General features: G+C 51.6%; 3 protein-coding genes across 10 annotated transcripts; 1 reads left to right on the plus strand and 2 right to left on the minus strand.

Moving 5' to 3' along the window:
- Nucleotides 1-7,616: 7,616 nt before the first annotated feature.
- Nucleotides 7,617-19,955, minus strand: Icoslg (inducible T cell costimulator ligand). Its single transcript, XM_006989444.4, has 7 exons — nt 19,480-19,955; nt 17,866-17,993; nt 17,043-17,399; nt 15,264-15,557; nt 12,323-12,481; nt 10,435-10,464; nt 7,617-9,454 (listed from the first exon to the last, which is right to left on the minus strand). Exons 1-7 carry the CDS (start codon nt 19,488-19,490, stop codon nt 9,444-9,446), a joined length of 990 nt encoding a protein of 329 aa, XP_006989506.4. The 5' UTR covers nt 19,491-19,955; the 3' UTR covers nt 7,617-9,443.
- Nucleotides 19,956-23,979: 4,024 nt separating this feature from the next.
- On the minus strand, nt 23,980-37,203 carry Dnmt3l (DNA methyltransferase 3 like). The gene is made up of 12 exons (XM_006989443.4): nt 36,874-37,203; nt 36,336-36,425; nt 36,068-36,112; nt 34,873-34,952; nt 34,687-34,799; nt 33,972-34,143; nt 32,689-32,776; nt 31,547-31,641; nt 29,669-29,744; nt 29,183-29,322; nt 26,816-26,901; nt 23,980-24,489 (listed from the first exon to the last, which is right to left on the minus strand). Exons 1-12 carry the CDS (start codon nt 36,989-36,991, stop codon nt 24,321-24,323), a joined length of 1,272 nt encoding a protein of 423 aa, XP_006989505.1. The 5' UTR covers nt 36,992-37,203; the 3' UTR covers nt 23,980-24,320.
- Nucleotides 37,204-43,706: 6,503 nt separating this feature from the next.
- On the plus strand, nt 43,707-55,999 carry Aire (autoimmune regulator). 8 transcript variants are annotated; one of them, XM_006989435.3, is made up of 14 exons: nt 43,707-43,841; nt 44,195-44,369; nt 44,592-44,747; nt 45,131-45,205; nt 45,676-45,789; nt 47,049-47,197; nt 47,381-47,461; nt 48,575-48,690; nt 49,638-49,737; nt 50,410-50,592; nt 51,602-51,723; nt 51,817-51,913; nt 54,171-54,239; nt 55,531-55,999. In XM_006989435.3, exons 1-14 carry the CDS (start codon nt 43,707-43,709, stop codon nt 55,609-55,611), a joined length of 1,653 nt encoding a protein of 550 aa, XP_006989497.1. In that variant the 3' UTR covers nt 55,612-55,999. The 8 variants fall into 8 exon arrangements, with proteins under 8 accessions (XP_006989497.1, XP_006989498.1, XP_076414127.1 ...); XM_006989436.3 differs by having other exon boundaries at nt 48,578-48,690; XM_076558012.1 differs by having other exon boundaries at nt 47,049-47,185.
- The last annotated feature ends 13,060 nt before the right edge of the window (nt 56,000-69,059 follow it).

Here is a 69,059-nt window from a genome sequence, read left to right on the forward strand (position 1 = left end):
TAATCCTGTTACTCAGGAGGCAGAGATCTGTCTGGATATCTGTGTGTTCAAGGCCCCCCCCTGGGCTACATGAGATTGAGCCAGTATAGGAGAGAAACAGGGCCAGATGGTGGCGGCCCACACCTTTAATCCCAGCACTTGAGATCTCTTGCCTTTGCTTTGGAAGCACACAGGCCTTTAATCCCAGGAAGTAATGTGGCAGGGCAGAGAAAGGTATATAAGGCGTGAGGAAACAGGAACTCTCTCTTTAGGCTGAGGATTTCGTAGAGGTGAGAACTAGTGGCTGGCTGTTCTGCTTCTCTGATCTTTCAGCTTTCAACCTGATATCTGGCTCTGGGTTTTTTATTAAAAGACCATCTAAGATTCGAACAACACATAGGTAGTTACCAGGAAGTCACAGCTGTTTTTTTTTTTTTTTTTTTTTTTTTTTTTTATGGTTTGACTGGGAGTAGGGTGAGTTGTTTTTGATACCGGCATATTGTTTTTGAGCTGAATGATCAAGCCAGGGTTAAGCAATTCTTCATGGCTTGGGTCAATCACTCAATATAGCCTGACTCAATTTCTCATGACCTGCAACTATTACCCAACATTCCTCCTAATTAGATATCCTTCCTCATTAGGGATGGCTGTAGACCGCTTTGTTAAGGATGAGCCTTCTCTGTGACTGCTTTCTACCTTAAACCTTGACCTCGTGGTTGCGTGATGAGATGGAATAGGAAAGAGCGGCAGTGCATTGGTGAAAATATCTCAGATTCTGTCTGTCTGTCTGTCTGTCTGTTTGGAGATAGATAGGGCTTTACCGCTGCCGTGAGGAGCAGCCTTCAGCAGCTCGGGGCTGAGGGGGATCCATGGAGTCAGTGAACTGACCACTTGACTTGACTTTTCTATCTGAGGGAGTAAAACTTAACTCTCTGGGGCTGTCAAAAAAGGGAAAACACACACACACACACACACACACACACACACACACACACCTTTAGGGTCTTACCATCATCATTTTTCTCTGTTCTTTCTTTTCTCACCTCTATCCAAGTGTATCTCCTCTGTCTCTCTTGACGTCTTCCTTCTAACTAACTTTATTTTTTTCCCCTTACAGCTTATACACCCCAGCAACATCTTTCAAACAGTATAAAAATTACAGTGTGGTTATGTGAGTGATTACAATGAATACAAGTAAAAAAACATGTTTTCCATATCTGTTACATGATTAAACATTTTATATATTACGGGTGAAAAACAAATTCTCCCTGGAACTCACATACATTCATATCCAAGCAGCTTGTTATAGATGATCAGAGTACAAGCAAGCACAGCATTTTTCTCAGCCAGTTCCTTTATTGGCAGGCCACATTTTGCAGTTACAGAGAAAGGACCAACCACTTTATTACTTATCTTTTTTTTTTTTTTTTTTTGGTTTTTCGAGACAGGGTTTCTCTGTGTAGCTTTGCACCTTTCCTGGAACTCACTTGGTAGCCCAGGCTGGCCTCGAACTCAAAGAGATCCGTCTAGCTGTGCCTCCCGAGTGCTGGGATTAAAGGCGTGCGCTACCACCGCCCGGCCTATTACTTATCTTAAAAGGTAATCTTATAAGAAATCTTAGAAGAAGCACAAATCTGAACTTTTATATATGAAAAACAATCAGTCATCTCTATTTTAAAGCCTCAGGGTGCATACCCACTCATCAACAGTTCTTTTATATCAGGAAGTTAAAGTTAGAAATGGGTGCAAGGAATTAATTATCACCCTTGATCACCAACACATCCTAAGGAATTAATAATCACCCTTGATCACCAACACATCCTAGCAAAAAAGCCACATCAGCCAGCAGTAGCCAGGCTGTCATTGTTCTTGTTCCCTGACCTCAACAAGTCCCTTGCTCAGCTACTAAAAGTGTGCCTTTAAATTGTGCCCCAAGATTTTTTTTTTACCTCCAAGTCATTCACAAAAACATCTTCACCTAACCTAAAGTCACTATTTAGAGCTTTGTTTTAGCTATGATGTACACCAAAACCCATGAACACATCTCTCGACATTAAGATTAAAAAAGAACTTGAGCTAACTTAACTTCCGGAACACAATTGTTTTTCTTAATCATTAACCTAAGCCACAGTCTCTTCAGCTCCTCAAGAGAAACTAGCTGTGTGACATTTCCTCATTCTCATTTTCTATCCTCTGCAGCATCTGAGTTATCAGAGGTGGGGGCAACACCAAAGCTTGCTTTTACCTATATTAGTTTTCCCACTAAACTGGCCTCTATCATAATCCCTTGCTATATTTATTAAAGACCCTCAACCACCAAAATCCTATTTAAACTAACACAATTATTGTATCATTGCTTCAGTTAAACAGTACATCGTGGGAGGAAGTCCTCTTCATAATAATCCACAGGTAAAAATGCCCAGTGGAATGGGGTGTTCTCACGAGGTAATCACACTACATTACAGGCAGTGGGGATCTCCCACGCCCATTCACACCATGCCAGATTCCAGAGAAAAAACGGCAGCGGCAAACATGCACAGACACAGCAGTCGCAAGAGACATTCTGAGGCTGAGGCTCTTGGGGAGATTCCTTCACTCACCATAGCTTTGCTTCCTGGGGGGCCAACTTCCTGAACCTCAGCTGCCACCTGCTGCTCCTCTGACATGGCCCCTGGCAGAGTTTCTCTGTGTAGCCCAGCTGTCCTGGAACTTGCTCTGTAGATCAGGCTGGCCCCAAACTCGGAAATCAATCTGTATCTGCCTCCTGAGTGCTGGCATTATAGGTGTGCTCCACCACCGCCCAGCTGATATCTCATATTCTAAGAGCCTGGACTTTTTGCTGGACTTTACAGCCAGAGTTAATAGTATACCCTGAGGTCACCTAAGATGGTTCTCCTACTGTGTGCTCAGTCTGAGGTTTAACTTTTAAGAGAACAATGTAACAACCAACCTTCCTTGCCTAGGGTTTCCCACGTAATCTACCTTTACAACCTAAACTAATGCATACCTGTAATCTTGTATTATGTTCCCCCTCAATGCCCCTGACCCAGAGAGCAATGCATGTGAATCATTTGTTGAAAGCATCAAAAACAGAGGTTGAAAACAATTTTATAGAATCAACATCCACCATAGACGTTGCCTACAACATTTGGATATTTGTTCACAAAAAGAATGATGTTTGTAGTACTGTTTGTTGTCTGAGTCATTCAGGGTCAGTTAGAGCCAGTGACTTCCCTTGTAAAGTTCTGTTAAAGATGTCTGTAAAGTGTCCCTCACTCCTTCCCCATGTGATATTTTCTGTGCTGTTTAATAAATACAGAGCAAGGGGCTGGAGAGATGGCTCAGCAGTTAAGAGCACTGGCTGCTCTTCCAGAGGACCTGGATTCAATTTCCAGCACCCACATGGCAGCTCACCACTGTCTATAACTCCAGTTACAAACTGGACATACATGCAGGCCAAAACATCAATGCACATAAAACAAATAAATCTCTAAAAGATACAGAACAAATAAATAATAAAGTTCTTGGGGAGAGACGGCCATGGCTACAGATTCAAGCTCATACACCAGACGGAGGATGTAAGACACGGGGAGAATGGAGTCGAGAACTCAAATCTGGACCCGCTCTTGGTTAAATGACGCCATGGGGAAGTGCTTTGATGCAACACTGATACATTGCTGGTGACTCAGAGGTTAGCATTGATGTTGCAAAACTGACCACAAGGCAGGTGGATATGAAGAGCCAGTTCCTATTGAAAACTGGGCAGAGTGGTGAGCAAATGGCGGTGGCCTGAATGTTAGACCAGGGCTAACGTGTTAGCTCTGGAACCTGGCTGGCCAGTATGAAAGGCAGCTAGCTGGGTCTCAGCCATCCCAGCGCAGACTCCACTCGATGACCCCAGATGGACCAGGGAATGTGGGTAGAGAAACCGTAACCCTGACCAGAGACTCTCTCTCTCTTTCCTCCTCCTCCATTTCATTGTAGATGGAACAAACTGGTTCCAAGATTCCTCCAAAGTGACCACTTAGCTGTTTTCTTAAACACTAGGCAGAATTAGACTTTTAGACATTTAAATAAAAACAAACAAACAAACTGATTTTCTTTTGTCAGGAAGCATGGCTCTAGTATCTGCTGGGATGTTTTCCTTGGAGGGGATGGTGGGAGAATTCTGATCCACCTACATTCACAGAGCCTTCTTGTTAAAGCAGCCTAAATAAACACAGAGAGTGTTGGTTTTTCAGGCTGTCTGCCTCCATTTGCAGGCATCCACTAACTGGATTGTGGCTACAGGCTTCCAAGCAGTTGATCACCCCAAGTCTAGCTAGGGAGGGTCTCAGGTGAGCCCCTTTCCTGAGTTCGCCTGGCCCCCGATGCTGCAACAGCAAGGAGAAGAATGAGGAAGTGGCCAAAGAGTAAAGGCATTGTGGCTGTTACTTATCTCATGATATAAAGAAAAGCAGGTGTGTGTGGTGGGGGAATCCCAGCACCAGAGTTTTCTACATCCATTCAAAACCCAAAGCACGGTTATGGCAGCTTACTCTATGGTCTGTGTTTTCTATACGGTTTATCCAGGAACTTATGGAGCCCCATCACTGAATAGTATGTACACAAGCAGTGTTAATTTACTATGTGTATAGTTTGGATTCAACATTCTTTTATTAAGATAACATCACACAGCACTGTCTTCCAGGCAAACAACTGCCAGGACATCTGCTATGCCCACGTGCAAAAGATCGTCAGAGCTAGGCCTGTTGATGGCTGATGTCTCCCACGGTGTCTGGGTGTTTTTCAAGAATGAAAAAAGACAGAAAACTTCATCAAGTTACAAGAAGTTATCTGGGAGGGAACCTCACAGTGTGATCTAGCCACTCCATGCCAATCTTGAGTCACATACTTTGGGATGAGGCACAGCCTAAACTCCGAACGGACCCAGTGGGGGACCTTAGGATGCCCTTCAGGATCTAGGACTGCGGACCCCTGGACTGGCCCCAGGAGCTTACCTCATAAGAGCCCCCTCTCTCTTGGACAGACATGCCCTAGACTCTGCCCCCTCTCAGCATGAAGCAGCGGTCATTCCCCATTCCCCCAAAGTCTTTGGTGTCTATCTCTTGGGGCGGGGGAGGGGCGGGGCTGAAGGCAAGTTAGGGGGACATAGATAGACAGGGAGAGCAAAAGCAGGCTGCCTGAGGTGGTGGCTTCTTTTTCCCAGAAGACATTAGGAGAAACAGCGGGAAGGCACGGGGTAGGTATCCAAACAGAACCACCAGGGGAAAGAGGAGGACCTAGGGGCGGGATAAAATACCCAAGCCCCAGAAAGAGTCCTTTTGCTCACTCCCAGCCTTAGGGCTCCTCCCATCCCAAAGGGAGAAAGCTGTTACTTTGTTACTTGATATTCATCCACTGTCTTTCGCAGATGTTTAGTTTAGGCCTTTGTTGCTAGCAACCCTCAGGCTCAGCAGCATGGTTACAAAGTGACCTTTTTAAACCAACTTTCCTCCTCTCAATTATAAGTGGTGTGGTGGATTGTCTTGGTGTCTGTGTTGAGGGAGGCCAGCTCCCACCTTTTACACGGTTCCTATGAGGAGGAGAGAAGAATAAGGAATTTGTAGATAGAAAAATAGTGGAAATAAGACAGACAGAAACAGATAGCTTCAGGAGGACCTGGGTCCAATACCCAATGGCCCCTTCTGTTTCTTCAAAAGGGCTTTTTATAACGATGCCAAGGGGCTGGGCAGAAGCATACTGCATAGCCAAGTGCAGATCCTTCCAAACACCGAGCAACCATGCATGTGGTCCAGCCATCCCCTTATGCAACCCTGCTGGGTAAAGCAAGCTCAGATCTCACTAGGAAACTTCTGTGGGCTCCCCACACTGTGTCTAAAGTCTTAGCTGGCAAATTTTCCCTCTGGGCCCTGGGAAATCATGACAACATGTCCCTCCTCCCATGCCACATGCATCTTCTGTGTCACACCGTGGTGTCGCAAACAGCTCCCACAGTCTGCCCGCTCTATCAAGGCTTGTCTTTCTCCCTATGGCTTCCCCCAGAACCTCCCTGAGGACGGATGCCACGCCTTTATGGGGGCCGTGGGGACCTGACCATGTCTGTGGTGCCCGTCTATAGATGGGGCTGCTGAATACGCCTTGAAGGAGTCTGACCCTGTGTGTGTTCCTCAAGACCATATTTCCCTCCTAGTGTTAGGGACTGGCTAAGGGGGCATCACAGGGCAGATGAAGCCCGGGGACTGAGTACAGGGCAGCTGGATAACGAAGCTCCCGGGCTTTTGCTGTGCACAGCACTGAGAGAGGCTGGGAGTGATGCTGAGTGTAGAGCCCTGGGGTCTGTATGTATGAGTGACTATCCAGCCCCATTGCTAAAAGTGAAGTTATGTCCTTATCCCAGCCTGCAGCTTCCCAACTCAATGGCTGCCTCAGAGCACTGGGGGAGGGAAGGGGGGGTCCCTAGTTCTTTGGGAAACCAGTTCCCATAGCCTGCTTCCTACCCACAACAGCTTACTTTGGAACAGGCCCTCCGACTACACAGCATGCTGGAATCACACCCTCAGAGGATGGGAGGAGCCCTTGGGAAGAGCTCCAAGGTCAGGGGCCTGGAAAGGGAAAGCAGGGGAGCGGGTGTTTGTCAAGGGGAGGTGGGGACAACCAGTGTGTGGTGACCACATGTGACTAAAGGCCTATTGGAAAGGGGGGGCTGGTGGTGAAGTCAGGAGCCTGCTCTGTTCTGGGCTTGGGCTGTGCTGATTAAAGCCAAGAATCCACCAGTCCCCAGGAGGACTTCGTGGGAATGCCTGAAGGGACTGTCAGGGATCTTGGGGAGGGGACTGTCTAGCAAGGGGGTCAGCATGAAGGCCTCTTCTCTACTTTCTGGGGCAAGAGGGACTTCCTACCAATGATCAGCCATAGGGTGGGGACTTTGGGGATTTCTAACTTTGGGAGCCTCAGGGTGGGTAAAGAGGCTTTAGTCAGAGCCTTCACAAGTCTATACCTCCTTGGGCTCCTGGCTCCCCCCGAGCTGTGGATGGGACAAAGGGCTGCATTGGATGAAATCACCCCACATTGCCACAGCAGCTGCCTCCTCCTTGGCTGCACAGGCTTGGCCTCTGTTTAAAAGATTGCCTGGGAGGGAGATCCATCAGTCAAGCTGGTGCTGACCCAGGATGTGTACTCCGTAAGACCGCAAGCTGAAGCATCCTCAGACCCACCTCGGAGCAGACCAGGCAGTAACAGAGAGGAGCCAACTTCTCTTGAGGCTGGACATTCCAGAACCACATCTGTCATTCCAGGCTGGTCTCTATCAGCAATGTCTGAACTGGACAGACCAGTAGACGGACGCCATCTCCACAGAACACAATGAAGAGATGAGGAGCTCAAGGGGCCACCTGCCCTGTCCACTTATCGGAAGGTGACCACTGAGGTCAGGCCTTTCCCCCTGGGGACCTTTCTGGGCTCTATGGGATGCTGAGAGGTACCTCTGGCTTCTGCACCAGGGTTGAAACAAGCCCCAAGGGTGACTGCCCATGTCCCCTGAGGAATAGAGAATGTAGTGGTAGCTCTGCAAGAGCGACAGCTAGGCTGATGGAGCCGGACTCACCACCCTGACACAATCCACCGGACACGAGGCAGAAAGCACATCTTGTATTTATTCCCTTTGTCAGAGTTCTGGGAATCGCGATGAGAACATTGAAATCCAGCCCAGTCGACAACCCAGATAGAGTGACAGCAAGATTCTGGGCTGAAGGAGGGGCAGAGGTTACAGGGCAGGTCTCCAAAATGCTGATGTGCAGGGGTGGGGGTGGGGGGGAGGACTCCCAGGGGTCCATGGGAAGGTGGGGGCCTGCTGGGATCAGCAGGCGATAATATGACTGTAGAACAAGCAGCCCAGGGTCTAGGCAGAGCCCACCGGGGCCCAGTGGATGAGGGTTCCACTGCCTACATAAGCAGTGGAAACAGTGGTTTTGGTGCCCCAAGGGAGCTGGGCTGCAGGGCTGACCTCTTTCTGACCCCAAACTCCCTCCTGAAGTAGACTGGATCTCCCTGCTGGGCTACCACAGACCCACCTGAGACCCCTGGGACATAGCTGCGTCCTGGAACTTGGGGAGGCACTAATTCCTAAACCCCTCTCCTGGGGCACTGCGCCCCAGCTTCTTGCACCCCAGTGGCTCCTTGGGCTTCCTTGCTGTAGCTGCCACCTCAATGAAACGAATGAAATGAAATGAATGAAAATTGCTGTTTTACAGATACGTAATGCTTTGCAGGAAGAAGTGCGTCTTTACACTCATTAAATAAATACGTCCGTGTGAAGAGTCAGAGCAGAAAAGTAGACAGGTCCTCACAATGCTGATCCCCTTGAGCCTGACCAGGGTCCTCACTCCTCAGTCCTGCTCCATCTGGGCCTGGCAGCTCCCACATCTGTCAGCACCGAGCAGTGGCCATATAGCAAGCAGGCCCTTACTGTCCAGGACTTTCAGGCCTCTGGGTAGGAAGCAGGGAAGGTGCTTGCCCACAAGTAGGGTCAGAGGCTGCGTCTCACTGGGGAGTCCCGCGCCCCTGCTCCATCTCCCTGGATGGAGTTACCAAGCGGCCAACTTTGCAGAACCATCTAGAAGCCAAATGGCTAGCTCTAGTCTGGCCAACAACAGAGAGACCCTGGAGGCTGTGGCCACCTAGCGGGTCTGGTGCCTCCAAGAATGGCAGGGTCTTCCTAGGTCCTCATAGGCTGCTGAGGCCGGGTAAGTGCAACTGTTCTTTGTGTTCAGTCTGAAAGACCTAGAGGTTTGCAGGAAGGCTTCCATAGCCACAGGATGATCAGACCCTCCAAAGATGAGCGAGAAGCGCCCATGGGTGGCACATGGGCCGTATTTTGCCTTAAGGCATGTCCCTTTGATGTTGCAAAGCCAAGGACCGCAAACCTCTGAGTCCAGCCATTACTGCCAACAGCAGGTTTTCTGTAGACAAAACTCCACATATCCCTCTAGCAGGCCCCAGTAGGTTGAGACCAGAATAAATAAGGTCAGGCTTTCTCCCCTTCTGAAAGTCCTGTAGGGAAACAGTCTCCAGTGGATTTTGTAGGTGCTTTCAAAGTGGCTCAAATGCCCTTTTTCAAAGAACCTGGGACTGAGTCACTTGCGGGCCCTGCGGGCCCCTGCTGGGGAAGGACCTCCCCACAAGCTCCTCCTCTCTGTGCCGATGGCTGGGCAGGGGCTATTCACTGGAGGCTCCGTATTCTGATGTTGCTGCGACCCACTGGAAAGGTCTCCCTCGAGGTTTCCGGTGTTAACCCTCTGCGCCTCTCAAGGCTGGGGACTCCTGTCTTCCACCACAGCACATAAGCAGACAGCTCATTGTCCCGCTCTGCCACCAGGCCTGTGGAAGTCGGTTGTGAAGCTGTATCCAACATGCACCGGGTGGCATCTCACAGAAGCCCAGTCTACATCCTGGGCAGAGTCCTGTCAGGCATGGTCTGAAGGAAGAAGAGACAGGAAAGTAAAGGCAGGTCCTGCCTACTCATGCCTGCCAGGCAAGCACTTACCACTGAGCCATCCTTCATGTTTTCATTTTGGAGACAATGAAATGATTCTTCCCAGGACGCAGACTGGTGAAGGGAAAGGGACTAAAAACTAGAAGCAGCTGGCTAGAGGAGCCACATGATTGGGTTAGGACCAAGAGGCCCAGAGCTCTTCAAGTTTGTCCCAAAGTGGCCTGACACTAGCTTGTCGAGCCTGGAGTGGGAGGTGTCGGCCATCGAAGCCTGCTCACCTAGGTAAGCAAACAGGCCCTCCCTGCCACACCCCACACCCCCACACTGAGGGGACCACACACCCTGTCACCTCTAAGAGGGAAAAGCCAAGTTCAGGGAGGTACAATCACTTTGAGGTGGCAAAAGTCCTTAAAGTCAGGGATATCGCCAGGCTGTGGTGGCAAACGCCTTTGACCCCAGCACTCAGGAGGCAGAGGCAGGCGGATCTCTGTGAGTTTGAGGCCAGCCTGGTCTACAGAGCAAGATCCAGGACAGGCTCCAAAACTACACAGAGAAACCCTGTCTCGAGAAAAAACAAATAAACAAAACAAAAACAAAAACAAACAAACAAAAAAGCCAGGGATATCTTGTGGTGGTCAACCAACAGCTCGTGTGGATGTCTTTCCAATACTGGGCTATGAATCCACACCTCTGGAGACTATGGAAGGTCCATCTGCCCTGTTCTCAAGACTATAGAGCACACTTCCACCAAGCGAGACAGAGCTGCCAGAGTCACAGAGTCGATGGGTCCCACAGAGCAGAGGCAGGGGGGCCCTGGGGACCCTACTGTGCAGGGTCCAGAAGTTTCCACCACAGGGCAGGGTTTCTACATCTATGGAATCATCAGCTATTTAAAACTACCAACTGAAGGTGTGAAGGGCCATGACACCTCAGCCAAGCTGCTGCCCCCAAGGCACACTCACCTGTGAGTTCCTGCTCTACAGTCCGGGGACCTGCAGGTCAAAGCAGATAGGTTCAGGCTTTGTTGGAGGGTAAGCTCACAGTGGTGTCACCCCTACTGTCCACCATCTCCCCAAAGCTTCTGCTCTGGGCAGAAGAGGCTTCCCACAGGGGCTTTCCAGACAACCTTGCTTTTAAGGGAAGATGAATTTTAAGGAACAAGTGTACAGGGAGCAGTTATAGTTTTCTTTAGTTATAATAAAAGATAAATTAGATACAAAACTTTAGACTTACCAAGATAGATATTTTCTCCAATTTTTCCAGATGCAAATGGATTAGATAGTGTTGTCGTAATTCTTACTTAATAACTGTTTTGTTGTATATAATCTTACTATGTTAAGGTTAAAACCCTCCTTTTTAATTAGACAAAAAGGGGGAAATGCTGTGGAATGATTCTCTTGTACACTGTAAAGATGCATCACTTGAATTGGTTTAATAAAACGCTGACTGGCCAGGAGCCAGGCAGGAAGTGTAGGTGGGGCAACCAAACTAAGAATGCTGGGAAGAGGAAGGGTGGAATCAGGAGTCACCAGCCAGATGCAGAGGAAGCAAGATGAGAATGCCACACTGAGAAAAGGTACCAAGCCATGTAGCTAAACATAAATAAGAATTATGAGTTAATTTAAGTGTAAGAGCTAGTTAGTAATAAGCCTGAGCTACTGGCCTAGTATTTATAATAAATATTAAGCCTCTGAGTCAATTATTTGGGAAGTGGCTGTTGGGTATTTGAGAGTGGCTGTGGGACACAGAAAAACTTCCACCTACAGTTACTTTATGTCAGGGCTGGAGAGGTGGCTCAGTGGTTAAGAGCACTTGCTGTGTGTGGGGGGGGCAAGTGGGAGGAGGGAAGAGAGGGATCTGGGGTTGATATGTAAAATGAATAAAAAATTTCTTAATTAAAAAAAAGCATATGCTGCTCTTGCAGAGGACCTGGGTTCAGCTCCCAACACCCACATGGTGGCTCACAACCACCTATAACTTTAGTTCTAGGGGATCCATGCTCTTTTCTGACCTCTTTGGGCTTCTGCACACAGGTAGTACACATATATACTCAGGCGCACACACATACAAGTAAAATTATATATATATATATGTGTGTGTGTGTGTGTGTGTGTGTGTGTGTATTTTTTTCTATAGTGGTGCATTGTGTCCCCAGCTCAGGGACCCTGGCACAGTCTGGCCAGATCAGTGGGGCCATGGGCCAGGGGGAGCAGTTCAGACATCGCTGGTATTGGCCACAAACTGGGAACATAAGGGCGGCTTGTAGGGAAGGAAAGAAGGTTTTTGTCAGGGGCTGAGCCAGGCTGTGAGCTGGCACAGGCTCCACTTAGCTTCATCCACTTCCTGAGTCCTTCCAACATTTCTAAACTTCCTGGCCATAGACTCTGCACTGTGGCCCATGTGCAAGATGTGGTGACTTCACTACTTTCTGGGCCTGTCCTTGGAGTGCACAAAACTCCAGGCACATGGTCTTGCCCGTGACTTAGAGCAGCATCAGTTGGCTTCCACAGAAATGAAGTATATCCCTTCTCTGGGAACTGAACTTGTATCCTTTAGAACATAAGTGTGAGTATGAGCCTTCAAAGGCTGAGTACTCTCCAGCCCATCCATGCCACCTCTGAATCTAGACTCCAGCATGCCCTAGAGCCTGGGAAATGAGCTTCTTGTCACTAGAGTGGCTCTATTGAAAACAGAGGGTCTAAGCCTCTTCTGGGAGGCTTCAGGCTCTTGCTGAGCATGCTTATGCTTTTAAAAGCGGCCCTTAAATGAAATCTCAAAGAGTGTAGGAAGCTGTAAGAACCAAAGCATTTACAGCAACAGAGTAGACGTGTCAATGAGTCTCATGCGAACCTTCATAGCGTCTGTGGAGACACCTGCTTCTGTAACCCCAGGCGAAAGCCAGTACCACCAGTACTACAGCGAGGATGCTGAAAACGACCGCGTAGCTCCTCTGGTTGTCGCTTTTTGGTGGGTTCTCTGTGCTCCTGTCATTGTTTCCAGTGGAATTTTCTGCAGGAAAGGGGAAATGGGCTGGGGATGTGGCTCAGTGGGTACAGGGCTCGCTGAGCTTACATTAAGCTCTGGGTTCAATCCCAGCACCACGTAAACTGGGTGTGGCGAAACACACCTATAATCCCAGCACTCCAGAGGTGAAGGCAGAGGATCAGTTCAGGGTCACCTTGGTTACACTGTGAGTTTGAGGCCAGCCTAGGCTACAGGAGACCCTGTCTAAGGAAAGGAAAGGTGGCCATGCGGTGGTGGCTCACACCTTTAATCCCAGCACTGGGAGGCACAGGCCAGCCTGGCCTAAAGAGCGAGTTCCAAGACAGGGCTACAAAGAGAAACCCTGTTTCAAATCCCCCTTCCTCCACCCCAAAAAGAAAAAGGAAATGGGAACATGCCCAAGACTTAAAGACCTTGATGGGAAGTCTTTTCCATGGAAAGAAGTGGGCAGCAGATTTTTTTAAAAACTTCCTTCTCATCACTGTGTGAGTTTTAAAATCTCAGGCTGGTATAGGGGTGCTCTTTCAGGCAAGGGTCCCCGTCCTACTATGAAACTTGGAGCCTCGGTCAGTCCCTGGGCTTGCAAGGGAAGGGTATGAAAGAAATATACTCTTCTGGGGGTGACACTCTTTGACGTTTGTACAATACACGGGTACCCACTGTGTGGCAATTCTGTAGCACTGAGTATGCCAATACAGTGGCATCACTGACCCCAAAGAAGGCAGCCCCTCCTTATACCACTGCACCCCAGTTCCTGGCCTCTTCTCACCTGCCTTCTCCTTCTGTAGACCACTTCCTATTCACAGAATCACCCTTCTGATTTCTGGGGCCTGGCTTGGTTCCTCACCTAGACTGGGAGAGCTATGACCTCTGGGGAGGGTCTTGTCTTTGTCGTCCATAGAGGACCTAGCCAGCAGCCACACCCAGCTGAATGCCCTGAGGTGGGCACATGTTCAAAGGCAGAAAATGTGGGGGAGTGCCCTGGTATGGCCCTCTATCCTTTCTGGAGGACATGGGAGAATACAGCAGATGGCAATTAATAATTTAGGTGTTGGCCCACCAGATGAATAATTCTCTGATGGAGGAACCCCATTCAAGCAAAGCTTATGGGGCCATTGACTCTGAACACTGTTGTTTCTGTGTCTAATTTTTCTCATGTGCCATTACATTTCTTCCCTAAAAACAGCTATGGTAGTTTCCCCATTGATTGTGTGCCTATCTCATGAATATATTCCATCTTTTTGGGCACGCATATAGCTGTGGATGGTCAGGAAAATGATGTCTGCTTAAGCTGTATAATTTTGATGAATAGAAGTAATAATAGGATTTTTTTTTATTATTCAGACTGACATAGGAAAGTAACAGTATTCTCAGTCACAGAAACAGCTAATTTTAGACTTTAAAGCAAATCCAAAATAGACTAATTGCCCGTGGAGATGAGCTGTACAAGGTGTCTGTTTGTTAAACCAAAGCCAGGCTGATAACATAAAGACATAAGCCCCTGCAGCAATTGACTTTCTGCACATACTCCTAACCTCAAGGTTCAGCCAACCGTTTATTGTTTCAGTGCTGAATTTCAATGTCACTCTCCATGATGACTCCCAGGCTATGTGCATGGCCAAGCGTTACTCACTGGCCAGTCAATGTGACATCCCTAGCCTGAGAGAAACTAGGTGGTCAGAATGGCTTTGTTTCTTATTGTTTACTCAAGAAATGTTGTGTGACCCTGAAAATAGGATTCATATTTGTCCAGAGTTTTCTGCTGTAGTGGGACATGTGGCTGAATGCATAGAGAAAGAAGTGTGTGGGAGAGAGAAAAGAGATGTGTGTCTATAGGATAGAGATGCATATGTGTAGGAGAGAGGTATGGGAAAAGAGAGAGATGTGGAAAGAAGCCGAGTAGCTATGTAGGAGAAAGAGCTGTGTAGAGAGATGGAGTAATAGCTATGTTAAGATATATGTGAGAGAGAGACGTGTGTAGAAGAGAGACATAGCTCCGTGAAAAGAGATTTGACTGTGTAGAGATGTATGGCTATGCAGGAGAGAGATGTATGTATGTAAAGAGAGATATGCAGATGTATAAGATGTATATAAAGAATGTAGCTATAAGCCGGGAGGTGGTGGTGCACACCTTTAATCCCAGCACTCAGGAAGCAGAGGCAGGTGGATCTCTGTGAGTTTGAGGCCAGCCTGGGCTACAGAGCGAGTTCCAGGACAACTAGGGCTGTTACACAGAGAAACCTTGTCTTGAAAAATAAAAAATAATAAAAAAAGAATAAGAATGTAGTTATATAGAGACGGAGAGATTTTCAGAAAGAGGATTTTTCAAGATGAAGTAAAAGAGAAAGTTGCCATCAGAAAGTGTGTGTTTCCTTATTTTCTCCTCAGACAGGAAAGTCTAACCCTTGCCACATTCATGGATTTTTTTTTTTTTTTTACATACCCTGGTGCTGACCAGAGGCTGCTCCCCGCTCCCCCCGCATGGAGTGTTAAGTTCTGTGGCTCCTGAGGTATACCAGGCCCTGCAGGGCCTCAGTCATCACTGGTTCAAGAGCCCAAGAAACAGCTGCTGTGGATGACAGCCACGCTAACCATTTGTCTGGACAGTGAGTACAGGTTACTGTGACAGGCCTGAGCAGGAATCTCTATCCCTGCCTTCAGAAACCAAGAGCGCTCCTTGCTACTTTATGATTACTGATCTTCTGAAAGGAGTCTATTCATGACTGGGCCTCTCCTATCCCACAACCTGGATGCTCCCTGAATCCCTGTACCCCGGCCTAGGCCTCACCTGCCTGGCTGATGCTGGTGAGGTTCTGGTGGAGAACCACATTCTCTACACAGCAGCTAACATTCACATGGGTCAGCCATGGGATCCTCAAGGTGCTGACCACATCATATAGGCCCCGCTCATTCAAGTAGACAGTGTTATTCTGCAGGGCCTCGTCTATCAGGCTGTTGTCCGTCCTGTTGATCCAGTACAGGTTGGGCTTTGGGTAGCCATTGGTGGACATGCAGGTGAAGGTGAGTCCCTGGCCTTCGGTGGGGTTGCCGGAGGTGCTGATGACGGGTGTGCTGAAGTTCGCTGCAGGGAAAAGGAGGCAGTGGTGAGGGAGGCTCAGACCAGTGGGGAAGCATCACCAAAGCAAAGCCAAGGAAGCTCACGCTGCCTGCGGGGCCGGATGCCCCACAGATACGGACGGCTAAATCTTCGCTGCCAATTTGACTGGACGAAATCCACCTGCTCTTAGACAAACCTCTAGGTATGTCTATGAGGGGGTCCAGAGGATTGACTGAATTAACTCCCATGATGCACTGGGAGAACGGATAAGAAGAGAACAGGGGGTGCTAGAAGGGATGGTCCAGAGCACCAGCTACTCTTCCAGAGGACTTGGGTTGGATTCCTAGCACCTGCACAGACGCTCACAACCACCCATCTGTAACTCCAGCCCCACATGATCCGATCCCCTCTGTGGCCACCGGGCATGCACATAGTACACAGACACGCATGCAGACAAAACACCCATTCACATAAACATTTGAAAAGAAGGGGAAAAGAGCTGATAGCCAGCCTGCCCTTCTCTTTGCATCCTGGTCTGCCGTGTGCTGAAGAGCCAGCCGCCGCCACACGCTCCTGACGTCCCCTGTGCTGCCCTGCCTCCATGCCTCTCCCTCCAGGATGGATGGCCTGAAATCTGAAACTATGGGATGTCTCTGTTCCTTTGTTGTCTGTATCAGGCGTTTTGGTCACATTGCTGCAAGACTTAATGTCATTAATGCAGCTAGTCATGGTGTGGGGGGAGGAGGGGTGTGAAGAATAACACTGAGCGTGGCGGGCTGTGACGGCTCCCATGCCAAACCTCTGATCCCTCAGGTGGGCCTAGTTTTCCTCACTGGGGACATACTGCCGCCCCACCAAATCCTTGGTGGAGTTAGGCTTTCCCTTAAAGCCGACCTTATTTAGATGTCCAGCACTCTTTACTTCTTGTGTATGTACACATTTGAGAACATGCTGGGGGCGTGAGGGGGCTGCATGTGCACGTGTGTAGGGGTGCACACGTGTAGGAGCGCACGTAGAAGCCGGAGGACAGCCTCTACTGTTCCACAGCAGCTGTCGACTTTGTTTTTTTTTAGGGGGCAAAGGTGCTCACTGGCCCAAAGCTCAGTGGGCTAGGCTGGCTAGCCAGTGAGCCAAGGATCCACCTATCTCTGCCTCCCTGGTGCTAGGACCCAATGAATGCCACTGTGCCTGACTTTAGATGGGTGCTGGGACTGAACTCAGGGCCTCGTGTTAGTATGATAAGCACGCTACTGAATGAGCCATCGCCCCACTCCCCATTAACTCAGTTTTTAGTATCTACTTTGAGCTGAGTTGGGCCGTTGAAGACAGAGCTGGCTAGATAGGCAGTTCTCTGAAATCAGGGGGTCTTTGAGTTTTGGACTCTGCTCAGATCAGAGCTGTGCAGGTAAACAGAAGCCCACCACAGAGACAGGCTGGCCTGGGGTTTCCTCAGGAATGTTCAAGAGCATCAGGCTGAGTAAAGCCCATTCTCTGCTTGGAGGGTCTTACCTGCCACATGCAGCCTGACCATCTTTGTTAAGATCTTTCCTAACTCTGTAGACTCCCTAAACACTTGGCACGTGAACTCCTGGGTGTCCTGGGGGGTGACGTTCTGCAGGTTCAGAGAGAAGTTACCCTTCTCCATGTGTTTCAGTGACAGATGGGCCCGGTTCTTGTAGTGGTTGTCTGCATACATCCCTGTAGACCCATTAGGCAGGTAGTAAGTCACCACAGTTTTGGGGTGGTGATTCTCGATTTGCCAATAGACATACAGATCACTCAAATTGAAATGGCTTCCGTGGGGATAAACACAGCTGAGCTCCACATCGCTGCCCACCATCGCGTGGATTTCCTCGACTTCACTCTCTGCAGAGATTACAAAATAGCACAATTTATTACTCACTCACAATCCCAACACTAATCCTATCCCAACCCAACAAGGCAAGAAAGGAATTTATGACTCAGCTTCATTAGGAGGGTGGGTGAGGGTCTTGTATCAACCTCAGGTGTAAGGTACAAGCTTCCACCTAGTGCCAACGCTGGTCCCTCCCAGGCTTTGCAAGAAGCCCCCAGCTCTTCTCAAAGGTGGCTTTTATGGTTCACCGTGCAAAGAGACCAAAAGGGACATTCTATTGACCCCAAGCAAGGAATGCAATGGGAAGTATAGAGTTTGGAAAAGCACTTCCCTTTATGATCTCCAACCCTGTATATCAACCTAGGTGTGGTCCCCGCTCTCTCCAATGGGCCTCTGGAGAGGCCAGAGGGCCTGTGACGAGGGCTTCCCTAATGCCCTGCATCTATGCCTTGCACAGCATGAAGCGTCCCAACTTACCAGCCCGCAGGCTGCTGAGGAGCAGCAAGAGCAGACCAGGACTGGAAAAGAACCCTCCTGAGAGACAAATGAGACGCTGCTTCTTCCAAACCGGCCGGCTGGTTCCCAAGGGCAGGAAACGGGGACACCTGTCAGAGATGTGAACTCCCTGTAGAAGGACCCTTGGCTGGTATTCCACAGAGACCTCAGAGAATCCAACCAGGACCATACACCTCCCTTCCCCCCACCCACAGCAAGTCCCCAGAGCCTGACAGCCCCCACACACTGAAAGATAGTTGATTTGTGTGATGAAAAAGGACACTGAGAACCACTGCTGAGCCCTGTGTCTCCTCCCCGTGACCTAACTTTCCTGAAGAGGAGGAACACAAGACTGTAGGAAGCTGCATCTGAGGTGATGATGACATGGAGACACCTGATGGCCCCAAGGGAGGCATCCTCCAGGTGAGGAGCAGAACTGTCTAAAACCAAACTGGGTGAGATTCCATGTTTCAGACCCTTGGAGGCTGGGATGCTTCTCCCAGACTCTCGAGAGACTTTTGTGTCCTGGGAGACTCAGCCTTGTCCTCTCCTCTTACAAGCCACACAGAAAGCCTTGCCAGTGTGTGTGTGTGTGGGGGGACGGACATGAGGGGGTGGGGGAGTGAGTAGGGGGTGGGGAAGGGGAGGTCCCTCACCCTACTCTAAAGCAACCTTGAATACTTCACCCAGCACTTGCCCAGTCTTGCAAGACTGTCTGTTCTATGCAGGCGCTGCTTGGGGTGAAGACCTTACATAGACGCTTTTCGGGTGTCCATGCACCTTCGACATCTGAAACGTCACCCTCCCTCAACCGCAGTCCTGAAACTGCTCCGGAGATTGTCGCAAGAGAAACCCTTCTTCGTCAGTGGCGGGCAAGCCACTGTGCCTCCGTCCTAGGGATCCCCCACACACACACAACTCAAGCCAGTCACTGCCCATCAGGGACTCCACAGCCTGCACGTGCTTCCCTTTTCTCTCCCTGGAGACTCTGTAGGTAGGACACCTGTGGACAGAGGGTCTCACCAAGTAGCCAAGAGAAACGGGGTATCCACTTGCACAAGTGCCGAGGAGATATTGTAGCAAAAAGCCGGAGTGCAAAAACTACCACGCACACACCCTTCCCACTTCCCCCTGCCCAGCTGGATCTGTGAAGTATGCCAAGTGTAGCGAGGAGGCGCCCTGTCCCCAAGTGGTGGGTATCAGCCAGTCTTTGAGGTAGCACACATCCTTCCTTCTGGGAAGTCAGCAGGGAGAAGGGCGGCGGCGAGTAAGCCTGTGCCGGAGACTGGTGTGAGTCTTCACCTTCAGCCTCGGATTTTGCTCTCCAGCCTCCTCCCACGAGCGAGCGGCCCGCCCACGCGCCCCGGCTGGTCGGCGGTACAAGCCGGTTGGCCCCGAGCCGCCCCCTGCCGTTCATGCAGGCAGGTCCAGGTGAGACGGTGGGGAACAGGGGACATCCGCGCCTCGATTGGGCCGCTGCGCTACCGTCGGGCGCTCTGAGCCCCGACTACGGGTGGGTCCCCGGCTCCAGCCCACGGCTCCCCCATCCACCACCACCCCACTCCACTCACGGGACACGATCGCGAAAGGACTCACTTCGGCAACATGGTGCGCGCGCAGACTCCGGGCTGCTGGACCCTCGGGGCGCGTAGAGCTGCAGCTGCCGGAGTCCCGGAGTCCTCGGGGGCCACGGAGAGCTGGGGCTGCCAAGACTCGGGGCGCGGAGATCTGGGGCTGCCGAGACTTGGGGCGCAGGAACCGCTGTAACTGCGCTCGCTAGCGCTACGCGTCTGGCCCGGTTGGGTACAGCCCCAGATCCCCGCCCTCGGCCCGTCCCTCCCGCCACAGCCTAGAGGGGGCGGGAGGAGGCGGGAGCGGAAGGTCTCACTCGTTCAGGCTCCCTGAGAGCCTCTGACTGGGCAGGGACAGAGCCCGCTTGTCGGCGGGGAGGAGACAAGGGCCTGAGTTACAGGTGCGAGGGCATAGGATGGTTTGCAAATCCCGTCCAGCGCCAAAGGACGGGCGGCACCGAGGGTACGTGTGGGAAGACACAGCACTCAGCTGCTGGCCCCCCGACATTGCCCAGAACATACCGGGTCAGGCCGCTGCATCCTTCCTCTAGAGCTCCGTGTCTTGCACAGGATGAACCTGGGTTCAGAGTCCCAGATCCCCGACTAAGCACCGGAGATAAGTGGAGAACCTAAAGACTAGGAATTAATGAGTGGAAGGCAGGCAGGTGGCAGAGGAGTGGGGGCCAGCGGGAGGGAGGAAGGGGGGGGAAGCAGGGGCTCCTCTCTAGTCCAGCCCTCCTGTCACCCAACTATTTCCCAGTCTTCGAAGGTTTGGTGAAGCCGAACGTTTGCCCAGGAAGACATTGAAGAGCCTGGGTTGGTGTTTCGTTTTTTAACCTCAAAAGCCAGGCAGACCTGGCAATCCTGTTCCCAGCCTTATGTTGCCTGGCACTCAATCCGGGAGCGGCCTAAGGGTTCACAGGTGCCGACCCCTAGGCCTGAGTCTAAGGACTCCCACATCACTCCATTCCACGCTTTCTCCCCTGCTCCAGCTGCCAGTGAGTTGAGAATGTGGAGGCCAGGAGGGGGACAGGTTCCCGCCCACCCCCACCCACAACACACACACACACACACACACACACACACACACACACACACACACACACACACTGCTTACCACTTGAGGTCTGCTGATGTGTTCCTCACCAGGCAGGAGGGATGTGCACTGTCACCGTTTTATCTCGCCAGCTACTGATCAGGAAGGAGCAACAAGCCATCTGACCCAAGCCCTAAGGTACAGGAGGCATACTCCCTTGACTCCATGCCTCTTGGAAGGATGTCGTAAGGTCAGCAGAGCTTTAGTGAACACGGTTAAAGTCCTAGGTGAGCACCACAGATCTCGGCTGGTTGGTGGCGGCGGCGAGGGCACACACCTTTAATCCCAGTACACGGGAGGCAGAGGCAGGCAGGTATCTCTTGAGTTTGAGTCCACCGTGGTCTACAGAGTGAGTCCCAGGACAACCTGGGCTACACAGAGAAACCCAGTCTCAAAAAACCAGAGAGAAGGAAAAGAGACCGAAATCCTTGGCTCTTGGCAGTCACCACCAGGGAGCAAGCAGGCAGGCTGAGGCAAGCTCCAGGGAACAGAAGAGGCGAAAGGGAGGTGGCAACCAGAGCTGCTGAGGGAAGCATCCTGGGAGGGAGGTTTGGAGGCCCTCCTGAAGGGAGGGGCTGCCTTCTTTTTGTGCTAGGAGAAACAGAAGTATCGGAACTTGACCCCTGGGCTCTGAGAGAGATAATCCAGGAGTCTTGCTGGGTACCGCCTTGGGTTGGTGGCCTGAGTTGTGTCCCTATCTCCCCACACTAGGTTGGCAGCAGCTGAGGGAGGCTTCATCAGAAGACGGTGTTGAGTTGCCCTGGCATCACTGGGCAGATGAAGAGGATGGGTGCTGCTGAGGGGTAGCACCATGCCCTCCCTATGTTCCAACTCCCCTGGCCAGAGGCTCCCCAGTTCCACTCCAGAAGTACAGCCCTGTCGCTAATCTCAAGACTCTCTGATTGGATAGGCCTGACTTGACGTCAACCTCTGGGCCCATCACTGATGCCCAGGGACCCGAACAGCACCCCCACTGGCTGACACTTAGGCCACTCTTTGTCTTGTGTCCACCTGGGTGACCAACCCTCAACCCCATACCCAGCAGTTCTTCCTGGCAGACAGTGGGAAGCTATGGTTGGAGGGGCTTTCGTGGCAAAGTTGGACCATGCGATGGCTAGCAAAGTGGCAGGGACTGGAGGTCTTCAGAAATGGGTGCCCCGCCCCCCTCCACATCTGGGATCTCAGAAAGCCAAATGCCGTTCTCTAGGCAGAGGGATCTTAGCAGAGCAAGGAAGTGAACTGAACCTCAGAAGTGGACACTAGGCAGAGCTGGGCAGAGGAGGAGCCCCCGGGAGAAGGGGACGCCAAGGCAGGAGACAGTGGCAAGTATGTGGCTGGGCTCAAATCCCACCTTTGCTTCCTGGGCATTGTGCACCATCAAGTAAATTACTTAGTGCTGGCAACACAGGGACACTGTGAGCCTGTAAGACAGAGGTCCTCAAGCTGTGGGTCACGACCAACTTGAGGGTCAAATGATCCTTTCACAGGGATCACCTAAGACCATCAGAAAACACAGATATTTACACTATGATCCATAGTAGTAGCGAAGTTACAGTTATGAAGTAGCAACACATAAAATTCACCACACCATGAGGAACTGTATTAAAGGGTCACAGCATTAGCAAGGGTGGGAACCACTGCTGTAAGACACTGAGTAGTCAATCCTGAGTTAGTGCACACCCTGACACTACATGGGTCTCGTGCAGATAGACTTCTGCTTTGATTTGGTTTTGAGAAAGGATCACTCTAGGCTGGCCCCCAGTTCTCAGTCCTCCTGCTTCTGCCTCCCCGGTGCTGGGATTATAGGCATACACCACCATACCCTGCTCACACACAGTATTTTAAGGCAAACGGAGCTGGGAGACTGTGGCTGGGGCATAGTTTTGGCTTTGCCTTTAAAGGTGTCTGTTCCTGGCAAGCAGATGTGGGAAGGCTGGCAGTCGGATGTGAGATCCAGTAGACATCATATATTCATGCAGACTTGGGGCTCTTTTTTTTTTTATTTTTTTTTATTTCAGGGCTGAGGACCAAACCCTGGGCCTTGCGCTTGCTAGGCAAGCACTCTACCACTGAGCTAAATCCCCAACCCCTTTAGACTTGGGGCTCTCAAGGTTTCCAAATATGATGGAACAAAATGTGGAAAGTGTGTAGCCTCAAGTGTCTGCTGGGTACTCAGAGACCAGTGAACCTTCTAGCAGGGCAGCTTGGCCTTGCCACATCCCTGGAGACCACAACAACGACTGCCTTTAACATCACAGACATTTGTGGATACTGAGAGTGATTCCTGGCTGGAGGAAGTCACTTTTTTCTCTTAGGGTCTGTCCACTTCCTAGGGGCAGCTACAGCTAATCATCTCTGTGTCTCTCTCACTCACACACACACAACAGCTCTGGGAGCTAGAGAGATGGTTCACCACTGCCCGGCCGCCTCACTTTTTAAAAAAGAAACGCCTTTAATCCCAGCACTTGGGAGTCAGAGCCAGACAGATCTCTGTGAGTTTGAGGACAGCCTGATCTACAGAGTGAGTTCCAGGATAGCTAGGACTGTTACACAGAGAAACCCTGCCTCGAAAAATCAACCAATCAATCCAATAATAAGTAAATTTTAAAAAAGCATGAATTTGTGGAGATCCATGGTACTGTAAGCTTGAGTAGGAGTGGCTGCCACTCTCTCCAGAGCCCTTGCCACATTTATCTGGTTGTTGGTGGTCATGGGTTTATGCTTTCTGCTTCTACTGCTTGATCGGGTGACCTGGGTGGGTAGACCCCTGGCCTAAGCAGGAATTCCTGTAACCTGTGCTCACATACACACAGGCCACAGAAGATGACTTACAGGAGTGGGGTCTTGAGACTCGAACTCATGTAGGCTTGGGAGCAAGCATCTGTAACCCATGAACCGAACCACCTTACTGGCCCCAGAATTGCCCGAGACATGGAGAAGTCCTATCTACTGACCCAAGACAGCTCCTCTCCTACTTCAGAATCCAACACCGGTCCAGTCTCCTTTCACAGAGCACTGCCCAGAGCAAGGTCAGTGCCAGTACGGACCCGGTGGGTCCTGAGCCCAGCTGCAGTGCTCAGGCAGTTTGAGTCTCTTCGGCGTCTGAAGTCTACATCCGGGGTATGTGGGGGAATGGTTCCGGCCAACCAGGATTCACCACACAGTTCACAAACTGGCCAGTCCACATTTCCCAGCGGATTCAGCCTCATCGGAACACCAACAGCCGAGAGCTGTTGGGAACCCACTTCTGCAAGGTCCCACTGTGTTAGGAGGACCCAGAAATTGAATGGTCGGCTCACTAGGTGTGAGCTTTAAGCGATGGTTTGGGTCACTTCGGGTAACAACAGGAGGGTGAGTGATTTCAGCCGTCAAAGCAAATGGCAGGTGATGAAGGTGCTATATGACCACAGCAGGACATCAGGCGTGCAGTGTCTTACCACTGTGACATTTATTCTGTGACAGAATAAAGGCCTCACTCTCACACACCACACCAAAACTCCACCGGTAACAAGCCTATATTTGAAAAAAACTTCACAACAGGTACACACACACACACTTTTTTGGAGATACATGGCGGGCTATCCCACCAGGATCTTGTCCACAGAAGTGGGCGCCTCCCATCCCCACAGTGGGCTGCGTGGGAGGCATCGTGGGAACCGAACAGGAGAAACAGGCAAGCAAGCAGAAAAAAACAACCTGCCAAGAGAAAAGGCCATAGGAGGAAGGCTGCTGTGGTTCTAGGAAAACCTCTTCTTTCATTGTATCATGATTCATTTGTAAAGAGGAAGTGGGTTCTGAGAAAAATACTTGAAATACTCTCTCAGGGGGAGAAGGCAGTTCTTCACCAGGGGGTCGTCTTTCTGGGAGGCCATCTTGGCTCTGGTTCTGACTTGGCCTTCCAAGGACTGTTGCTCCTTTGGTGTCAGGGCCAAGTGTTTGCTAGCAAGGAAAGAGTCACCTGTTAGAAATGCAGCCTGGGCTGGGGATGGGGTGGGGTGGGGTGGGGTGGGGAGACAAGATCCCCACAAGGTGAAGGTTGCCTGTGGCCTCTAGGGTGAGTGCCCTCAGGAGGACCTACCAGTGTCTCCACATCTTAAAGCAGAGGAGGAAATGAATGGATGGAGTGGGAACAGGCAGGATTCCCAAAGACCAAACCTCTAATATCTCCCTTTCAAGACAGTATCTCACTATGTGGCTCTGGATGTCTGGGAACTTACTATGTAGACCAGTGAAATCCACCTGCTTTTGCTGGGATTAAAAGCAAAGGCATGAGCTGGGCGGTAGTGGTGCACGCCTTTGATCCCAGCACTTGGGAGGCCAAGGCCGGTGGATTTCTGTGAGTTCAAAGCCAGCCTGGTCTACAGAGTGAGTTCCAGGACAGCCAGGGCTGTTACATAGAGAAATCCTGTCTTGAAAAACCAAAAAAAAAAAAAAAAAAAAAGCAAGCATGTGTCCTACTTCCCACTACACCCCAGCTGAGACCTTTGACCTTTGATTCAGCCCTGCATATCCCCTTTTTGGTGTGAAGTGGGAGCCTAGAAGCTGCCAGGAGTGGATGTGAGCCATCCCAGGCAGTGACGCACACAGAGCAAGGGTAAAGATCAATGAGACGCTTCAAGGATGCACAGGCACTGTTCCCAGGAGGCCTGACAAGACAAACCCAGCTTGCACAAGTGGGAAGCCCATGCCCCAGGGGCTCCTAGAGCATGTGAGCTTCGTCCCGGAGTCCCCCTAGTATATGACACCTAGCACCCCCTTTCTGTGTGCCCAGCCCCCCGTACAGTTAAGGACCATCTCCATCTTTCTGGGGCAGACAGAAGCAATGAAGAGCATGGCAGTAAACATGTCCTCTTCTTTCCCTCCATTCTACCCTGTCTTTATGTGGACAGTGGTCATGTGGAGGCAGCCAATACACAAGCTGTCTGTGAACTTAGCAAGATAATTCCTACTCAGTGGGCTCGAGTCTTGCACCCCACTGGGAAGCCACCCTGTTCCCTCCAGGAGCCAAGTGACCCTAGGTATTAGGTGCAGGTGCACCCAGCCTTCAACTTCCTTTGGGAGCCCTAAATCAGAAAGGAGGTACCTCAATCAGAAAAGAGGTGGGACGGGGGCCCAGGAAGAAAGACGCTGTCCCTCCATGCTCCAAACCTGGCAGGACCCCATAGGGGGCCAGGTGCCTCTCTTGCAAGTCACATGTACTAGGATTGGCTGGACTATTTGTGATTACTTTTTTTTTTTCTCTTTTGGTTTTTTTGAGACAGGATTTCTCTGCGTAGCTTTGCGCCTTTCCTGTATCTCGCTCTGTAGCCCAGGCTGGCCTCAAATCACAGAGATCCACCTGCCTCTGCCTCCCGAGTGCTGGGATTAGAGGCGTGCACCACCACTGCCTGGCCAGGGATTACTTCTAAAGCATGTTTGTTGTTTGGGAATAGAAGGCCTGTGTGTGATATACCTGATGTGTGACATGCCTGTGTCATACCTTCTCATAGCTAGCAGTAGAGCCTGGCTCCTTTTGCCCATTGTCTAGCTCATTCACTGTCCCTCTCCTGGCCTATCCCACAATATCTATTGGGAAGGGACAGCAGGCAGGAGACCGTACCTTACTTAGAAGCATCCAAAAAGAATGTTTGGGAGCGTTATGTCTCCTCAGTTCTACCTCAACCCAAGTCCTGAAAGCATCCAGGTGAGGGAACCCGGTGATACCTGACTGGCATAGTGACTAGGAGCCAGGAGAATGCTGGGATGCAGGGGTGGGTGGGAAGTTTCCAGAAACTCACTATAGGGCAGGAAAGGACACGATTTAGCAGTCTCGGAAGACACAAACTGGCTCAATCTACACACAGGTCTGTGAGCAAGTGGGTGTCTGTGTGTGGGTGTCTGAATGCGTTAGGGAGTTGCGTCAGTATATATGAATGACTGTGTGGGTGTGAGCATGAGTGTGTGCAGGACAGGAGCTTCAGAAAGCTGGGTGGGGGTAACTGGCCTGCACAGTTTGAGAATGTGTCCTGAGGCCCATGGTTAGGAGTCTGGACTTCCCCCTGAGGGTGAGGGAACTCTTGTTCAGTCCTGAAGCAAGATCAGGAGAAAGGGAGAGTCCCTCAGTGCATGGGGACATGCTGAGCCCCATTGTGTCCAGGGCTGTGGTGGACAAGAGGTTGCTCAGATACTTCCGGTTGGAGCATGGAACTGCGTAGGCCTGGTTCTACCAGAGCGCACGGTTTCCTCTGCCTCTGAGTCTTTACCATCCCCCTGCCCCGAGAGGTACCTCTTCAACCCTGGGATGTTGCTCCACACCCGCACAGCATTCTGGAGGACTCTGCCGCGAATATTCTGGAGGGTCACAGGCTCCATCTGTGGGAGAAGAGGGGGCTGTGGGTCAGCGTGACACAAATGCAGTCTCCTCCCCGTGGGACACACATAGTCAGAAGACCATCTAGGCTGGCCATGCCTCCTCTGTGGCACTGCTCACAGGGCACTCAATTTTCCTTACAAGACTACGGAGAACTAAAACCGGGAGACCTCCTTGAGCAACTCTATAAAAACACTTTCTATTGCTCCACTGAAATGGGTAACTTTCCAAAACACTGACCTCTGAAAAGACAGAAAATCTCTGGGCAGTGGTGGCACATGCCTTTAATCTCAACTCTTGGGAGGCAGAGGCAGATGGATCTCTGAGTTCAAGGCCAGCCTGGTCTACAGAGTGAGTTCCAGGACAGCCAGCACTACACAGAGAAACTCTGTCTCAAAAAAAAAAAAAAAAGCCAGGCGGTGGTGGCGCACGCCTTTGATCCCAGCACTCGGGAGGCAGCGCCAGGCGAATCTCTGTGAGTTTGAGTCCAGCCTGATCTACAAAGCGAGATCTAGGACAGGCTCCAAAGCTACACAGAGAAACCCGGTCTCAAAACAACAACAAAAATTAAAAAAATGAAAAAAATTTTTTTAAGCCGGGCGGTGGTGGCGCACGCCTTTAATCCCAGTACTCGGGAGGCAGAGGCAGGAGGATCTCTGTGAGTTCAAGGCCAGCCTGGACTACCAAGTGAGTTCCAGGAAAGGCGCAAAGCTACACAAGAGAAACCCTGTCTCGAAAAACCAAAAAAAAAAAAAAAAAAAAAAAAAAAAAAAGAAAAATTTTTTTTTAAATCTTCATAGATCTTCTTCTTCTTCTCCTCCTCCTCCTCCTTTTTTTTTTTTCTTTTTTCTTTTCAGGGAGGCAGGAGTAAAGACAGAGTCTCACTTACCATATAGCCCTGGCTGGCCTGGCACTTACTATATAGACCAGACAGGCCTCGGATTCAGAGATCCTCCTCTTCTGATAGGATTAAAAGCAAAATCATGTGCCGTTGCGTCCAGCTCACAATTTTTTTTGTTTTGTTTTTTAAAGCTGTACCGAGCAATACAATTTCATAGAATCCTTTCACCACGTAAAATATTTCTATGAACCAGATTCAACACAGAAACAAAAACCTGACAAGGATCCCACAAAAGAGAAAACCACAGACCAACCTCCTCTCGCACTTGCCGACTCAAAAAGTCCTACCTATAAAACACTTTCCCGCAGGCTTCAGCCACGGGCTAAAATAACGTACCATGGTCAAGTGGATTTTCCTAGGAATGCAAGGATAGTTCATTCCCAGCAGCTCTAACCATATGCTGGAGCCCATTAATGGATGCGGGGAGGTGGGGGTGGGGAGAGGTGATCTGGCCATCTCAAGAGTTAAAAAGAGGGGGCTGGAGAGATGGCTCAGAGGTTAAGAGCACCCACTGCTCTTCCAGAGGTCCTGAGTTCAATTCCCAGCACCCACATGGTAGCTCACAACCATCTGTAATGAGATCTGGTGCCCTCTTCTGTATACATAATAAATAAATAATTCTTAAAAAAAAAAAAAAAAAAAAAACATTAAAAAAAAAAGAGTTAAAAAGAACATAGGATGCTGCACCTTTAATCCCAGCACTTGACAAGCACAGCTTCTCATTCCTGATTGATTTTTCTGTCTGAGTACCCAGGGAAATTGTCTGGTGCCTATGGATCCCCACCCTCTCTACTCCCGCAATAGGCCAAGCTCCCCAACCTGCCGTTGTATCTCCTCCTGGGAGGTGAGGACACAACAAGCTTCTTCCTTCCTCACTGTCTCTCATCTCCTATATTCAAGACTGTCAGTCATTCCTCCTCACCCTCCACAGCTATCCCTGTCACACTGGCCCAAGTCAGCTCTGAAGGGAACTGAGCCCTGGGCCCCAGGGGGTGGCCACACTGATTGGTGAGAGTTCAGGCAAAAAGGGGCGCACAGGCTGTCCAGAATGAGTGCACACAAACTCACGGGAGTGCATGCAGTGGACATGCATGTCATGCGGAATGTGTGGTGGGTGGAAGTGGATGTGTTCATGTGTGCGGGCTGAGAGTGCAGGGGAGGAGGGGACACGGATCTGGGTGGCTGTGACTTGCATGCACAGGAGTAGTGTAGGAGGAGGGGGCTGCACTGCAAGGCTGTCCCAGTGTCCTGAAAATCTGCAGTCTAGTGTCTTGGGTGCCCAATGTCCTTGTGGCCCCGCACACACGAGGGCAGCAGAGGCCTCAGGAGGGAGAGTCCCAGAGCTGGATACAGGCTAAGCTCCCACCCCCAGGCACACTCACCTGGAGGAAGCGGGTTGTGGTGACTTGGTCATCCTCAGTCAGCAGCAGACTGTCCACAAACAGCCAGAAGAAAGGCCGCTGACTCCCTGGGTGTGGGCGAGCATACTGCAGGATCCGGTGGAACTGGAACATGTACCAGCCTGTCATGAACCAGGGGGAGGGCCAGTTCAGATGGCGAGGGCCAGGACTACACACCTTTGCAGACGCTGGGCACCTCTGCTCTCGCATTGTGGAGATGGGAACACGAGTGTCCGTTTAGTCTAGAACTCACCCATCAGCACACTGAGCATGTGCAAGTTCACCTGTCAGTTATAGCCCAGGGAAGCTAGTTCTAAAATGCAGGGTGTGAGATTTCTGCCCTGTCTGCAGGCTGAGGGGGCATGAGGTGATGCGGAGACAGAAGAGAGGACAGGGTAGAGGCGACAGGGTTGAAGACAAGATTCTCAGGTGATTGGAGCTGAAAACAGGCCATTTCTTGAAACTTACCAGGGCAGCGGTCACAAGAGCGACCTAGAGGCTGTGTTGAGCCATATACAAGGTCAAAGGGGCCCCATCTCTCCACCTAAGAAACACACATGGTTATTTATGGGATAAGGATGGCTCAAAGCTAAGTGCTCTCCCACCGGTGGCCAGTATTAGGGCCTCTGCACCCCACACATCTCCCCAGTGATGTACCTTGTGGGTGACCCAAACAGACCTCCTAACTAAGCCTTGGGGCCCACTTAGGCAGAGATACCCAGACACCAATGGCTCTCAGGAGAAGCCCAAACAGTGGTAGCCTGAGAACATTCCATATCTGAGATTCTTCCTCAGATAACTGTTGCCTTTAAAAGGGGGGGCCAGTCCTGGAGGGAGAACACATGCTATTTCAGCCTGCGGGATTCCATATCCTGGGAAACTGGATTGTGCTGGGGTCAGTAACTGGGAGCAGCAGGCAGCAGGGGGGACATTATCTGATGACCATAAACAGTTCCCACTTAATAAGCAGATGGGGTCACTAGCTGGTCAGTTAGGAAGAAAATGAAACAGTTAGCCCCAACTCTGCCCCAAGTGCAGACCAATAAGGATTCTTCCGTTTACCCAAGTGGCCCAAGGTCCCTCTCCAGAGCCCAGAGAACTCCTGCTTCATCAACTGCCTATCTAGCCCTGGGTATTCTTTTAAGAAAAAGTTCTGCCTGGCAGGGGTGCACCCCTTTAATCCCAGCCCTCAGGAGGGAGAGGCAGGTGGGTCTCTCTAAGTTTAAGGCCAGCCTGGTGTGCAGAGCAAGTTCCTGGACAGCCAGGGCTACAGAGAAATCCTGTCTTGAAAAACCAAAAAAAAAGAAGAATTATTTAGGGACTAGAGAGATGGCTCAGAGGTTAGGAGCACTGGCTGCTCCTCCAGAAGTCCTGAGTTCAATTCCCAGCAACCACACGGTGGTTCACAACCATCTGTAATGAGACCTGATGCCCTCTTCTGGAGTGCAGGCACACATGCAGACAGAACACTGTAAACATAATAAATCTTTAAAAAGAAAAGAAGGAAGAAAGAAAAAAAAAAAAAAAGAGTCCCTAAGATATCCAAGCATGATTTCCCCAATCTAGAATAGGCCCCCAGTTTCTTGGAATTTCTCTCAGCAGTGGCCTGACTTCTAAATTAGGCCCCAGCTTCTTGGCTCTTGTGTTCTCTATGTCCCCAACTTCTCTACCTGGGTTCCTCCAGGGGCAATGACTGGTTGGGATCTGGCCAGAGGGTTCTGGTCAGGGTTCTGGGTTAAAGACCAGCACCCCAGCTGTCTACAGTAAGGAGATCCAAATGCAACCTGGCCCCTCCCCCCTCCAGTGCCCCCAGGAGGAGCGGAAGAGGGTCCCACACAGGGACAAGACAACACCAGATTTGCATTTGGAAGGTGTTTTCAGACAGTTGTGGTCTGCAGCTCAGCTCCAGACTTGTAACAATGGGAGGGTGGGGTGGGGTTGAACCTCTCCACCCATGCATATCCCCCATCATAGGCAGCAGAGACTAGCCATGTGGCTTTCCAGACGGCTGGCTGCTGGCCCTGATCAGGGACCAGGGCCAAGCAGAGGTCAGAAAAGCATTCCACTCCCACCTCCCTCTGTGAGGCATAACAGTGGTGACCTTCCTGGGGCTGGCCCCACCAGAACCCCACACCAGAACCCCATGCTGGTCCAAGCAGGACGTCGCACCCTGCATGCTCCTTCCTGTCCCTCCAAAGCTCCCTTCCTCCCACCCTCCCCCCTCATCGCCCTCTCTCCCTCCCTTCCATTACCCCTCTCTCCTCCTTCTTGCTCCTCCCCCCCCCAGGCCCCATAAGGCCACTTGCACACCTGGCCTTGGCAGCCCCACCCCACCCCCCAACTTACATCTCTCCTCACAACATTCGTGACATCTTCCAAGTACTTCAGCCTTCCTCCTTCAGAACCAGAACCTCTTTCCAGAAAGCCCAAACTCTCTAGCTCTGGAGGGAGGACAGACAAAGATGGATAGAGAGCAGACATGGGCTCTGTCCCCGCAGAGTGGGGGATGGATCCATGACAGTGCAACTTTCCTGTCATGGAGCAGCAGCTTGATCTTCTCCAGTTATCAAGAGCCTAGGGCAAACGTCCTGCGTGTTGGTTTATGAAAGTCAAGAAATGTATTGCAAAACTCTGCATTTCTGAACCATGCTCTCACTTGCTGGCTCAGACAACCAGTGGGCTGTGACATTTATGTCCTCTTTGAATCAAAGTGGTGACATACAGAGCAGGTGCATTTCCTTCAGACCCCAAGAATTAGAGCTTGGGCAAGTTGAGCCCTTGCTGGGCGTCCTTAAGGTATAGTGATACAATTATACCCTTGTATACCACACGGGGCCCTTGTGACACACTGTGGGGTCACTTGGACACTCTCCTGGTATCCTGAGTGGGATATGATTTAGCCAGAGAACAGAGTACCTTTCGGGCTCTGAGCTTGCTAGGCACATGGAGGTCAGAGCAGTCTAAGAGACAGGACTCCAGGAGAAGAATAGCCAGGTTGGGAGGGAGATTCAGGTACAGAAAGAGGAGACAGGAAGGTGTGGAGACTGGGGAGCCAGTGCATTATTGGGACAGGGCTGCCAGAACCCAGCCTCAGCATCAACAGTAGTTCCCATCCACCCTGGCAGGCTTGCCCCTTCCCCTTCAATGCTGCCTCCTCCTGTTGGGGAATTGGGTTCTTGTCTGGGTTCCAGCTCTCTGGCCCTTTTCACCTTCCCTCCTGGTTGGGCACACAGTTGGGGCATTTTTTGGATATCATACCCTTTCTGAGATACTCAGTTCTCTCAGCTCAAGGAGTCTGAGGAAGAAGGTCGATGGGCATTCTATTCTCAATCCCTGCTCCACATCTCGGATGCCCAGGGGTAGCCTAACAGCCAGGCAGAGGACCCCAGAACACTCTGAGCTCCTCCTGCCCACCCCCACCCCCCCCCCCCGACCCTCCTGCATGACAGGCTTCTTGAGAGTCATTTGACTGACGAGAGGACACTCACCTTTCTCAATATTCCCAAAGAGGCTCAGTACCTGTACTGGCTGTCTCTTCCAAGCAGACACTGGCTTATACATCTCCAGAGGGCTTGCCTGGAAAGGAAATTGAAAAAAACAGAGAGAAAAAGGTGAGAGGATGATGCTGGTTGCTCAGTGAGAGCTGGTGAGTTATAAAGTGGCTCCTACAGTAGTCTTTCCCCGGATGGACAGACAGGACTCAACTGAGAGCTACCTGGGACTCACTTGCCAAGGCCTGGGTGACCCTGGAGGGACCAGCGCTGTCCATCCCTCCCTGGAGGCCAACTCCACCCACTCCCCAAGTCTAGGTCTCTTGCCTGGACCCCCACATTTTGGGAAGCAGGGTATGGTTTCTCTGAAGTCAGAGGGTAATAGATACTAGCAGAGGAGAGCTCTGTCTGTAGGTCTCAGGCTCCGAGACTCGAGGACAGCAAAACCATTCTCATAGCCCAGCAGCCTGAAACCCAGGTGCCACCAGCGCTGGTGGCCTGAGGCTTCAGGGAACCATCCCAGGCCTCTCCCAGCAGCTGGGCTCAGCACACTGTGGCTCTGACTGGCTGTGTGCTGCCTCTGCCTTCCTCACTAGATTTTTCCTGCATGTCTCAAGGTTCTACAACTCCCTTCTTTTACAAGCATGGCACCGCTACATACATGCAGAGACCACCTCCTTCCAAACTGCTCTTATCTCAAGCTCAGCCGAGCGACACCACCAAGACCCCACTTCCAAATCAAGTTGTGTTTTCAGGTCCCTGGTTTATGACCTTGACAGATGTTTCAGGGAGAGAAGACACACAGTCCAGTCTTCTGCACCTTTGACTGTTTTGACCCCTCTGGGCTTCACCCTTGAGACGGCAGCCATGGCTGCCCACGGGATGCCCTGTAGGCTAAGCATTCAAGCCAATGTGATGGACTTATTGTATGTCTGTGGAGGGGGCTCCTGTCCTACTTGTGACCGGTAATCATCCCTAGGCTTGTAAGAAACAAAATGACGACCAAGGATGAAACTCAGTTGGTAAAGAGCTTGTGGTGCCTATGGCCCTGGGTTCAGTCTTTGTAAATGTGGTGCCTGTAATCCCAGGACTCAGGAGCAGAGGATCGTTGAGTTCAAGGTCATCCTCAGCTACAAAGTGAGTTGGAGGCCAGCCTGGGCTACCTGAGACCCTCACAACAAAATAGCAGTGATACCCTGCTCTCCAACCGAGAAGGGGCCTTATGGCAAAAGCCTCATCCGGTGATGGAGTATGTGTATCCAGCACTGGGTGGTCCTTACCCCCTCTAGATCATGGAAGGCCTTCAGCTGGTGACGCCACCTCTTTCGCCTCTGCAGCAGCCCGCTCCGAGTGAAAGGCAGGCACAGAAAGCAAACCCAGCACGCCATGGCGTTGATTCGCTCTGAAGTCCCGGGGCCCACCAGGATATCCACACACTCAAAACAGTAACATCTAGAGTCAAACCGAGAACCACGGTGACCTGAGTCATACTGCCATGGGGACCGCAAGGCAGGCCGGCACCTCGTCCGGGAGGGAACCGTATGTTTCTCTCTGGGCTCATCAGAGGAGGAGCTAATGTTGCTCTCAGTGCTGGGTGGGCGAGGCTGGATGCAGGCTGGGAAGGGGAACTCAACAGAAGATGTGAGGTAGCTGTCCCCAAAACAGTGGACCTCACTACCTTAAGCCTTCCCACAACTCTGAAGCCTGTACACATGTTTTTTTTTTTTTTTTTATGAGGAAAACCTTATACTGGAGCAGCTGGCTGGGAAGGGGACACTTGAAGTCAGGGCTATAAAGAGGGAGATGTCCAGGACAGGGCAGGGACCATCATGGATGGAGCTCAGGATGGTGTTTCAACACCAGAAGGTGAATGTGCCACCCGTGTCCTGAACAGTCCCCGTCATGGCACATGAGATAGATCTTCAGCACCTGCTTCTCATATTGGGGGTGGTTCTTTTGGGAGGAGCAATGGGGGGTCGTGCCCCCCCCCCTCACCTGGTACAGTCGGGGCTCTCACAGATGAACAAGGTGTGCCCTGAGCAGCAGATGGAGCAGTAGCTCTGATGCCCATCCTCATCATAAAGGAAGATGGTCTCCAGGAACGTGTCCTGAGCAGGGAGCAGAGGCTGTCTGTGATCTCCCCCTCCAGTGCCAAGTAAGTCCCACTGCCTCCCTGCTTACCTTACACGAGGCACATATGCCCCCCTCAAATAAGGGGTGCTGCGTATGCACCTGGAGACTTCCACAACAGAGGCAGATGTCTAGAGAGAATGCAGAGGGAAAATCAGGGGAAAGACTCAACCAAAGTGGCCCAAGGACCCTGAGAGAGATCAGGGAAGACCCTAGAAGTGTGTGTGTCAGGGTTATACATCTGAAGACTTGATGGGAAAACAAAACACCCCAAATGAAGGGCAGACATCTCCAAACCGCAGAGGGCTTTTTGCAGACCTGACATGTTGGTCCTAAAATGCCTGTGAAGACCCAAGGGCTCCCATATCGGCCAATCCAGAGAAATAGATCACTGACTGAGGAACTTGGAGTCCCTTTGAATGGATACACATTTAAAAAAAAATTATTTATTTTATGTATACGAGTACTCTTCCTGCATGTATGCCTTTATGCCAGGAGAGGGCATCAGAGTCCACTATAGATGGTCGTGAGCTACCACGTGGGTGCTGGGAATTGAACCCAGGTCCTCTAGAAGAGCAGCCAGTCCTCTTAACCACTAAGCCATTTCTCCAGCCCCCAGACACACACACATTTTTATTTTCCTTTTTTCCCCTTTCTCTTTCTGACAGGGTCACATATATCTCAAGCTGGCTTCAACTTCACTAAAGGTGACCTTGAGTTTCTGGTTCTCCCATCTTTATCTCCTGAATGTTGGGTTACAGGGTGTGCCGCCACACCCATCTCACAGGGTGCTGATGGAACTTAGGGCTTCCTGCAAGATGAGTAGACACTCTACTGAAAACTCAGCATAGTCTCAAATTGGACTGTAGTCGTGGATGATGTAAAGACACAATTTTTTGTGAGGGTGGAGTAGGATTCAAGACAGGGTTTCTCTGTGTGGCCCTGGCTGTCCTGGAACTCGCTCCACAGACCAGGCTGGCCTCAGACTCAGAGATCCTTTTGCTTCTGCCTCCTGAGTGCTGGGATTAATGGTGTGCACCACCATGCCCGGACCAGATACACAAAAAATTTCAACCACATGCTTGAAACAAATCTGAGGCTGCGGTAAGGGGGATGGGGAGAGAACACCCCATGGGCACCAGGATTGTTCTCCACCTTCTGGGATGGCTAAGTAAGGCTGAAGCAAGCCTTTCTAGTGCAGCTGACACCCAGTTTTGTCGGGTCACAAGCAAGTATGCAAACTTACCTTCGATGTTCCGTCGGTTCACAGTGACTTCATACCTGATGATCTCTGGAAGAGAAAAAAATAAGTAGCCTCCTTCCTCTGGCTCTTCATTAAAACGTGCATGGTAAACTTGTCTTCTGAGGTGACTGAGACACAAAGAATCCCCCCATTGAATGCCTGCCTTTGTCTGGGGTGGGGGCATCCTGAATGACACAGGAACATTCCGTGCATTGCCTGACCCTGAGGTTCTCATCCAAGAGATAAGTTCATTACTTGGGTGGGGCCTTACCTCTGCCTGGTGGAGGTGAGGCTAAGGACCGTATCTCCCCAGAGTCTTCCAGTACAACATCCATGCTATCCTCGTCATTCAGGCTCGGGGCTGGAGATGGAGACAGCGTCATCCCAGGGAGGCCACATAGGGACACAAAACACATGCAGGAAAAACAGTCAGCTACCTGTAGTCAATACAGGGGTCAGGGGACCCACTAGACTGCCCAGCCAAGCCATGGTGACATCCACCCACCCATCTGGGAATTAGGGACAAGAAAAACTGCAACATCAGCTTCGAAGTACTTGGTAGAAGAGAGTGGGCCCTATGAGCTACCCTTCACCCATCCAATCCCAGCCACCGTGTGTTTTCAGGTAGGGCATATATGTGGATACCCCAGCGTCCGTGTGGCCCTGCCTCCCTCTGTACCTGGTAGACCCCTCTAGGACTCATTCCCACCTTCTGGTGAAGATCCAGAGTCCCTGCTAAGGACCCTGTGGAGTAAGAGGAGGAAAGGGAAGAAGAAGAAAGGAGAGGGAAAGAAACCTGAGGATCTTACAGGGTTTCGGCCACTGCTCTTCCAGGTGGCTGGCAGAGTCCGGGCTAGAACTGTCCAGAGTCTCCAGGTCCCAGGTTCCAAGAGCCTTGGGGCAAGAAGAATTCTCCTGGGAACCCATGAAGGTTGTCTGCGAGAAGGATCTGTGTCGGAGGGATGGCGGGTGGCTGGAGATTTCAGGAGGTGTGTCAACAGAGTCGTCAGAACCCTGCAATGCAATGGGAGATGATGGGAGGGGGGGGTGTAAGGTGCTCGGGTGGGTTCTCTTGGGGTCTGGTGGGGAATTATGGAGAGGAAGAGAGAGGGGAGGTTAAAAGGGACCTTAAGGCAAGTACGGATAAGAGCTAAGTGCTGGATGGAGCCTATTAAGGGCCCGGGACGGTGGGGTTGAGGGCGTGGGGGCAGGTACTCAGGGGCGGGGCTTAAGGAGCCCAGCACGTGGGGGGGGGATGGATTCAGGGAAGAAGTGGGGGCGGGGTGGGTGGGGGCGGGGCTGAAGGGGCTCAGGGAACCTTGTGAATTGGGAGAGGGGTTCAGGGTAGGGGTGGGGAGGGAAAGAGTCACAGAGGAGGGGGTTATGGAATACTGTGGGAGGGCGACTCGGGGCTGAAATGGGGTGGGGGTGGGGGAAGGGAGGTGCTAGGCCTCACACACACACGTTGAGGTTAGGGAGCTGGGAGGTAGGGTTCCTGATTGTGTGGAGGGGGGATGGGTGGGGCATAAGCATGGAAAAGTGTTGGTGAGTGGGGGAGGGGGAGGTAGAGAGCCTTGGGTTGGGGTAAGTCAGAGGAGGACTTCTAGGACCACAAGGGTGATGTTGTGCCTGTCCCTGTGGTTAATGTGAAGGGAAGACCCGCCAACCTCTTTGCAGAGTGCTTAGTGGATTATTCTTCCTACCTGGCTTAAAGAGTGAATCCATTCATGGCCACCTGTCCCTTCCCAGGATACCACAGCGGCTGGCCTAATCCGCTAGGAGTTATAACGGAGGGCAGAAGCTGTGGGGAGCCCCTGGGAACATGGCTGCTGACTCCAGGCTTTGATGGGCAAGGCCGGTAACTTAGACAGGGTTCAGTATGGAGGTCACCTACAGTGAGACACCTGGCCGCTCACAGCCCAGTGATCCAGGCCAGCACTGCTGTGACCAGTCCTGTGTCACGGGCATGTTATAGGGGACAGCAGCCAGTTCCCGTGTCTGCATCTCAGGGCTAAGGAATGGGGGCCCTGAGACATCACATTTGCCCAACTTGCCAAATGGCCCCTCATGTCCCCCCACAGCTGCCTAAACTCACTGTACACTGGTGAACACTGTATATGAGCCTGGGGAAAACATCTGTTGTGATATTTGGCCCAAGCGACACATTTCCACAGATCAGTCTTCAGTAGAGGAGCCAGCGTGGCCGCCAACCTGCAGCTGCAGGCTGTGGAATAAACTGGTTAAATCTCTCTGCCCTGGTTCTTCCTGATCTGCTACTTTTCTCTTTTTATCTCTTTTTTGTTAGAGTCTCACATATCCCAGGCTGGTCTGGAATTCACTATGTAATCAAGGTCCATCTTGATTTTCTCATCTCCCTGCCTCCACCTTTTTATTGCTGAGATTAGGAGTTAGGCCGCACGGCACCCAGGGGTGTGGCGCCGGGGATTGGACCAGGGTTTTGTGCTCTGTACAATCAGCTTCCATCAACCTCTCCAGACTTCTGTTTCATTATTTTTACATCTGAGTGTTTTGCTTCTTTGCTTGCTTTGGTTCGTTGGGTGTTTTGTTTGTTTGTTTGTTTTGTTTTTTATTTATTTATTTATTTATTTATTTATTTATTTATTTATTTATTTATTTTTTGAGACAACAGGCTGGCCTCAAACGCGGAGATCCGCCTGTCTCTGACTCTGCTGGGAAATTGGAAATTTTTTTTTAAAGACTCTGCAAAAGGTTGTCGGCAAGTCCTCTCCACTGTCTTTTTCTTACTGATTTGAAGGTACTAAGACATTCTCTTGTAAATGTTAGAAATATTTTATTCATTGTATTACCCCCCTCCCCCACTTTTTTTTGAGACAGTTCTCATTGTATAGGCCAGGCTGGCCTGGAATTCACAGAGATCTGCCTGCCTTTGCATCCCAGGTGCTGGAATTAAAGGAATGCACCACCACACCCACAGCCTTGTTTGTTTTTAAGACTGGGTCTCACTCTGTAGCCCAAGCTGTCTGGTAACTTCCTATGTAGCCTAGGCTGATCTCACGGCAATCTTCCTGCCTCTGCCTCCTGGGTGATGAGGATTACAGGCATAAGCCACCACACCCAATAACATTAATGCATTTGAGTGTTTTGTGATATTTTACATAGAAACATCTTGTGTGAAGACAGACCTATTGCTCTTTCTAAAATTATTATATTTATTTGTGTGTACACATGAACATGTGCCCTTGCCTGGCATGGTGTATCTAGAAGTCAAGTTCTGAAAAAGAAAAACAGACCGACAAACAAAAGGTCCAGCAAGATGGCGCTGTGGGGAAAGGTGCTTGCCACCAAGCCTGGGGACCTGAGTTCTGAGTTCAGTCCATGGACCCCACATGGCAGAGGAGAACCAACTGGCACATGTTGTCCTCTGACCTCTGAACACACACACACACACACACACACACACACACACACACACACACACACGATTTTTTTTTTAAACTCTGTGTTAAGGCTTGAGAGTCGGTTCGGCAGTTAAAAGCACTTAGTGCTCTTGCAGAGGGCTAGAGTTCAGTCTGAATTTGATTACAACCCTTTTATACTTCTAGGTTAAGAAACAGCAGTGTTTGGCGTTTGTATGCCTTTGATCTCAGCACGTGGGAGGCAGAGGCAGGCGGATCTCTGTGAGTTCGAGGCCAGCCTGGTCTACAAAGTAAGTTCCAAGACATCCAGGGCTACACAGAGAAACCCTGTCTGGAAAAAAAAAAAAAAAAAAAAAAAAGGAAGGAAGGAAGCAAAAGCTGAAGCTGAGTTTAGATGCTAAATCCAGACAGTGGCATGCCTTTCCATTTCTTTCTTCTTTTGTGAAAATGTGAGAACTGTTGAGTTCTGGCTAAGCTCTTGGTCAGCCCCTCTAGTCCAGCTACTTAGGGAGCTGAAGCAAGGTCATGGCTGGGGCTCAGCCTGGACTACACAGTGGGATTCCATCTGAAACAATAGGACTGCGGACGCAGCTCAGCTGGAGATGTCCTGCTCTAGCAGGGCAGCCGGTACTGCATAAACCAGGTGTGATGGCACCAGGTGTGATGGCGCATGCCTGTCATCCTAACACTCGGTGGATCAGGAGGATCAGAAGTTCAAGGTCATTCTTGGCTACATAGTGATTTCCAAACCTGGGCTATTTGAGGACCCTCCCCCCCCCCAAAAAAAAAAAACCTAATCAAATAACAGCAACAAAAAATGAACAAGAAATTCCCCAGTTCTGAGAAGTGCAGAGTTCTTTTAAATTTTTTCTCGCTATTTGATATTTGTGTTGGTATGGGAATATTTTCTATTACATTACCCATTTTAACCTAAAATGAACACACAGGCTTTCGGGATTCAAGGCACACTGGGTGTCCAGATCTGGCAGGCCTGTAGCAGCCCCCCCTCAGGTCTCCACCCCAAGCTGCATCCCCAGCACCTGGCTCCAGCCCACCTCCGCTAAGGACGGCTTGGTACTTTCCATCCGTTTGCTGTTAACCATCAGAGCCTTCCAGCCCTGACCCAGGCCACCTTTCTCCTTTGTTCTCTGCACCTCTGTAGGATGGACCAGTTGCCCTGGGCTAGCCCCCATGCTGTAGTCAATCTCTTTGGGATAAGGACATTGAGGATCATGGATGCAGCCCGCATGCTGGGGCCGCTGAAGACCCCAGGCATTGCCCTATCGAAGCACTAGACCCCCGTGTGGAGACGGGTCACCCAGACCACCTCTTCTGAGTTCAGCTGCTCCAGATCACCTGCAGGTGTGAACTGCCACGGAAACCCCCACATGTGATGGAAAGTCCAAAACTCTACAGGAGTCTTTCTGTTGAGCTCCCACAAGAGGCTGGGGGATGCCTGCCTGCAATAGTCAGTGCTCAGCCAGTGGTGGGTGTTCTGGGACAGCTTCAGGCTTTTTATAAAAATAGCAAAGTGTAGACTTTGGTCTATGATGCGGTTTCTAGTTCTTCTTTGTCCGTTGCCTTCGGCAGAGTAATCCCCATCTGAGGAGAAGCCTCCACATAGGGAGAAGCCCCTAGCTGGGGAGAAACCCCCAGGCTGCAGGCATGACATGAGGAGGATGGTAACCCTGCCAAGCAAGGGGCTGGCTGAACTACTATAGGATCAGCACCTGATCACCCAAAGGTACACACACACACACTGTCTCTGGATCCAGGGGGCTTAATGTGCATATTCTGGAGCTTGTGGACCCAGAATCTCCATCATTGCCCTTTGCGCTCTTGAGACCTTGGCAAGGGGTGAGCAGGGTGCAAGGAACCGGGGCCTGTGTCCACTCCACCATGTCAGTGAGGATGCTCTGTGTTCTGGACAGCAGAAACCACATCTGGGTTGACAGGGGGCTGGGGACTGATGTTTCTGTAGTACATACATACTTGCAGGAGACAGCAGGAGAGCTCTGTGAGCAACAGTTTCCTCTAGGGCCGAGGGACTGGTGGTGCCTCTCAGGGGGGGCAAGCCCATCTTGACATCACCCAAGGCTTCCTTCTCAGTACCTGTGGGAGGCATAGTGCAGGGGATGTCAGCTCCATAGCCACCTCCAAAGGCGCTGCGGTGATGGCTTGGAGCCTTGTGATGGACAGTGAGAGGGCCCTGCTCCCTGCACACAGTCTCTAGGACATTCTCCACCTCTGCCTATCTTGGTGTACATACACACCCTGGCTCTGAGGAAACTGATCCTTCACAATGAAGCTCTCTCTTCCCCCAGCACCTGGTTCTCATGCTGACTGTCTCACCCATTTTTTCAGCACTGATACTCCACCTTCTCCCTTCCTTCCTAGTTTCCTGACACACGTATGCACACAGACACACGCACATGCACACACGCACGCACACGCACACACACTTGCTGGAGAGCAATCTCAGCATACGCGGAACTCTTAGGGGGGCCCTGAGTTAGGAGGTAGGAGAACCTAACAGAGGCCAAGGCCAGCACTAGCCACACATGGTTTTCTGCCCAGACCCCCCTGGTGGCCACCCTTGTGAGGATGCTGGATGACACTACTCACTGCATCCGTCTCCTGCACAGCCTGAGCTCTCCTCCTGCTGAACCATACAGCCCCAGCCCGGGGCTGTGCTAACTGGTCTTAGCATTTGCTTCTGTTCAACTATCAACACCCACAGTGGCTGGGGCCCCAGCACAAACTTGACCATTTAACTTTGCTCCAAAGGGCCACTTCCAGCTCTAGGCTCTCACTTTGCTGGGGGCACCATTTCCAGTAACATCCACCCTGACATCCCATTCCATTTGCCTCCAGGACACCTCCCTGATTTTCTTGGGGCTCCTGTCCTTCAGGTTACACTGCCCTGCGGTCTCTGTCATGAGTCCTAAGAGTGCTGCTCGGACTGTGAAGGGAATGAGACAGGAGTGGCCCAGGGGCATTTGTCGAGGGCTCTCTGCCTTCTTGCCCCTTGCTGTTGTACTGTTGTACCCCGACAGACCCCCAGCTCAATGTGCTGGCCACCTCTGAGCTCAGAGAGACGCCATGTGTTGTTTCTACCCATTGGCACACAGGATGGACGTCTCCTTTGCTCTGCTGGAATCTTTCACTCCATTCCTCCAGCCCCAGGTCTGGAACAGCTAGGGCTTCCCAGCCAGCTCCACTATCCAGCCCTTTGCAGAGGTTTCTTCTTGTGGCCGCTCTCAAAGGCACTAGCCTATCTGGGCAGCCAGGGTGTGGCTAGAAGCACGGTTTTGCCTCCCCTCCCCCCTCCCCCCAGTTATTTTATTCTATGCCTATGAGTGTCTTGCGTACATGTTTTTGGTCAGCACATGCATGCAATACCAGTAGAAGCCAAAGAGGGTGTTGGATCCTCTGGAACTGGACTTATGAATCGGTGGTGAGCCATCATGTGGGTGCTGAGACCCAAACCCAGTCCTCTGCAAGAGCACCAAGTGCTCTTAAGTGCTGAGCCTTCTCTCCAGTCCCCTTTCTTTTTTAATTCAGTGTGTGTGTGTGTGTGTGTGTGTGTGTGTGTGTGTGTGTGTGTGTGTGCTTGCACATGTTCGTGTGTATGGAACTAGAGTCCAGCATAGGGTGTTTTCTTCAGTTATTCTCCACCCAAGTTTTTGAGGCAGGTTCTCTTACGGAACCTGGAACTTATCCGTTCAGCTAGGTTGTCTGGGCAGTGAGCTCTACCCAGGCTCCTGCCTCTGCCTCCTCAGCGCTGGGATAACTCAGGTCCTCAGGCTTGCCGGACAGGCAAATTGTCCACTGGGCCATCTTCCCAGCCCGTCCTAGTTTTTACCCACAGACAGGACCCTCTGTTTCCTCTACCCCAGTTTTCTTCTTCCTGTTTCCTCTACCCCAGTCCAGGGCTCTACTCATAGCCCAGAGAGCTGGATTCCACAAGAAATGAACCAGCGGTAGGACAGTCTCTGTCCCGAGCCTGCAGAAGCCGGGCCCTGATTGGCTCCAGGGTGAACAGCAGCCTCTGCTCTTTTCTGGTTGAAAGTATAACAGAGACGTGGAGCAAGGCCAGCGTCGCCTTTCCCCAGCCGGGGAGTAGGTATACACGCTCACAGGAGCCTCTCGGGGATCGCGCCAAGACACCCCAGGTAGCGGGAAGGAGACGCGAGCGCGCACGGACCAGCAGGGGGCGCTGAGCCGCAGTCCGTGTCGGGACGATGGCCGGCGGGGATGGGACGCTGCGCCGCCTGCTGAGGCTGCACCGCACCGAGATCGCGGTGGCGGTCGACAGCGCCTTTCCACTGCTGCACGCTCTGGCCGACCACGACGTGGTCCCAGAGGACAAGTTCCAGGTGGGCTCCTAGCCCCCCAGCGCCTCTCAGCTTCCCCATTCCTCTCCCCACAACCTAGATCCCTCCCAAGCCTTCCAATACCCATGCTCTACCCATCCCTACCCTTCCCAACCCCCGTGCCCCAACCCCCACTCCCCGACACACACACACACCAGCCTAGGGGTGGCCCCAGCCCTCCTCAGGAGACCTTTCCAGGGCAAATTTCAGGTGAGTCCCCTAACCTCACATCCTGTGCACTCCCCCCCCCCCCCATGGTCCAGGGTTCTGGCAGGAATAGGCTGATCTCCCTTCCAAAAGAGGCAGCAGGGATTGGAGGTCGGGTGTGCACAGACAGCCTGATACTGTCACTCCAGGAGACACTCCGCCTGAAGGAGAAGGAGGGCTGCCCCCAGGCCTTCCATGCCCTGCTGTCCTGGCTCCTGACCCAGGACAGTGGGGCCATCCTGGACTTCTGGAGGGTTCTCTTTAAGGACTACAATCTGGAACGCTACAGCCGCCTGCATCCCATCCTGGAGGGCTTCCCAAAAGGTGGGCCTGTGCTGACGATGGTGCCTGCCACCTCAGCCTAGGGGGTAGCGTGGAGGCTGTGGGTGTAAGTTGGAACGCGTTTTTGGGGAGCCACTAGAACTGGTGGGACGGAACCAAGAGCAAAGAGCAAAAGCCTGGCTCACCTTTCTCAAGAGTGTCCTGCTTCTAGAGCCCACCCTGAGGACACGGCTCTAAGACAGAGGGCCCTTGTTCCCGCTGCAGATGTGGACCTCAGCCAGCCCCGGAAGGGAAGGAAACCCCTTGCTGGTCCCAAGGTCTCAGTACTGCCGCCCAGACCCCCCACCAAGAGAAAAGCCCTAGAGGAGCCTCGGGCTACCCTACCAGCAGCCCCGACCCCCAAGAGCTCTGCCAGCCCAGGTACTCAGGGAGAGGAGCTAGCCAGGGTTGCAGGGCCCTTTCCAACTGGCTCTCACTGGGGCCTGCCCAGGGCCACTCTGCTACGAACCACAGTCACCTCTGAGCGCTGGAGGAGGCTCACCGCCTCTCAGCTTCTTCCTGTTCTGAAGGCTGAGTTCCTGGGTGGTGAGGCAGGCAGGTGGTTTTGATTTCGTTTCCCATTGAAAAGGAAGCAGCCTAGCACAGCTTAAGAACCCTCAGGGAGTCAGGGAACCCTTGATCTGACCCTACCAGGTGCTCTCCCCCCACCTCACTTTATACCCTGGGACCCGCCAGCACCACCCCAGCCCAGAAAGGAGGATACCTCCAGGCTGCCTCTACTTCCCCCCCACCCCACTTCACAGGCTCCCACCCAAAGACCAAGCCCCCTAAGAAGCCAGAGGGCAGTTTGGAGTCACAGCGCCTCCCCCTGGGGAATGGTGAGTAAGGCCGAGAGAGTGAGGGGCTGAGTGTGGAGGTTGGCAGGCATCTGATCCCATTGGCCTCAGCTGGATGCCCAAGCTGAAGAAAGCCGGGCCTCCTTGGTTCCAAATGTGTTGTCGGTCACCCCACCCACACTGCCCTGGGTGTCTCCTTCCAAATCTCTGCCCATTTTAGTACTCCCAACCTTCCGGGCGGTCCAGAAGCATAGCCACGGCAAAAACGATTCCTGCTCTTCAGCTGGGCCCCACCTTGTTACCGTCAACCCTGACACCGAGCCCAAGGATTCCCATAGACCCATGCACCCCTCAAGATGGCCAAGGAACTCTGTGCCCCTAGCACATCATGAGGTCCCACATCATGAGATACTTATTAACCTATCATTGTGCTTCACTCTGCGAACATGGCAGTCCCACAGACCTGTGCTTGTGCATGCTCGTGGGCAGCCACTTGGGCCTACCTTCTCCAGGAATCCAGGCCATGTCGGCTTCCGTCCAGAGAGCTGTGACGGTGTCCTCCGGGGATGTCCCAGGAACCCGAGGGGCTGTGGAAGGAATCCTTATCCAGCAGGTGTTTGAGTCAGGTAAATGGGTGGGGAGCAGGCTGCCAGGGAGACCCAGGCCCTCAGGAGCTGGTTCTTGAGCAACCGTGGCCGAGGTTGAGGACAAGGCAGCCGGCGTGCCTCATGAAGTTCTGCTGGCTTTGGAGCACCGGCAATGATGCTGAAGACCCCCTACCTGGGGAGATCTTCTGTCAGGCCAGGGGTCCATTGCCGCATTCAGGCACAGAATGCCCACCTCCTCATCAGTGGGCGCTGCGGAGTCACAGTTGACATCCTTAGACAGGTTCTCCACGGGCTCCAGTTCTCTCAAGTGCTCACATTGCCCACCGAGGACAGCCCACCACACCCTACTGCCCCTGCCTCAGGCATGTATGCCCTGTCCGGTCCTCTCAATATTTACCCAGGCTCCTCCCACAACGGCCTACCTACTGGGTAGGCTAGCAGGTCACCTTATACAGCTACCCATGTCATCTGGACAGGACAGAGCTGGGGGCAGAGTCACTCACCATTGCAGTATCTGCTCCACAGCATCTCCTCCGTCCTGGACACTGGACTTGGATGCTGTGGATAACCAGGATGGCCTAGGGGCTGATGCCAGTCCTGCTTTGTCTCCATCAGAGCAGCCCCAAGAATCTTGTCCAACTGTTCTGGGGCTATCATAATAAAAAGTTCCAGGCTTATAACAACAGATTCCAAAGTCGAAGTATAGACAGGCACCCATCCCGCTGGAGACTAGGGAGGGTCCCGTTTCTTGTCTCTAGCACCGAGTGCTGTTGTTTTTCTTTCTTTTTTTTAAATACTTATTTATTTATTTATTATGTATACAGAAGAGAGTGCCAGATCTCATTACAGATGGTTGTGAGCCACCATGAGGGTGCTGGGAATTGAACTCAGGACCTCTGGAAGAGCAGTCAGTGCTCTTAACCTCTGAGCCATTTCTCCAGCCCCCCGAGTGCTGTTGTGATGCTTGCTTCTGGGCAGTGGCTATCTCTCTAGTCTGACTGCGTGTCTCTGTTTTCACCTTTCCTTGTTAGAACATTGGATATAGTTAGGGTCTAGTATGACATCATCTTAACCAAGTATATCTCCAAAGCCCCCGTTTCCAAGAAGGTCCCATTCTGAGCTTATGAGTGGAGACTATTTATCTCAGTAAATTCCAGCAAAGAATCCCTCGCTGTACCCAGAACCCAGGCCTCAGACTTGGCTGTGGTTAGGGGGTGGGAAGGAATGGTTCTGCCAGATGCCTAGTGTGAGCTCAGGCCGTTTGCCTCTCCTCCCAGGAGGATCCAAGAAGTGCATCCAGGTTGGGGGCGAGTTTTACACCCCCAGCAAGTTTGAAGATCCCAGTAGCAATGCAAAGAATAAGACCCGTGGTGGTAGCAGCCTAAAGCCCGTGGTCCGAGCCAAGGGAGCCCAGGTCACTATTGCTGTAAGTATGACCCAACTTGTCCATCTCTGGGGAGCTGGGCCTTGGATAGCCTCCCTCCCCCACAAAACAGCCAGGAGTTCTTCCTGGGGGTTGGGAGTTGCTTCCCAGAGGCACCTAGTTCTGGTGGCCACATGGATCTTCCCTGGCCCTGCCTACATTATTATGATCCTGTGTCTCTCATAGGGTAGAGATGAGCAGAGAATGGGCCAGCAGTGTGGGGTCCCTGCCCTTCCAGCCCTTCCCAGTGAGCCCCAGGTTCACCAGGTAAGCCCCAAGAACAGGAGAGCCTGGCTTCCCCACCAGCATTCAACCAGATCTTCTGTCCCTTGTCCTGGGCATTTGGCTGCCTGGAACACAGAGGTCTGAGCTCTGACTCATGAGGGGCTCCTCCCTTCCTCCTCTTTCCCTCCCCCTCCCCCTCTGCTCTTTCTTGGAAGTGTTCTTTCCAATGATGCACATTGGGAGATTTCAAATTAGTCAGAGCAGATGTGGTTTATGCCTTTAATCCCAGCACTCAGAAGGCAGAGGCAGGTGGATCTCTGAGTTTGAGGATGTTCTACAAAGTGAGTTCCAGGACAGCCAGGACTACACGGAGAAACCCTTTCTTGAAAAACAAAACTATATATATATATAGTTTTATATAAATATATAAAAATAAAACCACACATTCACTCCAGACTACAAAAAGCATCTTAGCTGGGGTCGGGGTAGAGATGCTGCTATTATAGAGTATGCGGGTTTCCTGGGGACACGAAGCTCATCCTCTCTAGTACCACTGGCTGGTTGTGCCTGCCACCATTGATTATAGGTCCCAACAGCTCAGAGCCAGGCACTCTGCTGGCCCCAGACATCAAAGGTTGAAAGGTCCAGTTCTGCCCCGCTCCACAAAAGTGCCTTGGGTACTGGGGGCCTGTGGAAGCATTCCAATGGATGTAATGGTCAGTGTGCAGGGCCAGCATAGCCTGGCATCTGGGAGCTTATTGAGGAGGTGGTGTCCAGACTCAAAAGTACCTCTATCCTGACAAGCATAGGGTGGGGATTTGGGGGGCTGACAGTAGGTACCCAGGGCTGACAGGAAACACCACAGACCCATCCGCCTGCTGTCCTACTAAGTAGCTGGGGTCCACCTAGGGGACTGCCTGGTACCTAGCATTTCTTCCCGAGAGGAACATCCCCTAGGCCTGTTCAAGAACTAGTACTGCAAAGACACTGGGCAGTGCAGAGGTCAGCCAGGGGCCCACAAGCGAGCAGGGAGGGGACCTGGGAGCTGGTCCCCCGGGGGTGAGCATTGCAGGAGACGCCCCTCCAGGGTGGGTCTCTCAGGCGGGCATTGTGCTCCCTTCTGGGTCTGCATGGGGCCCCCTCTCGCCTGGTCAGAAGAACGAGGACGAATGTGCTGTGTGCCACGATGGAGGTGAGCTCATCTGCTGTGATGGCTGCCCCAGGGCCTTCCACCTGGCTTGCCTGTCCCCACCTCTGCGGGAGATCCCCAGGTGAGCAGAGCTCCCCAATGTGGCTTGCCACTTGTGCCCCCGGCCACCCTGATCCATCACTGTCCTTATCTGCTGACCCCACAGATGGATAGTAAGGGTCCTTCAGGAAGAGCCACGCTTTAGGGCACTGGCTATGGGCATGGTTGGATTTTCCTTCCATGCCACCTTTCCCCGTCCCTGCCCCATGGCTCGCTCAGGCCAACAGGCCTAAAGGTAACCATAGCACGATGCCCCAAGGCAAAGGTGGCTATATTATGCTTTCCACGCTAGATTCCTAGCCCAAACTCTCTTGGGCACAGGCCTTTTCCCAAGGCCCCCCTAAATCTCACTCCCAGGTAAGGTTGGGGGGGACGACACAGAAACCACAAAGCTACGCTCTCTACCCCCATCACTGACTGCACAGGCCTTTGTTCTGGGGAGTGCAGCGGCCTGTGGGGGTCTAGCCTTGGCTCTGCCCCTTGTTTCACAGGTCTCTCTGGTCCTCTTCCATCAGAGTCCTCCCCATTCTGTCCTTGAGGCCCCACCCCCATCCCTATGGGAATGTGGGTGTTCTGAGGATGGAAACAATGTAACAATGTACCCCTGGGCCAGACCTATAGGCACAGACGCTGAGGTTACTAAGCATGGGGAATTCTTACCGATTAGCTGAGAAACCATCTAGGGACTCTGACACTCTGGCCAGGGCCACCCTCCAGGGTAAATAACCCGCACCTTACTGAACTTCCCTTGTGGCAACCTTCTCCACCGTTCCTGGGTTTGGTTTCCCATCTGTGAACGAGCATGGTGACAGGGAGTGTCCCCAAGCCGCCCCCACCATGCAGTTGGGGGGAGTGGTGTCTATGGTCTCTGCTTTGTCCTGCATGCACCTCCACCATGCAGTTGGGGGGGGGGGTGTCTATGGTCTCTGCTTTGTCCTGCATGCCTGTGACTGGTGGCCTCATGTATAGCGGCCTCTGGAGGTGCTCCCGCTGCCTCCAGGGCAGAGTCCAGAAGAACCTGTCCCAGCCTGAGGAGTCCAGGCCCCTGGAGCCACCTGCAGAGACCCCGGTATGTCCATGCTGGGTCACCCACTACTTCTCTCCCTCTATAGTCCTGCCTCCTGGCTTTTCCTGTGAGTTCTACTTGCCCTTGCTGGAGTGCCGTGTTCTATTCCAGCCTGGGCAACCTTCCTGGTGAATTCCCTGCTGGGTTGAGGGGCCTCGGGTGCTTGTTCTTACAATGGCTCCGTTCCTCCTGCTCTGTGGACCTGACCCGGGGTACACCCTCACTGCTACTAAAATTCTCCAAAAAGCCTTGGTAGCTTTCTGTTGTGTTATGCCCTACATCCTGTTCGAAACCTAGTTTGCTGTGGCTGGCCCTGAGGCCACTGTCACCAGGTCTAAAATGGCAAGGATGGAAGCATTTGCTGAGAGCCATGGAGCCACACACCCAGATCTTCTTTTCTTTATCTTAAAATGTATTTTATTTGCATTGGTGTTCTGCCTGCATCCATGTCCGTGTGAGGGTGTCAGATCTCCTGGAACTCGAAGTACAGACAATTGTGAGCCGCCATGTGGATGCTGGGAATTGAGCCCATGCCCTTCTTTTAACCACTGAGCCATCTCTCCGGGCTGTACCAAGCCTTTTCAACCTCAAACCCACCACAGCAGCCCAGCCCTGACTCCCCGGTGGTACTGAGCAGTGCCCTGTGGCCCCTGAGCGTTGACCCTTGCATTCCAGATCCTCCTGGGACTGAGGTCAGCTTCAGAGGGGACCAGGGGCCTGACCAGGGAGCTCCCAGCCAGCTCAGAGGCAGCCATCACATACGTGAACATGCTGGCCCCCCCTTCTGCGGCCCCCCTGCCTCTGCTGGAACCTTCAGCACTACGCCCTCTGCTAAGTGCTGGGACTGAGGGGCAGCAGGTGAGCGAGGGGGACCCCTGGGGCCTGGGTGCTCTCTTCTGGGAGCTCTGGACCTATACAGAGTGGTTGTAAAGTCAGAACAGCTGGTGGCCCCTGGGGGCTAGGAATTAGAAGGGCTTTCCAGGAGTCAGGGAGGAGTCTGCCAGGAAAAATTTGTTTGACAAAGGGAAGGGGGTACACCAGCAGGCACAGGGGCGGTGAGGAGAGCCCCTCAGGGAACTCAGGTGCAGCTCTCAGCCCGCCACTCAGCTCTGATGTGCCCAAATCCAGCTGGGCTTTCTAGGTGGCCCAGCAGGTAAAAGGGCTGGCTGCCAAGCCTGAGGACCTGAGTTCAATTCCCGGGACTCACTTGGTGCAAGGAGAGACTCACTCGGCAAGGTGTCCCTCTGAGATCCACATGCTCACCCACAGATGAATAGTGAATTAACTAGAAAGGGAAGGAGGGAGAGAGGGAGCGAGGGAGGGAGGGAGGAAGGAAGGAAGGAAGGAAGGAAGGAAGGAAGGAAGGAAGGAAGGAAGGAAGGAAGAAGGAAAAGAAAGAAAGGAAGAAAGAAGGAAGGAAGGAAAGAAGGAAGAAGGAAGGAAGGAAAAGAATGAAAGAAAGGCCTAGCTTGGTTATCTGGGCAATAAATCACCACCACCACCACCACCACCACCACCACCACCACCACCACCACCACCACCACCCACGAGGCAGGACAGCAAAGGCAGAATCTCCTTGCTGTCTCCAATAGAATCAGAATCCCCCAAACCCTGCCCACTTCCAGCGGCCACATTCCTACAAGCTCCTCTGGAGCCCACAGTTGGCAGGAGCATGGCTGGATGCACTGACCCTGGCCCTGAAGGCGCTTTCTGACAGTTGCTAGGGTCACCAAGGCATCAGAACTTACAGTCCCGCTCACGTGACTTGCAACCGTGAGGTTTCCGGGTTAACCCGGGTTGACGGGGCTTATGGTGGGCATGGCACAGGCTGAGTTGCCGTCCACATTGCTCAACCATGCTCTTGCAGAGTACGGCACCCGGCGCACGGTGTGGTGTGTGCGGGGATGGCGTGGACACGCTGCGGTGCGCACACTGTGCGGCGGCCTTCCATTGGCGCTGCCACTTCCCGATGACCGAAGCCCGGCCAGGGTGAGTGAGGTGGCGTGGGAGGGAGAGCAGCCAACGTCCCCACCCACCTGAAGGTTCTCGGACCCCCAAGCAAGCTTTTCCCCACTCCTCCAGGACGAACCCCCGCTGCAAGTCCTGCTCTGCAGACCCGACTCCCACTCCTGGTGAGGCAGGGCCGACTTCTGCGCGCCCGGCCCCTGGGCTTGCCAAGGTCAGTGTGTGGCCAGTTGAAGCGGGATCCTGTGGGCGTGGAGAATTTAAAGCCGTACCCACTAACCTTGTGTCCCATTGATTTTTTTTGTTTGTATCTTTTTGAGGCAGGGTATCACTACAGATCTCTGGCTGTCTTGGAACTCACTATATAGACCAGGCTGGCCTCAAACTCGCAGAGGTACCCTGCCTGTGTCTCTCAAATGCTGGAATCAAAGGCGTGTACCACTACATTTTTTTTTTTTTTTTTAAAGATTAGTGCTGGGATCAAAGGTGTGCATCACCATACCCAGCTCCCTATTACTTCAAGACAGGATTTCTCTGTGTAGCCTTGGCTGTCCTGGTACTTACTCTGTAGTCTAGGCTGGCCTCGAACTCAAAGAGATCTGCCTGCCTCTGCCTAGGTGCTGGGATTACAGGTGTGTATCACTACCACCCAGCTAATCCCTATTAGTTTTATAAAGTGTTTTTCTATAAATAGACAATATTTTGATAAGTTGAATCTATTTAAAAGGGAAAGGCTGGGTGTGGTGGAGCAGAACTTTAACCCCAAGCACTTAGAAGTAGAGACAAGAGCCAGGCGGTGGTGGCACACGCCTTTAATCCCAGCACTCAGGAGGCAGAGCCAGGTGGATCTCTGTGAGTTCGAGGCCAGCCTGGGCTACCAAGTGAGCTCCAGGAAAGGCGCCGCAAAGCTATGCAGAGAAACCCTGTCTCGAAAAACCAAAAAAAAAAAAAAAAAAAAAGAAGTAGAGACAAGTTGGTCTCTCTGTAAGTTCAAGTCTAGCCTGGTCTACAGAGTGAGTTCCAGAGTTCCAGGTCAGCTAGGGCTACACAATGAAACCCTTTCTAAACAAAACTCAGCAAAGCTAAATAAGTAAATAAATAAGTAAAGTATTTTAAAGGGAAACACCCTTAATATCCCTGAACTCACTGTTGGTACTGGGTTCCTATGGACCTGGGAGTCCGTGGGCCTTGGTGCTGTATTCAGAGAGCTCTGGACCTACAGAGCAGTTGGCTTAACCCAAAACAAGACAGCTAGTAGACATCTAGAGGCCAGATCACCTGCTGAAGTTGGAAAATAGGAATTAGAAGGGCTGGACCTCCGGGATGACCAACTACTGCCCTGGGTGGGGGGAGGAGAGAGAGAGGAGACTCCAGTTGGGGAGGACAGCCTGCTAGCTATTGCCGACCCCAAGAGCCACCTGCCCAAGTCCTTCACCCAGGTGGATCTCCACTTCCCCCCTATTTTCACTGGCCCGGCAGGGACTGAGCTCGGGCTGGAGATCTGAGGCCCAGGGAGGGAAGAGCAGGGTCCACCTCTAACCAGCTGCCACTCTATAGTATTGTCCAGGCAGACATGGGCCCCAAGCTCGGGCCCCTAGCTGTCCCTCGGGCTCATGGGTGAGAGGGAGAGATCTTGGGAAGATGTACTATGCAAGACTGCAGAGTGCATGCACAACTCAGTGCTAGATTCCAGATCTCCATGGTACATCTAGGCCCCTGGCCGCAGGCTGGCCCTGTGTGGCTGAGAAACATCTGGGGGCTGCATAGGAACCTACAGATACTAGGATTCTGCCAGTGGTAGAGGACCCAGGAAGTCATGGGACAAGCTTTGCTGAGCATCTAGAGCTGTAGTTTCTCAATATGTGAGTTTAACCACCATTCACAGAGGGTGCCTAAGACCACTGGAAACACCAGATACTCAGGATTCTTAACAGTAACCAAGTTACAGTTATAAAGTAGCAATGAAAATAATTTTATGGTTGGAGGTCATCACAACATAAGGAACTGTATTAAAGCATCAGGAAGGTTGAGAACCACTGCTCTAGAGTCTAGACACAAGCAGAGAAGATGGGCAAGTGAAAGTCACTTCTAGAACAAGGAAGATTGGGCAGCTGGGCCATCCCACTGGCTTTGCTGTGAGCTCCTGATAGGAGGCTGCACTCTGGGAGCTGTGTCGCTATGGCTAGGAGCACGGGTCTAAGTACAGCTCAGGTGACCACTGAGAGCTGGTGACAGGCAAAGAGAGACACTGGCTGGGTCCTGGCCACTGTGTCTCTCTGGGGGGCCCTGAAGGCCACAGGCAGTATATAGGACAGGTCGATTTCCCCCACCTATCTGCACCACCAGCATGAGGATCTCCCTGTCGGTTTGTTCTGTGGTGGGGTACAGGCTGCTGCTTCTGCCAGCTGGAGCCTTGCTTCCGGATCCCAGCCTGTGCTAGGTTGGGTTGACTGTTAACTCTTTGGTTCTAGGTGGGGGACGACTCTGCTGGTCACGAGTCTGTTCTGCAAAGGGATGATCTGGAGTCCCTCCTGAATGAGGTAATATGCCGCCCGGGCCTGGGCTGGGCTCTCAACCCTTTTACTGTCTCAAGCTAGGCAGCACTCAGCAGTCCCCGGCCGCCCCGCCCCCAAAGCTGCTCTTCCCGGAACAGTGTATCACCATTTCCATGCAGGAGCCCCAGGGTGCACAGCCCTACGTGAGATAAGCTGGCTGCCTCCTACCTGTAGCCTTCCTCCTCCTCCCAAGAGCCCAGCACCTGGGAGTCCTATTGTCCTCAGGACCTCAGAACCAGGAGGGCTTAAGCCCTTGACTCTTGAGAGAGAGATCGTAGGGTGGTCTTTCAGAGACCCCTCTCTTACCTCTCCAACCTCTTGCACCATAAGATGGACGGGTCAGGTCAGGTGTGGTGGCCCAGGTCTTTGATTCCCAGCGCTTGGGAGGCAGATGGAGGAAGAATGTGAGGTGGATGCTAATCGGGACTACAAGATGAAACCCTATCTCAAAAACCTGAGGGGCTAGAGAAATGGCCCAGTGGTTAAGAGTGTGCATTGCTCTTGCAGAGGACAATGTTTGGTTCCCAGCAAAAGGGTCCAGTGGCTTATAGCTGTTTATAATTCAATTCCTGGGAATCTAATGCCTCTGGCCTACTCAGGCACCTGCCCCCCCCCCACACACACACACACATACACACATTTAGAAATAGCAGGAATGCATTTCTTCTAAAAACTAAAAGGGAAGGGGAGGGGGAGGGAGAATTACTGAGAAGCCAGACCTTTTTAGGGCTCCATCTCTTGTGAGGGCACAAACTCCTTCGGTCACTCCCACATCCCGGGTGGCCCTCTTGCTCTCCTCTATAGCCAGCCACTGGCACTTTGGGAGGCTCAGCTGGTCAGGGGACTGCCCTATGCGGCGGGCCACCGTGCACAGGCAGATCTATGGAAGCGCAAGAGAGATGGGTCACCTAGCATGGATGGGCATTTGAAAACATGAGGACCACCCGCCCCCCATGACTTCCTAGTCCTGATAGGATGTCTGACTCCTGAGCAGAGAGGAAGGCTCTAGCAAAGAAAGCCACCAAGAAGAGGAAGGGACAGCCTGGGGGCCAAGCCCAGGGATTATATGTTGCTCTAGAAAAGCACCCAATGAGGCGTCCTCCCTTTACTGGCATGTCCCATGGGGCCTCGGGTCTCAGTCCCGCACCATGAATTAGAGGGTCAGGTCGGGTGACACCTTCATGTCCGGATGGTCACAGTTCCATAGACATGGCGGAGTGGGCACCAGCTCCGAGGAGGTCCGGCTGGTCTGAACTTCTATGCCTCTCTCTCCCAGCACTCCTTCGACGGCATCCTGCAGTGGGCCATCCAGAGCATGTCACGGCCGCTGGCCGAGGCACCACCCTTCTCCTCCTGACCCCAGGTGGCCCAGGAGGGTGGGCAGCACAGCGCTGGCCCCCACTCCACATCATCGGATGAAGCAGAGTTGTTGTTGCCTTACACCTGCAGCCACTCTGTTCCGAGAGGACATGCTCTGTCCCCCCAGCAGTCGGGCTGGTTAGGACCAAGAGCTGGCAGGTTCCAGCTGTCAGTACTCTCAGCCTGCAGATGGTCCTGGTCCCTTGTGGGGACACAAGGCCATCCTGTGTTCTGATATTAAAAGTCATTTCTGGGCCTGGAGAGATGGCTCAGAGGTTAAGAGCACTGACTGCTCTTCCAGAGGTCCTGAGTTCAATTCCCAGCAACCACATGGTGGCTCCCAACCATCTGTAATGAGATCTGGCGCCCTCTTCTGGCCGGCTGTCATATATGCTGTATACATAATAAAAAAAAATCTTAAAAAAAAAGTCATTTCTGTGGGCTTTGAGGTGCTCTGTAGTGTTTGTTTGGGGGGTATCCATAAACCCCCAACCCACAGCTTGACACTGTGGCCGAGTGGAAGGTGTGTTCACTGTTCTGGAAGAGGAATGCCTTGAGGAAGAAGCACAAGGAGGCGCGAACAGCACTCTGTGCCCTTGGAGCAAAGTCTCAGGCCTTGCCATGGTCTCCAAGGCGCTGCCGGGCTTTGTCCCATCTCTACCCCTGCATCAGTCCCCCTGTGCAAGCCAGCCCCTTCTCCGTCATCCAGTGCTATCCAGGCCCTCGCCACTCGGAATTCCCTGTCCTTGCCATGCCATGTGACTGGCTTCTCATCCTTGAGACCTCAGTCACCTCCAGTGTCACTGCATTTACTCATTTTTTTTTTTTAAATTCAGTATCTGCTGTGTATCTTCTATTGCTGAGCATCGTCCCAGGCAGGTTCCAGAGGGACATCCCTGTGGGAGGGACAGATCCTGCAAACAGTGCTACCTTGGACAAAGCAATGACTGTGAAGCTGGAAACCGCAGGGATCAGAGGAGACCAGTGTGCTGGGCAACGGCTTGGGACCCTGGAGGAGGGCAGGGAGCCTGTGTACAGAGGGGAAGCCCTGACCTTCCTGTAGCACAGGACACTGGGCATGGGGTTGGTACCCAGCCAGTCACAGTGAGGGCAGGGGTTTTGGGTTGTCAGAGAGATTGGCTCTCTGACCCTTTCCCTAGACTGTCAGCCCTCACCAGGTGTACGGCTAAGCCCAGTCTTCAGCTCGCTCCTGCCCTCATCTCCAGATAGTGCCCTCAGATGCCTCCCCCACCCCCATGAGAACTTTATGGCATATTGAAATATCCCAAGTGCCAGGTGGTGGCTGCAGATATCACCAGGCATGGGCTTCAGAGCTAGACCAGTGTCCTTAGCTAAGACGCATGGCTTGTGTGTCCCTGTGTGTCCTGTAGGGATAGCTAGAGGTGATGACCATGATGCCTAGTCCGGGGCACCCTGGTGAGTGCAGCTCAGCACTCCTAAAGGCTACAGGTGAGTGTGAAGGCAGCCCCTAGGGTAGCTGGCACCTGACCATTGTCCACACTGTTGTCACATACACGGGTGAGCAGCTGTTTGTGCCATGTAGGGTCAAAGGCAGGGGACAGCAGGGGGCGGAGGGGTCTCAGTCCCAAGGATGCACTTGTACGTCTTACTATGTAGACCAGGCTGGCCTCAAACTCACAGAGACCCACCAGCCTCTGCCTCCCAAGTGCTGGGATTAAAGGTGTGTGCCACTACACCCAGTTGCACTTGAACTCAGCATGGAAACTGTTACAGATTCACTTGAACTTAACTTGGAGATTGGACGTCACAGGTATACTTTTCTAATAAAGCCGAGTACCACCGGTGCACTTGACTTCTCGAAGAAGCTGAGTGCCACAGGCGCACTCGAACATCCTAACTTGGAGAATGAGTGCCACAGACACACTTGATGTCTCAGTGTGGGGGGTGGGTGCAGGAGGGAGGGCTCAGAAGCATTGGCTCAGAACTGTACATTGTGACACTTGGACACATGGAGCAGGGCTCTGCCTGAGTGGGTGTGGGCATGTGTGTGCCTGTATGTGGGCACCCTGTTTACCACGGTGGGGGAGGGGGATTCCCAGAAGGTGGGACTGCAGCACACAGCTGCTGTTGTCCTTGTGAGATGTTCTGGTCGGGGAGGTCACCAGCAAAGTGAAGAGCTAAAGCCCCTAGAGTCTACCACCCTTGGTGGTGGTGGTGGTGGTGGTGGTGGTGGTGGTGGTGGTGGTGGTGGTGGTAGGGACTGGGATTTGCCCAGAAGCTGCCCAGGGAATCCCAGACACCACCATGGTCATGCTGACATGGTTCCATAGAGTCCTCTTCAAATGACCCCTCCCCAAAAGTGGAGGGAGCGACCAACTCCAGCCCTTCCCAGCCATGGACTGGTCTCTCCTCATAGGGCAGCAGTGGTACCCTGTTTCTCAGCTCGGGGATCCTGGAGGACAATAAAGAGTCCAGCATCACCAGAATGCTTTTCTGGACAGGTCCAAAAAGGACCCGAATCTAGGTTCACCCCCCTTTTACAGGGACCATGGACCTCCATGAAACTGAGCCCTATTCCTTCAGCTTGCTCCTACCTGGGTCCTGGCCCCATGAAGCCACCCAGAGACAGGCTAGAGGAAACAGAAGCTTCTGTTTTGACTCATGTGGGGGAGGGAAGTGCAGCAGGACAGTCTCCAGCCACCCCTTCCTTCCTTCTGTCATCCGTCCGTCCTCTTGGACTTCCTGTGTGTCATCAGCCCTCCACCACCCATGAAATGCCTGCTTCACTTTGTCAGTGAGTCTAGCTTTTTGGTTTTTTGTTTTGAGACAGGGTTTTTCTGTGTTGCCCTGGCTGTCCTAGATCTCACTCTGTAGACCAGGCTGGCCTCGAACTCACAGAGATCCACCTGCCTCTGCCTCCCAAGTGCTGGGATTAAAGGCATGCATCACCATACCTGGCATTTAGCTGGTATTTTGAAAGTAATGAAACATGGCTTTCTGCCCTTAGGTGGGGGTAGATCCTGGTCCCTGTAACCCTCACCCCATTTCCTTCCTTCCTTCCTTCCTTCCTTCCTTCCTTCCTTCCTCCCTCCCTCCCTCCCTCCCTCCCTCCCTCCCTCCCTCCCTCCCTCCCTCTTTCTTTCTTTCTTTCTTTCTTTCTTTCTTTCTTTCTTTCTTTCTTTCTTTTTTTTTTTTTTTTTAAAAGATTTATTTATGTATTATGTATGTATGTATTATTTATGTATGCAGAAGAGGGTGCCAGATCTCATTACAGATGGTTGTGAGCCACCATGTGGTTGCTGGGAATTGAACTCAGGACCTCTGGAAGAGCAGTCAGTGCTCTTAACCGCTAAGCCATCTCTCCAGCCCTCTTTCTTTCTTTCTTTCTTTCTTTCTTTCTTTCTTTTGTATACAGTGTTCTGTCTGCACATATCCCTGCAGGCCAGAAGAGGACACCAGATCTCATTACAGATGGTTGTGAGCCACCATGTGGTTGCTGGGAATTGAACTCAGGAAGAACAAGCAGTACTCTTAATCTCTGAGCCATCTCTCCAGCCCCCTCACCCCATTTTCTTTGGCTCCTCTCTTACGGGCAGCCTGTGGGATTATCAAGGCAGCTCTTGTTCTTGTCTGTCTGTGGTTTGTCTCCTGCATCCAGAACCCAAACAAGGGCTGCCCACGATAGTCCCGAATTTAACGGAGTGAGTAAATGAGTAGCAGGCGGGTAAGTGATCGAAGCAGCTGGTGTGTGAGGGCTGCTCCAGGCTACAGAGCTGTTAAGCCGGTCTTCCCCTGAGTGTAATGGGACCGCTATGATGAGGACTGCAGATCAGGGCTTATGTAACGCACATGGGCTCTGCTGACCCTGGTGGCTAGGAGGAGATCAAGGTTTGGGCAGGTGGCTACTCCCCATGGCTTAGCGGTGGCATCTCCTCCCTGAGCCTCCCACGTGTATGTGTCTGGATCACCTTTTGCTCCTGATATTGTTGGAGACAGGGTCTTACTATGTAGCCCAGGCTAGCCGCTAGCTCTCCATCCTCTTGCCTTAGCATTGTGAATGCTGAGGTTACAGGCAGTGCCTCTGGACCCAATCTCCTGTTTTACTAAAGACTGGGTGAGCCCCCACCATCATTGGCATGGCTTTCGCCACAATGACCTGCCATCAACCCCTTCCAGATGGATCCTTAGACACACACACAGAGCTGACAGGAAGGAGACTTGAGGACATAGGCAAGTGAATGAGTACCTGGCCACTGACCCCAAAGCTAAGAGCTTTATTGCTCCAAGATGCTCTAAGCCCATTCTAGATGTCCAGCCTGGACAAGCACTGGTGAAGAAGACAAAGTGAGGGCCAATGTTAGCAAAATGAAGGCAAGAATAGAGGAGAACCAAAACAATAATATGGCGTGTTCCCATTCAAGGATGTCCGTAGCACAGTTGCTGTAGAGACAGGGAAGCAGTCTAATGGGAGGGGGGAGCCAATAAGACGGGAGGAGCGTTATTGCCAAGGGCACCAGGCTGACATCCCAAGACTCTCAACACATTGAAATAGTGCAGCCAGCTGGTCTTGGGAGCAGCAAATCAGGTTCCAAAAGACTGCTCTACGTCCCTGAGATCCTCCAGTTTTAGGAGGAGGCCATATTCAAGAACAATTTGCAGGCTTCAGACAGACAGACAGAATTTACAGAAAGCAGCCTTGAGTCCCAGGCTAGCTCCTAGGACGCTGATGTGAATGCTGGCTTGTCACCACATTGCCAGTCTCTCTCACACACACAGACTGTCAAGTGAGGGAAGAGAGACTGGAATCATTGAGAGCCTTCTTGTCCATGACTTATATGCCACCTGGTGGCCACCCCGAGAAACAGCTGCCTCTGCTGGGCTCTGGAGACTAGCCAGGGAGTCCTGAGTCTTGCTCTTGCATAGGTAGGTCTCTTGATGAATTACTATTCTTGCCTTAATTTTGTGAATAGTGTGTTTCACGTATGTTATGTTATAAAGGGAGCTCAGCTCAGGGGAGATTGAACTTCGCCCTCTGTAACCCTTCACTGCTTAACTGCTTCCAGACCTCCACAAGAACCTGAGGCTTCTAGCTGCCACTTGTTAACTGGGTTGACATGGTTTAACCACATGCTCACAGGACCAATCTAGAGTCAGATTTCTTTTAAACATGTTTTTAGCCGGGCAGTGGTGGCACACACCTTTAATCCCAGCACTCGGGAGGCAGAGGCAGGCGGATCTCTGTGAGTTTGAGGCCAGCCTGGTCTACAGAGCAAGATCCAGGACAAGCACCAAAACTATACAGAGGAACCCTGTCTTGAAAAACCAAAAAAAAAAAAAAAGTTTTTAAACATATTGATTTTTTTATGTGTATGAGTGTGCTGTGGGATGTCTTTCTGTATGCTGTGAATATGTGTGGCTCCCATTGGATAATAAATAATAAAGGACAGAATGGAGCCAGGTGGGAAAATCCAAAGGAGATAGTGAGAGGAGAAAGGAGAATGGAAGAAGACACTAAACCACCGTCCAAGGACCAACATGTAATGGGACACATGTAAAGCCACAGAATGTGTGGCGATACATAGATCAATAGAAATGAATTGAATTAAGTTATAGGAGCTAGTTAATAATGAGCCCGAGCCATAGGCCATACAATTTGTAATTAATATTAACCCTCTGAGTAATTATTTATGAGCATCTGTAGGGCCAGACCAGAGAAACTTCCAGCTACATGAGTGTTTTGACTGCATGTATACGTGTCTGCATACCACATGCATGTTTGGTATCCACAGAGGTCGAGAGAGGGCATCAGGCCCCCCAGAACTGAAGTTACAGATGACTGTAACGCCATCTGGGTTCTGGGAACCTAACCTGAGTCCCGTGCAAGAGCAGCAGGTGCTCTTAGCTGCGGAGTCCTCTCATTTTCTTTCCTGGTGATTGACAAAGTGTTCCTCGTCACATAGCTCCTGTGGTCAGTCTGTAGACTTATTCTCTGTCCTTTGGTTAATATGTCAGGGTAGGATTGTTTTCTCCCTCGTGCAATGCTCTGGTCTAGGAGTTAACTGAGCTGTTATGTCAATGCATTTTATACAGCCAGTCTGTCACGCTCTGAGAGCTGGGGTGGCAGAGGGTCTTAAGACATTAAAAAAAAAAAAGGACGCATGGTGGCGCATGCCTTTAGTCCCAGCACTCAGGAGGCTGAGGCAGGCGGATCTTTGTGTTCGAGGCCAGCCTGGGCTACAGAGTGAGTTCCAGGAAAGGCTCAAAGCTACACAGAGAAACCCTGTCTCAAAAAACAAACAAGAAAGAAAGAAAAGAAAAAGAAAAGCATGTTAATTTTGGGGCTGGAGAGATGGCTTAGAGGTTAAGAGCACTGACTGCTTTTCCAGAGGTCCTGAGTTCAATTCCCAGCACCCACATGGTGGCTCACAACCATCTATAATGAGATCTAATGCCTTCTTCTGTGTACATAATAAATAAATAAATCTTTTTAAAAAAAAAGACCAGTTACTGTATCATGTAAGGTTGCTGTAAGTGACAATGTGTGCAGACTTTCTGCTCATGTGTTAGATGGTAAACTGTTTAAAAGGCTTTCATCTCTAAGCTGGGTGAAGATGCATGCCTGTAACGAATCTTAAGTGGTCTTATAATAAAAACCCGGAGCCAAATATTGGGGTAAATGCTGAAAGATCAGATAGACAAAGGAATAAGCCACTGCCATGTCTCATCTCGCTAACTCCACGAATCCTCTGAAAGCCTCTGAGTCCACAACCCAGAAAGCTCTCTAGTCCAAAGGGCTTCAGTCAAAAAGGGCTTTAGTTCCCATCTCCTCATGCCTTATATACCTTTCTCCGCCCAGCCATACTTACTTCCTAGTGCTGGGGTTAAAACGTGTGATTCCTGTGTACTGGGGTTAAAGGTGTGTGCCACCACTGCCTGGCTGTTTCTGTCCTAGACTGGATCAATCTCATGTAATTCAGGGTGGCTTTGAACTCACAGAGATCCAGACAGATCTCTGCCTCTCGAGTGCTAGGATTAAAGGTGTGTGCCACCACTGCCTGTAACGCCATCTGGGTGCTGGGAACCTAACCTGAGTCCTCTATGTTTAGAGTCCACTGGCCTCTACTTTTAATCTAGTGTTTTGATCTGTCCTCTGATCTTCAGGCAAATTTTATTAGGGCACACAATGTATCACCACAAGCTTCCACTGGGGAGGTGGAAACAGGAGGCTCCGTGTTCAAGGGTAACTTTGGCTACAGGAGACAATGTCTCAGAAACAAACAACAAAGTAACAATTGTCTCCGAATGCAACCATGTTGAGATTAGGACTTCCACTCATTTGTTTAGGGTGCAGATTTTCCCAAACTCCAGCCAGGCTCTGGTTCTAGATTTTGCCTTCAGCCCTGACCTCTGTCCCTGTTCCACTCAGTCTAATTTGTTTCTTCGAAACAAGGTTTATCTGTACAGCCCTGGCTGTTTTGGAACTTGCTTTGTAGACCGGGCTGGCCTCAAACTCACACCTGACTCAGCCTCTCAAGTGCGAGAACTAAAGGCGTTTGCCACCACTGCCTGACTAGTTTGAGCAAGAAACCTGCTGAGTCAGTTTGAAAAGTCCTCATCCTGGAGTCTGATCTCTCTCTCTCTCTCTCTCTCTCTCTCTCTCTCTCTCTCTCTCTCTCTCTCTCTCTCTCTCTCTCTGTGTGTGTGTGGTGGGGAAACAAGCCCTGCACTAAGCTTTGTGCTGGCCTCTCCAGGACTGGGTATTAATAGCTCTGAGCAATTCTGGTCCCCTGTGAGGTATCTGTGTGGGACCCCAAGTCTTGGTGAGGGTCACTGGGGAAGCAGATGAAAGGATCTAGAGGATGTTGAGCCAACCTTACCTCGGTGAAAGCTTCTGGAAACCGTCCCCCCCCACCCCACACACACACAGGGTGCACAGTGGGGCTTGTAGACCTGGCCCCTGAATTGTCCCTGGGTGAAAAGTACAGCTGGCCAGCGTCCCCACCTTGTGACTGCAGTGCCCAGATCCTGTCTTAGGCTGTTTGGAAATTGTCAGCGGTTTGAGGACTTGAAGGGTCCCCTGGAATAATGGGCACTTCACGGGGAGCTGGGTCCAGGCCTCCTAGTACCCCAGACACTTGGTTCCCACCTGTCGCTTTCCTACAAACGCCCAGCTTCCCAAGCTCGCTCAGGGTGGCAGAGTCGCCGCTCCCTGAGTGTGAGTAATTCAGCCCAGCTGAGAGCCGCCCTTGGCCTCACTACCAAAGAAGCGACTACAGGAGAAAGCCGCGGAGTAAGCGCCTTATTTTTGCCTGGGCTTGGGGGTTGGGGAAACAGCGTTCAAGGTCGGCTCACGCTGTGCGGCGGCAGCGATCGCAGTGAGAGCACAGCGCCACCAGGGGGCGCAAACCGCGGCATTATCCAGATAATAAAAACAAAGTAAGCATGAGCTTGGTAGGGAAAGCAGAAAGGAACGGAGTTTTGCTGACGATTTTTAATATTTTATTTATTTTTATGTTATGTGTATGGGTATTTTCCCTGTGTTCTGGCTGGTTTTATCTCAACTTGACATAAACTAGAGTCATTTGGGAAGTGGGAACCTCGATTGAGAAAATGCCCCTACCTGATTGGCCTGTGGGCTCGTCTGCAGGACATTTTCTTGTTTAATGATCGATGTAGAAGGGCCCAGCACACTGTGGGTGGGGTCAGCTCTGGGCAGGTAGTCCCAGGTTGTAGCAAGCCAGTAAGCAGCATTCCTCCATGGCCTCTGCTTCAGTTTCTGCCCTGACTTCTTCAATGATGGAGTGTGTGACCTGTGAGATGAAATTAACTCTTTCCTCCCCAATTTGTTTTTAGTCATGGTGTTTTATCACAGCAATAGAAACCCTAGGTAAGGCATGAAACTTTTAAACTCATAAAAATGTGTGTGTAAGCTGGGAGTTGGTGGCACACGCCCTTAATCCCAGCACTCAGGAGGCAGAGCCAGGAAGATCTCTGTGAGTTCGAGGCCAACCTGGTCTCCAAAGTGAGTTCCAGGAAAGACACAAAGCTACACAGAGCAACCCTGTCTCGAAAAACCAAAAAATAAATAAATAAAAAATTTAAAAAATAGTTTTAAAGTTTAAAAAATTCCATTTTAATTTACATGTACAAGTATTTTGCCTGAGTATAAGTCTTTCTATGTACCATATTCATGCCTGGTGCTCTTGGAATTCAGAAGAGAGTATCTGATCCCCTGGAACTAGAGTTCCAGGTGGTTGTGAGCCACCACATTGGGGGGGGGGGCACTAATCCCGAGTTCTCTGCAAGAGCAGGCAGTGCTCTTAACTGTGGAACCATCTCTCCAACTCTTTTTTTTTTTTTTTTTTTTTTGGTTTTTCGAGACAGGGTTTCTCTGCGTAGCTTTGCGCCTTTCCTGGAGCTCACTTGGTAGCCCAGGCTAGCCTCGAACTCACAGAGATCCGCCTGGCTCTGCCTCCCGAGTGCTAGGATTAAAGGCGTGTGCCACCACCGCCCGGCAACTCCAACTCTTAACAGCACGATTCTAGAAAAATGATGACTAGGCCTGTGACCAGTGCTTTATCAGCTGCACATGGGTCGGGCGATGCCCACCAGGCTGCGCCTGAGCCTGGAGACCCATGTGTCCACCTGTCCAGCACAGGGCAGCCTCAGCACACCTCTGCCTGGTGAATGGCCTGAGCATCGCCTTTTGTGAGGAGGTAGCAGGCAGTCCGGACAATCTCTAGACTCATTGTCCTCCAGAGGGGCTGGAGATGCCTGGAAAGCATTGGAGAGAGCAGCCCCATTTGAGTGACAGGCATCCAGGGGTAAAAACCTCCAGCCCTGGCCCCGGCCGTCCTTGATGGTGTGAATCTGCCACCCTGCCCTTATGCATCCCTGATCCCCGGATAGCCCTCTTGCATGTCTTATACATCAGTTGTCTTCTCTTTATCTCCACTGTCGCTTCCTGAAGTGACCACCACTGCCCACGTAACACCTCTCAGCCTCCAGCCACTTCACCCGAGCTCCCCTGCCTTTAGCCCCCACCCACCCCTGCTCCTCTCCTTGCTCCCAGAGTTCCTTCTCGAAGGGCACAAGCGTCTTCCCACTGGCTCTGATAACCGTGCTTGAATTTCCCAGAGCAAAATGGAAGACAGGTGAGAACTAAACCAAAGCTAGGGGATCTCAAAGGTGGTCCACACTGCAAGGCAAGGTCAAAGTCTCCCTGATGTGGCTGGTGACAGGTACGACTTCTGTGCTGTGGAGACAGAGCGCTCCGGGGTCACCATGCCTGCCTGCCTCTGAGCAGAGCCTTGCCCGCATTGGGCTCTGCACTGGCATCAGAGAGTCTGTGTTTCTCGGTAACTCTGAACCACGTCTTGAGCCAGGAGTGTGGAGACAGGCTTCTGCTGGGAGTGTGAGTCAGGGTCATTGTGGACAACGTGTGGGTGATAGATGGGGAGCTGGGATGTTTCTGCAGTCAAGCGGATGATCCAATTGAACAAGAGCACACAAGAAGGTCTCCCCACACATTCACAAGCTAACCTGCCCTCTCGAGACTCCCACCAAGCATGCATCCCCAGGATGCATTCCCTGAGTCCTCTGTGAATGAGCCTGATCCTCCCTGACCAGCCAGTCTCTAGGGAGCTGGAGGAGGGTGAGTAATTAAACCAGATACAGGTGCTGTCTAAGGCCTAATTCTAGCACTGAGGAGGTTGAGGCAGGAGGGTACAAAATCAAGGCCAGCTTGGGAGTCATAGTGAGTTCAAGGCCGGTCTGGGCTATACAGCTCCTCCTCCCCAAATGAAAAGGATCATTCATAGACTAACAGAAATAGCTCCAGCCAGTAAAGCCTTGATGACAGACCGGGAGACCATTATGCAAGGTTAGAACGTCTTGTAAGGAACATTCTCTGACAGTAGAGCAACAGGGAATTAGGAAATAGGAGAGAATGTTAAGAAATGTCAAACCGTGACCAAGGCAACCCAAGGCAGAACTACAAGATGGAAAGGCGCAGAAGTGAGAAGTTACCAGTTAAGAAGGAAAGGAAACCCGGAAGGCCTGTGTGCTCAGGGAGAGTGTGGGAAGCAGACCCACGCTGCCAGCCTCTTCCAGTGTGGTTTTCAACATCTGGGAGAAGACATTCTACAACTTTTAGAAAGGAAGTCTTCTGTTGTTTGCCAAAGGTACAGGGTTAGAATGACTGACCAATTACTTCCCAGCAAGGCTGAGAGCAAGAAGTTTTTGGATAAGCCTTCCCACCCTTGTGGGCAAATGACTTTAGCCCTCAAGTCTGCGTGGGGTGTTTCTATGGAGCATCCAGGCAGACACTTTAGGGTCTCAGGAGAACACTTCACCTCAGAACACTGCCGGGGGTGCACGGAACCCAAACTAGGACAGGAAGGAGAGAGGGATCTGTGGGAAAAGTGGGTAAGATTCTGATCAAGTCTGACTGGAAGTTTTATTCCTCCTGTCTAGCATTCATGGTACTAAGGCACTCTGCACACTACTAGAGGAGAAAGGTAATTTTCAGCCCAGCTACAGACTCTGCCCTCTCCAACATCCATCTGCCTGCAAAATATCCTGGTGCGACAGCGGGGCACATGTTACGGGAGTAACCAAACACGTCAACAAAATCTTTTGAGATTATGATTCATAAAAACATTTCTCGGGCTGGAGAGATGGCACAGAGGTTAAGAGCACTGCCTGCTTTTCCAGAGGTCCTGAGTTCAATTCCCAACAACCACATGGTGGCTCACAACCATCTGTAATGAGATCTGGCACCCTCTTCTGGCCTGCAGTCATACATGCTCTATACATAGTAAATTAAATAAATAAATAGATAAATAAATAAGTGGAAAAAATTTCTCCTTTACCTTTCTTCTCTCCAAGACCTTCCATATACCCCTCCCCCACTCTCCTTCAAATTCATAGCCTCTTTTTTTTTCAACTACTTTTTGATTGGATTTAAGGTCTACTCCGTGAGATGGAATCCATACCTGACACTGCTAAAGTGGCCAAGAACCTAAGACTACTAGGTCGTGGCCTAGGGAAAACCTAATATTATTCTGCTGAAGAAACAGCAATAGAATGACTGCCCCTGACAGAGTGCTTTCAAGCCTCAAACTCACAGAGATCCACCTGCCTCTGCCTCCTGAGGGCTGAGATTAAAGGTGTGTGCCACTGTGTCTGGCTTATGAAAAAAAAGAAATAATAATAAAAAGATCCTGATGAAAAGCACTTAGGGTCTATTTGGCTTCCGATTCCAGGTTACAGTCCATCACTTATGGCATGGTACTTTCTCACTGAGGGCAGCTTGAGATCCGCCATTGTTCCATGCCCTCCCCCTCCTCTAGGAATTTATTTTACGTGTGTGAGTGTTTGCCTGTATGTATCCACATGTGTGCCTGGTGCCCTCAGAGGTCAGAAGAGGGTGTCAGATCCCCTGGAACTGGAGTTATGGTTGGTTGGGAACCTCCATGTGAATGCTGAGAACCAAGCCCCAGTCCTCTGTAAGAAGAGCCAGTGCTCTTAACCGTTGAGACCTCTCTCAGCCCCCTTTCTACCTTGAGGCCAGGTCCACTTGAGAAAATAATCTGTCTCTGACTTGCCCTGAGTAAAATTATCTGAGGAAATTCCTCTTCCTTGGCCCCTGTGCTGCTGAGAAGTGAGGATGTGGGCGTTACTCGGAGCAAGACCTTCTGACAGCTGGATGATGCTTCCAGTGTTGAGAAGGAGGCTGACTGCTTTCCTGACCACAAGCAGGCTTGACTCGAGGGATTCTCCACACTAAACACCAGAAGCCTTGTCCACACTTCAACCCTATCCTCATCTTGACCACGCCCTCCCTTCATCCCCAGCCCCTCCCTTCCCGCAGCCCAGTCCAGGATTTAGTAAGGACCTGCTCCTTTGACCTTGGCTTGAGTCCTAGGATCTAAGCAGCCCTGGCATGTCCCTGCCCCAGAAGGGTCTGCTGGTGGTTTTGAAACAGGACCATGCACTCTGGGCTCTCCAAGAGGCAGAGTTTATCTCTTTTCCCTTGTGAGTTTAGTAACTTGCTCCCGAATGCTGGAAAGTTGGCTGATTACTAAATCCCAGGAGGCCACCCACTGCCTTCTGGATAGCATGGGCGTCGCTGTGCCAACTGAATCATAGGAGGCCCAATCTCTAGTCCCTTGAACTTTGGGCTGCAGGTTTTACTGATTCTCAAGTTCATGAGACAGAACACACATGCCCCAAGTAAAACCCAGCAGGTTCTGGCCCTTCTGGGGGCAGCTGGGGCTCCCGACATGCTTCACAGGGCACAGTCTGATAGCAGGGGCCCCATTAGCATGGAAACAGGGAGCAAGACCTGCAGTAGACCTAATCAGATGGTAAGTCTATGTTTAGGTTTTGAGGACCCATCAGGCCATTCACTTTCTGTCATCGATGCCTCAGGGCTCCAATTACACCATCCCTGGTCAGCCC

Source organism: Peromyscus maniculatus, chromosome 21, assembly GCF_049852395.1.
Source record: "Peromyscus maniculatus bairdii isolate BWxNUB_F1_BW_parent chromosome 21, HU_Pman_BW_mat_3.1, whole genome shotgun sequence".
Taxonomy (NCBI): domain Eukaryota; kingdom Metazoa; phylum Chordata; class Mammalia; order Rodentia; family Cricetidae; genus Peromyscus; species Peromyscus maniculatus.

Excerpts from the sequence above, each read along its gene's own strand:
- Dnmt3l (XM_006989443.4), bottom strand. The coding sequence starts at position 36,991 with ATGGGTTCCCAGGAGAATTCTTCTTGCCCCAAGGCTCTTGGAACCTGG. Across the intron at positions 36,426-36,873 it reads AGAGCAGTGGCCGAAACCCT|CCCCGAGCCTGAATGACGAG; the intron begins GTAAGATCCTCA and ends CTCCATCTCCAG. Across the intron at positions 34,144-34,686 it reads GAGAGCCCCGACTGTACCAG|ATGTTACTGTTTTGAGTGTG; the intron begins GTGAGGGGGGGG and ends GTTTGACTCTAG.
- Aire (XM_006989435.3), top strand. The coding sequence starts at position 43,707 with ATGGCCGGCGGGGATGGGACGCTGCGCCGCCTGCTGAGGCTGCACCGC. Across the intron at positions 44,748-45,130 it reads CAAGAGCTCTGCCAGCCCAG|GCTCCCACCCAAAGACCAAG; the intron begins GTACTCAGGGAG and ends CCCACTTCACAG. Across the intron at positions 45,206-45,675 it reads GCGCCTCCCCCTGGGGAATG|GAATCCAGGCCATGTCGGCT; the intron begins GTGAGTAAGGCC and ends TACCTTCTCCAG.
- Icoslg (XM_006989444.4), bottom strand. Across the intron at positions 17,400-17,865 it reads CCTCAGCAGCCTGCGGGCTG|AGAGTGAAGTCGAGGAAATC; the intron begins GTAAGTTGGGAC and ends TAATCTCTGCAG. Across the intron at positions 12,482-15,263 it reads CACCAGCATCAGCCAGGCAG|AAAATTCCACTGGAAACAAT; the intron begins GTGAGGCCTAGG and ends CCTTTCCTGCAG.